The 58,996-nt window shown below is 55.6% G+C and overlaps 1 protein-coding gene across 5 annotated transcripts; it reads left to right on the forward strand.

The window, feature by feature from the left end:
- Nucleotides 1–1,919: 1,919 nt before the first annotated feature.
- LOC133342719 (peregrin-like) lies at nucleotides 1,920–32,542 on the forward strand. 5 transcript variants are annotated; one of them, XM_061552054.1, is made up of 20 exons: nucleotides 1,920–3,323; nucleotides 5,242–5,530; nucleotides 6,080–7,151; nucleotides 7,426–7,648; nucleotides 8,369–8,945; nucleotides 11,181–11,375; nucleotides 12,297–12,453; nucleotides 13,477–13,611; nucleotides 14,359–14,487; nucleotides 15,393–15,539; nucleotides 16,418–16,565; nucleotides 18,455–18,787; nucleotides 18,949–19,236; nucleotides 23,626–23,908; nucleotides 25,548–25,804; nucleotides 26,048–26,183; nucleotides 26,701–26,831; nucleotides 27,488–27,609; nucleotides 28,357–28,511; nucleotides 31,375–32,542. In XM_061552054.1, exons 2-20 carry the CDS (start codon nucleotides 5,355–5,357, stop codon nucleotides 31,559–31,561), a joined length of 4,851 nt encoding a protein of 1,616 aa, XP_061408038.1. In that variant the 5' UTR covers nucleotides 1,920–3,323; nucleotides 5,242–5,354; the 3' UTR covers nucleotides 31,562–32,542. The 5 variants fall into 5 exon arrangements, with proteins under 5 accessions (XP_061408038.1, XP_061408041.1, XP_061408040.1 ...); XM_061552057.1 differs by having other exon boundaries at nucleotides 18,949–19,161; XM_061552056.1 differs by having other exon boundaries at nucleotides 1,920–3,319.
- The last annotated feature ends 26,454 nt before the right edge of the window (nucleotides 32,543–58,996 follow it).

Consider the following 58,996-nt stretch of genomic DNA (forward strand, 5'->3'; position numbering starts at 1 on the left):
TAAAATCCGTGCACCCATGTAAGAAACACCAAGAAGAAAACAAACAAAACAATCCTAACAACTTATTCCTGTTTATGACGACGATGATGATGAGTGATGGTTTCGCGGGACCTTTATACATAGGAGATATATATAAATATATAATATAGACTAATGGAGATATAGATTGTATACTCTTGACTACTATAACACGATTTATCCTTGAGCACTCAACTCCCGCACACTGCCGCTTCGTGGGCCTCGTCTCCCGAGCTGCGGCTCCGCTGCCGACCATCCCACGACGTCGCCCTCGCGCCTTGGCCCGGTGACCGAACTCCCTCCCTCGACCGCCTCGCTCGCTCGCTCGCTGACCGCCTAACAAGAGTCCAGCCGGGATGACCCTGAGGCCGGCTTGGTCACAGGACACTCGGGCTGAGGAGCAGAGGTGGTGGCCCGTTGGTCGGTGAGCGATGTGCCAACACCTCACGGGAATTGGTGGCAGGAATTGCTTTGTATTTTGGTAAAGTGCACAGTTGTGATAAGACTTCGGCTGACTTGAGAATTGGGCCCTCGTTTGGGCAGTGCAAGAGGTGGCGACATTGAGAGGTGATGTCCCCCCGCCCCCACCCCCTTCTCCCCCCCCCCCCCACACACAAACTTTCAGCTGCTCACATTGGTGGTGAGATGGGGTGGGTCGACGCTGAGACACCTGGTCGGAAGGTGCCACGTGAAACGATGGTGATGGTGGGTGGTGATGATAGAGGGAGATAGGGAGGGTCTGGCCAGGGCAGGGTCTTAAAGACGCGGTGTTGCCAAGGTGACTGGATTTTCACAGAAATAAAAATGCGTTGAAGCGAATTTCGCGCCGCGTGTCGTTTGCTGTGCGAGCCTGCGAGTTCACGCTTCCCCGGGCATTGATGACCACGATGGGTTAAGCAAAGACAATTTGGGCACTTTCTTAAACCTCTTCCGCTTCTGTCCATTTGGCACACCACAGCTGATCGGCCAGTCACGGTGGAGTAGAAAGTGCAGTGCATACTCTCACCTCCTTTCAAGATATCTGATTAATTAATCATTAATTGCAGATTAAGATATTTAAATTGCCATGCAACTAGCCTTGGTTAATGTAGATTTGTTATCTCAAGGTACATGATGCATTGAGGTGAGCGGTGGCGAAGTGGTTAGCGCACTGTCCTGGATACACCACGCCCTCTTGCGTCGTGCTGTCCTTTGGAGGTCCTTGCTCACAGAATCTGCCCTAACAGCCTGGAAGTCCAACACGGGGATCTTTGTGTTAAGGTTTGGGGAGCGTTCATGTCATGGTTCACGCACTGCGCTGCGATGAACTCGATTCCCAGCCACGGCTAACATCGGTGGCGAGTATCTCAACCAGTCCTGCCCCCACCTTCCAACATTCACTGACCAGCTTGGTAAAGTATGGATGGCCAAGCAACGCCCGCCCAATGACAGACAACGGCATCCGTCCAGCAGTGGATTGACAGGGCTGGGCATTATATTTAAATGCATCGCATCGCATCACATGTGCAAGAATCAATGTTTATACATTTGTACTCACTGTAATGAAAAATGTTTAATTATTATCAGGCCCGCAGTATATAGTGCAGTCTCCAAATCTTACCCACTCCCATCTCTCCTTACCTATGTGCTCTAAAGACGGGCCATTGCCCGAAACGTTGCCTATTACATTTATATTTCCTAACAAGGCCACAGTGTTAGTGAGGAGCATGTCGAGTCGATTGTAAAAACTGGCAGTAGCCCCTGGCGCTTGCCGATAATCTCGACATCCACGAGCCACGTGCTCCGAGTTTAAATGGCCTCCGGAGGGGGGGGGGGGTCACGTGGTCGCCGAGCGAGAGTCACGTGCCCTCCCCCCAGCTGGCCGCTTCCTCCGGTCACGTGCCGGTGACGTCACGCGCGCCCCCGTGACCCGGACGCGATCGGGCAAGAGGCGCCATGGCGCGGAGCGACCGGAGGCTTCGAGACAGAGAGGGGCGCAGAGAGACACACAGAGAGACACAGAGAGACAGAGAGACCACGTAGAGAGACAACGTAGAGACAGAGAGGGGCGCAGAGAGACACAGAGAGACACAGAGAGAGAGACCACGTAGAGAGAGACAGAGAGAGACCACGTAGAGAGAGACACAGAGAGACAGAGAGGGGCGCAGAGAGACACAGAGAGAGACCACGTAGAGAGAGACAGAGAGGGGCGGAGAGAGACACAGAGAGAGACACAGAGAAAGACCACGTAGAGAGAGATAGAGAGACACAGAGAGACAGAGAGGGGCGCAGAGAGACAGAGAGAGACCACGTAGAGAGAGACAGAGAGACAGAAAGACCACGTAGAGAGACAACGTAGAGATACAACGTAGAGACAGAGAGGGGCGTAGAGAGACACAGAGACCACGTAGAGAGACAACGTAGAGACAGAGAGAGACACACAGAGAGACACGTAGAGAGAGGCACGTAGAGAGACAACGTAGAGATACAACGTAGAGACAGAGGGGCGTAGAGAGAGAGACACACACAGAGACCACGTAGAGAGACCGAGCGACACGTAGAGACAGAGAGGGGCGTAGAGAGACGCAGAGAGAGACACAGAGACCACGTAGAGAGAGACACAGAGAGACAACGTAGAGGCAGAGAGACAGGGGCGTAGAGAGACAACGTAGAGCCACAGAGACACGTCGAGAGACAGAGTAGAGAGAGAGAGCACGTGGACACGTAGCGACACACGCTGCAGTTTACAGATACGCAGAGATGCGTAGAGAACATTCAGAGGTGCGTTGAGATATTGCACCGAGATGCATCGGCACAGGGATACAAAGACGCAGTATCTGCACACACACAGTGGCACGCAAGGGCCCAGATACGTGAGACGTGGCGGTGTGCAGCATACACAGAGGGAGATGGACATTTAGAGAGAGACGCAGCGACGTGGAGAGGCGTTGTATACCTACGACACGATATTTAGACGGCGTACAGAGTGGTTAACCAGACATACACAGAGAGACACCGAGGACAGGGAGAGGCAGACGGAGAGACACCGAGGCAGATAGAAAGACAGAGAGAGAGAGAGAGACACACACAAAGACACAGAGACAACATTACACACAGCACGCATAGGGCCACAGCGAGACGTAAAGACAGATACGGGGACATCGGGGCATATAGCAACTCACGTGGACAAGAGGCAGAGTCACAAAGAGACACACAGACACGACATCGAGAGACAGGGAGAGAGAGAGACCACCCCACACACCCCCCTGCGTCGCCCGGGCTCTGGACGCTTCAGCTGCCGCCAGCAGCACCCCAAGACCCTGCAAGTAACACACACATAGACACACACACACAGACACACACACATAGACACACACACAGAGACACACACACAGACACACACACACAGACACACACACATAGACACACACACAGACACACACACACAGACACACACACACAGACACACACACACAGACACACACACACAGACACACACACAGACACACACACACACGGCATACACACAGTACACACAGCGTGTAAAGTTAACTCACAAGTTAACACACAGTACACACAGCGTGTAAAGATAACTCACAAGTTAACACACAGTACACACAGCGTGTAAAGATAACTCACAAGTTAACACACAGTACACACAGCGCGGAAAGATAACTCACAAGTTAACACACAGTACACACAGCGTGTAAAGATGACTCACAAGTTAACACACAGTACACACAGCGCGGAAAGATAACTCACAAGTTAACACACAGTACACACAGCGTGTAAAGATAACTCACAAGTTAACACACAGTACACACAGCGCGGAAAGATAACTCACAAGTTAACACACAGCACACACAGCGTGTAAAGATGACTCACAAGTTAACACACAGTACACACAGCGTGTAAAGATAACTCACAAGTTTACACACAGTACACACAGCGTGTAAAGATAACTCACAAGTTAACACACAGTACACACAGCATGTAAAGATAACTCACAAGTTAACACACAGTACACACAGCGTGTAAAGATAACTCACAAGTTTACACACAGTACACACAGCGTGTAAAGATAACTCACAAGTTAACACACAGCACACACAGCGTGTAAAGATAACTCACAAGTTAACACACAGTACACACAGCGTGTAAAGATAACTCACAAGTTTACACACAGTACACACAGCGTGTAAAGATAACTCACAAGTTAACACACAGTACACACAGCATGTAAAGATAACTCACAAGTTAACACACAGTACACACAGCGTGTAAAGATAACTCACAAGTTTACACACAGTACACACAGCGTGTAAAGATAACTCACAAGTTAACACACAGTACACACAGCGTGTAAAGATAACTCACAAGTTAACACACAGTACACACAGCGTGTAAAGATAACTCACAAGTTTACACACAGTACACACAGCGTGTAAAGATAACTCACAAGTTAACACACAGTACACACAGCATGTAAAGATAACTCACAAGTTAACACACAGTACACACAGCGTGTAAAGATAACTCACAAGTTAACACACAGTACACACAGCGTGTAAAGATAACTCACAAGCTTACGCACAGTACACAGAGCGCGTAAAGATAACTCACAAGTTAACACACAGTACACACAGCGTGTAAAGATAACTCACAAGTTAACGCACAGTACACACAGCGTGTAAAGATAACGCACAAGTTAACACACAGTACACACAGCGCGTAAAGATAACTCACAAGTTAACACACAGTACACACAGCGTGTAAAGATAACTCACAAGTTAACGCACAGTACACACAGCGTGTAAAGATTACTCACAAGTTAACACGACACACACAGCGTACACAGCGCGTAAGGATAGCTCATAAGTCCAACACACAGGACGTCAGGATAACTCACAAGGTAACACACAACGCATAAGGATAACTCACAAGTTAACACAGCGCACACACAGCACGTAAGGATAACTCACAAGTTAACACAACACAACTCACAAGTCCAACACACAGCACGTAAAGACAACTAACAAGTTCAACATACACAGCACACGCACAGCACGTAATGATGACTCACGTTCAACACACACACACACAGCACGTAAGGATAACTCACACGTTCACCTACGCATGCACACACAGCAAGCACGTGGTTACATCATGCCATAATATATCGCGGTGAGCCCCAAAATCGCACGGTTATTGACTGATATTCATTTTCTGTTGAACACGGACAAGCCTCTCTACAGCAGCGGCAAGTCGCCAGCACCGAGGACACGCGACTTGGCGTTGCGGACTGGATGTCACAGCACGTGCAACTGCACGCGGCAGAGTAAATCGGCACAAGCTTGATGAACGCGGTGCAACTTGTGGCCTGCGACAGCTTGGCTCTCTCCCTGGCCACAGCGGAGCACAAAGAGGAGAGGCGGTGGTTGTGTCTACACCCACCACGCCCGGCTGCCTTCGTCTCTCCGCTGCTGAAATTTCACACCGCACCAGGAGCCCATTTGAGGCCGAGTCGATCTAGGTGAGGCCCCAGGAGGGAGTCGTGAGACGTGGCTGGGGATTGAACTTGGGCCACTGCGTTTGTAGCGCAAATGCGTTAACCTCCGCGACAACCCATTTTGCATCCGAACGCGTAGGTCTTCCATGTAGGGGATTAGTAGTACTGACGTGGTGGGGCCGGGCAGGAGGTGCTGTGGCCTGCGCCTCGCACGGATACTTTCACAGACCCACGAAGGGTGTGGCGTGGCTGTGCTCGCACACAAATACGTAGAAAAAGACCAAGATCCCCCATATAGCCTGAACAGACTTGGGGCAAGTGCTGTTAGCGAGCACCTATGAAGGCCGGCACGGCACGCGAGGGGGTGGGTGGTCAACACCACGCCAGGCGGCCTTTGTCTCCCCAGTGGTGATGTTTACACACCGCACCAGGTACTCATTTGAGGCTGAGTTGACCTCGGGGAGGCCCAGGACCGGTTCAAATAATCGTCACCGGTGTTGACCGTGAGCGGGAATCGAACTCGGGCCGCAGAGTTCATAGCGTTGCTAACCGCTGCACCACCGCTCCCCACAGACACACACAGACACACACGGACAGCGCGATGGTGGGGTTGGACTTTGACGTGCGCACCTACTGCTGCAACCTCCGCGCCACCAAGCCGCCCTACGAATGCCCCGTCTCCTCGTGCCGCAAGATCTACAAGTCCTACAGCGGCATCGAGTACCACCTCTTCCACTACGAGCATGGGGACGGCGCGGGGGCGCCCACGCCGGCGCGCAAGCCCCGGGGCCGCAAGGGCCGCGGCGGCAGCGGAGGGGCCTCCGGGGCTCCGTCCCCGGGGGCCACGGGCGGCGGCGGCGGCTCCGCTCGCTCTCCGGGGCGCGACGCCCTCACCTACGCGCAGGCGCAGCGCCTGGTGGAGGTCGACCTGGACGGTCGGATCCACCGCATCAGCATCTTCGACTCCATCGAGATCGTGGACGAGGACGAGGACGAGACGGCGCCGCAGCCGGAGGAGAAGGAGGCGGCGGTGGCGGCCGCCGGAGGGGACGAGCGGCGACAGCGCAACCACAACAACGGCACCGGCGGCCACGAGAACGGCGACGGTAAGAACGGCGTCGCCGGCATCAAGGAGGAGGAGGAGGCCACCGAAGGAGCAGGAGGAGGAGGAGGAGGCGCGCAGAGGGAGGTGAAACACGAGCGCACGAAACACAAGGATGGGGGAGCCGCGGAGACCGGCGCCGGCAACAAAGAGAACGCCGACGGAACGGCGCAGCAGCATCAGCAGCAACCCAAGAGCGGGCGGCACAAGCACAAGGAGCGCAGGAGGGACGGAGGAGGAGGGAGCAGCGGGGGTCCGGGCGCCGGCGGAGGAGGCGCGTGGACGTCGGCCCACCAGGGAGCGGTGGCCACCCCCGGCCAGGCCGCTCCCGGGGCTCCCGCCGGGCCGGGCTCCGGCTCGGGGTCCGGTTCGGGGGGAGCGGCCCCCTCCGGTGCGGCGTGCGCGCCGGCGGGGGGCCCGGCCCCGTGCAAGATCCCGGAGGCGATGTTCCGCGTGATCGAGTACGACGCGCCTGTGGCGCCCGCGCGCCCCAGCGCCTACTACAGATACATCGAGAAGTCCAGCGAAGAGCTCGACGAGGAGGTGCGTGCCTGCGTGCGCGCGTCCGTGCGTGCGTGTGCGCGCGTACACACGGCACGGCGTTTTGCGTCGATTAGTTCAGCGTAAGCTCGCGCGTTCGCACGACACCTCGTTTTGAACGTTTCTCTCGCCTGCCAATGACAAAATTAACGACCCCCCCCCCTCCTTGGCGGGAACACGGTGGGGGGCCTGGGGGACGTGGGGGAGGGGGCGGACGAGCGGTAGGGGGCCGGGTGACTCGCATGCTCGTTACCCCCGTGGGGCTTCCCCCCTTCAGGTGGAGTACCACATGGACGAGGAGGACTACGCGTGGCTGGAGATGATGAACGAGCGGCGGCACGCCGAGGGCCTGCCGCCCGTCACCCAGGAGTCCTTCGAGCTGCTCATGGACCGCCTGGAGAAGGAGTCGTGCTTTGAGAGCCGTGCCAAGCCCCCGGGCGGCATCCAAGGCGACGCGGCGGGGGCCGGCGCAGGGGCCAACGCGGCCGACCTCTCCGGGGGTGAGGGCCCGTCGTTTCAGCCGCATCGGCGGCGGCTCCACCACCACTGCCACCCACCAAAACCCACTCACCAAAACCCGCCCAACCCACCAAACCCACCCAACCCACCCAAATGCACCCACACAAATCCACCCACCCAAACCCACGCAACCCACCCACCCAAACCCATCCAAACCCACCCAACCTACCCAAATGCACCCACCCACCCAAACCCACAAAACCCACCCACCTAAACCCACCCAATGCACCCACCCACGATTCGTAATTGACTTCCCACCCACAACACGCATTGATTGTGTGTCGATCATCTAAATGCAAGCTGCATTCCTAGTTACTGCACACAGTATTGTGGTGGCCATCAGCTAGAAAGAGCCAAGATTGTGTTAATTCTTAATGATTTAATCAAATTTTCATTGTGCTCATAGATTAGCTCTGTTTTACCCAAGTGAAAGCCAAGCCAAATTGATCATAAGGATTGTCCAAAACTTTGTGATTGAAACCCAGCGTTAAATGGATTACGGATGGATGATTGGTGCCTTTCTCACTTCTATGCGTCTGTAGCCCTTTGTCTCACACCTGTGTATCTCTCACTTATATGCATGTCTCGCCTGTGCACATCTCTAACCTGTGTCTCTCACCCGTACGCGTCTCTAACCTGTCTCTCACCTTGTGTGCCTTTCCGCCGCCCGCCCGCCGTCCCCGCCGCCGCCCCCGGCGCAGCGTCGGTGCCGCTGCCCCCGCCGGACGAGGACGCCCTCTGCTGCATCTGCAACGACGGCGAGTGCCAGAACAGCAACGTGATCCTCTTCTGCGACATGTGCAACCTGGCGGTGCACCAGGAGTGCTACGGGGTGCCCTACATCCCCGAGGGCCAGTGGCTGTGCCGCCGCTGCCTGCAGTCGCCCTCGCGGGCCGTGGACTGCGCGCTGTGCCCCAACAAGGGCGGCGCCTTCAAGCAGACGGACGATGGGCGCTGGGCGCACGTGGTGTGCGCACTATGGATCCCCGAGGTGTGCTTCGCCAACACCGTCTTCCTGGAGCCCATCGACAGCATCGAGCACATCCCGCCGGCGCGCTGGAAGCTCACCTGCTACGTGTGCAAGCAGCGCGGCTCGGGCGCCTGCATCCAGTGCCACAAGGCCAACTGCTACACGGCCTTCCACGTGACGTGCGCCCAGCAGGCGGGACTCTACATGAAGATGGAGCCCGTGCGCGAGACGGGCGCCAACGGGACGTCCTTCAGCGTCCGCAAGACGGCCTACTGCGATATTCACACGCCGCCCGGCAGTGTGCGGCGGTACGTGTCCCCCTCGTCCTTGTGCGCGTCTCGCTCGTGTCCTGCGTGTCCTGCGTGTACTGCGTGTACTGGTGAGACATAGCCGAGGCTCTCTCACCTGCGTGGGTTCTGTGTACAGGTGAGGCAGTTGAGGCCCTTATCTGAGCCGTATCACTCAGCGGCCCACTCTCAAGAGCCTTCTCTGTCTAGACGAGCTCCGTAGGCTACCAGTTGCAGAGCTCAGCCCGTGATGGAGGGATGGGGCGTTACGTGGTGTGGCATCGTGCGGTGTGGCATGGAGCGGTGTGGCTTGGTGTGGTGCGGCGTTGCGGCGTGGTGCGTTGCGGCGTGGTGTAGTCCGGTGTGGTGCGGTGTGTGGTGCAATGTGACGTGATGTGGTGTGACGTGATGCGGTGTTGCAGTGTGGCGTGTTGCTGTGTGGCGTGTTGCGATGTGGTGTGTTGTGGTGTGGTGTGTTGCGGTGTGGTGCGTTGTGTTGTGGTGTGTTGCGGTGTGGTGCAGGTTTGGCGTGGTGCGATGTGGCGTGTTGCTGTGTGGCGTGTTGCGATGTGGTGTGTTGTGGTGTGGTGTGTTGCTGTGTGGCGTGTTGCGATGTGGTGTGTTGTGGTGTGGTGTGTTGCGGTGTGGTGCAGGTTTGGCGTGGTGCGATGTGGCGTGTTGCACAGTGCGGTCTGACGTGTGCGGTGTTGTGTGGCATAGTGCGGTGTGGTGTGTTGTGGTGTGACGTGTTGCGGTGTAGTGTGTTGTGGTGTGACGTGTTGCGGTGTGGTGTGTTGTGGTGTGACGTGTTGCGGTGTGGTGTGTTGCGGTGTGGTGTGTTGCGGTGTGGTGCGTTGTGTTGTGGTGTGTTGCGGTGTGGTGCAGGTTTGGCGTGGTGCGATGTGGCGTGTTGCTGTGTGGCGTGTTGCGATGTGGTGTGTTGTGGTGTGGTGTGTTGCTGTGTGGCGTGTTGCGATGTGGTGTGTTGTGGTGTGGTGTGTTGCGGTGTGGTGCAGGTTTGGCGTGGTGCGATGTGGCGTGTTGCACAGTGCGGTCTGACGTGTGCGGTGTTGTGTGGCATAGTGCGGTGTGGTGTGTTGTGGTGTGACGTGTTGCGGTGTAGTGTGTTGTGGTGTGACGTGTTGCGGTGTGGTGTGTTGTGGTGTGACGTGTTGTGGTGTGGTGTGTTGCGGTGTGGCGTGTTGCGGTGTGGTGTGTTGCGGTGTAGTGTGTTGCGGTGTGACGTGTTGCGATGTGGTGTGTTGCGGTGTGACGTGTTGCGGTGTGGTGTGTTGCGGTGTGACGTGTTGCGATGTGGTGTGTTGCGATGTGGTGTGTTGCGGTGTGACGTGTTGCGGTGTGGCGTGTTGCGGGGTGGCGTGTTGCGGTGTGACGTGTTGCGGTGTGATGTGTTGCGGTGTGACGTGTTGCGGTGTGACGTGTTGCGGTGTGGCGTGTTGCGGTGTGGCGTGTTGCGGTGTGGTGTGTTGCGGTGTGACGTGTTGCGGTGTGACGTGTTGCGGTGTGACGTGTTGCGGTGTGGCGTGTTGCGGGGTGAAGTGTTGCGGTGTGGTGTGTTGCGGTGTGGTGTGTTGCGGTGTGGCGTGTTGCGGTGTGGCGTGTTGCGGTGTGGCGTGTTGCGGTGTGGCGTGTTGCGGTGTCACGCTCCTGTCATGCTCCCGTCACGCTCCTGTCATGCTCCCGTCACGCTCCCGCCCGCTCCCGCACGCTCCCGTCACGCTCCCGTCGCGCTCCCGTCACGCTCCACCACTCTCCCGCCGCTCCCGTCACGCTCCCATCACGCTCCATCACGCTCCCGTCACGCTCCCGTCGCGCTCCCGTCAAGCTCCCACCACGCTCCCGTCAAGCTCCCACCACGCTCCCATCACGCTCCCGTCACGCTCCCATCACGCTCCCGTCACGCTCCCGTCACGCTCCCGTCACGCTCCCGTCGCGCTCCCGTCAAGCTCCCACCACGCTCCCACCACGCTCCCGTCACGCTCCCACCACGCTCCCATCACGCTCCCGTCACGCTCCCATCACGCTCCCGTCACGCTCCCATCACGCTTCCCGTCAAGCTCCCACCACGCTCCCACCACGCTCCCGTCACGCTCCCACCACGCTCCCGTCACGATTCCGTCACGCTCCCGTCATGCTCCTGTCCTGCTCCCGTCACGCTCCCGTCACGCTCCCGTCACATTCCCGCCGCGCTTCACGGATGCCTCTGCATCGCCGTTCATTCCCCGCGTCTCGTAGGCCGCTGCTGCTGACAGGCAGCGAGAGTGACGGCGAGGACGGGGAGGGCGGCGCGGCTGGAGGCTGCACCCCGGGCTGGTCGGCCAAGAAAGCCAAGGCCAAGTCGAAGCAGAAGATGAAGAAGGCGCGGAAGATCCTGGCGGAGCGGCGCGCCGCTGTGCCCATCGTGTCCGTGCCGTGCATTCCTCCCCACAGGTGCGCGGTGTTACACGGCCGTCTCGGACAGATGTGCGATGACGGGGGTGGGGGCTGGCGGGAGAGGCGGGCGGGGGGGCATTTTAGGAGCCAGCGATAAGCCCTGGAGGCTGGAGGCGTGGGTTAGGCCCTGTACATATGGATCAATCGATGAAGTCCGCTCTCATCGACCGATCCTTATTGCGCGATAGTTCGGGGCTGGCCGAGTCACCATTGAAAAAGGAGCTGAATAGCTCAGGGGGTGGTTTTACTCAGATAAAATAAACATTCTCATTCTGAGGCCCGATTTAAAAACAATGGCGGATGCCCCCAAAAATGCCGGCCTCTGGAAGGTAAGAAGCCCCACCCCCTGGCGAGAGGAGCGTGCCCAGCGTGACGCCGCCAATTTACACCCCCAAGCCCTCGCCATCACCTCCCGGGCAGCGACACACACGTGGGAACACAAGGAAGAACAGCATATCTACAATCTTGATTTGAAGTGTTTCTTGACTGCAGGAATCAGTTTTTTCTTGCTGTGGTTGTCCCATCTGATGACGATTGCTTGTGTTGCGATCGAAATGTCGTGATCTATTATTTTTCTACCTACGTGACTTTACCGAAAGAGCCAAAGAGTAACATATATATACATTTTTTTTAGTTATTGTATTCATTGAGTAATGAGCTGGTAATCGGTAGAGTAAATGATACCTCATTAATTGGGATGCAAAAACAAAATCTTGCGTCTTAAGACAGTAATTGATTAGCCCAACTTTTAGTATGGGTTGGAATCTGGAGAAATGGAGGTGTGAGTTGGAACCCGGAGCTCTGATGCATGGCACTTAGAAACCCCGCTTATCAGCGGGGCAGTTTTGCCGGTGCCCTGATGCCGTGCGTTGCCGTGCCTTCGTTTACCGCCCTCCCCCCTACCTCGCTGACCCGCAGGCTGAGCAAGATCATTAGCCGCGTGTCCATGCAGCGCAAGAGCCAGTTCATGCAGCGCATGCACAGCTACTGGACGCTCAAGCGGCAGTCCCGCAACGGCGTGCCCCTTCTGCGGAGGCTGCAGTCCCACCTGCAGTCGCAGCGATCCATGGAGCAGGTAACGGCGGCTGCCCGTCAAGATTCACAGTGAACATTCGCTGAGCATCTAACACAGACGTTTTGGCGAACTGTCGCAATCCGCGGTCATCCGTTGCGCTTTGAAAATTGTAACTTATTTTTTTTTGCCGTAGTTTTTATTTTATTTTGTTTGTAGAGATTTAGTTTGGTCTGAACCTGCCATCCGCCCACGTCTTGGTTTTATTTCTCTGCGCGGTAGAGCAATGGATTGCCGTAGAGTCCGTCAAGCCTGACAAATAAAAACATATCTTCTTGGTATCAACCCCACGTTCGCCCCGATTAGGATTGGAACATAATAGAGGTTTTTTGGGGGGGATTAGAACGTAAATAAAAGTTCCACGTAAGTTGTAGAAATTGTAAAATTATCACGTGTCGCACAGCTCAATTTTACTTATCAGGATACTTGAACATTTTATTTTGTTGAATTGATGAATGAGTCGATGCCTTGTGGCTGCAAGGGCTGCTGGGTTGGCTCAGAATTCATGGTGTTGTGCGGGGACCGCTGAGGTCATGGGTTCAAACCCGGGTTGCGATGAAACCCCACCGGGTTCTCTTGTGCAGTGAGTCGCTGTTCTCGGCCTGGTCACCAGCGACTGCGCTCAAAAGCATCACGTAGAATAATCATTTCTGCACTTATTTGGCAAAAATTCCGGCTTTGAGAATTCAATATAGGTTTTGACTGTTATGTGACGAACGTGTAATCTGCAAACCACGAGGGTCGGAGGGAGCTCTGCGATAGCTGTTTCCGCGGGAGAAAGAAACCTGCGTGTGAATATCGTCATTGATTAGGCCAGCTCTAGCACGGTGTGTGTCCCCGTGTGGTCACGCATGTTGCTGCGTCTCTCGCGACGACGCGACACCGATACCGCAATTGGGATGACGCCCGAGGAAAAATGACAAAACACACCTCCGGCCGCGACTCACCAAATCTCACGGAGCGGCTCGGCCTCCTCACGCTCCCCTCCCCCCCCCCCTGTCGCCCCCCGGCCCGGCGTGACCCCAGCGCGAGCACCTGGGAGAGAAGAGGCACGCGCTGAAGGAGCAGCTCAAGTCGTGGCAGCGCCTGCGCCACGACCTGGAGCGGGCGCGCCTGCTCGTCGAGCTCATCCGCAAGCGCGAGAAGCTCAAGCGCGAACAGGTGGTGACCGTCGGCACGGCGACGCGAGCGCACGTCGGCACGGCGACGCGAGCGCACGTCGGCACGGCGACGCGAGCGCACGGCGACGCGAGCGCACGTCGGCACGGCGACGCGCCGAGTTGCGCGTGAGCCTTGTGTAGACACCGCACACTCAGCCGCCAATCCCCGTGCTCCGGGCCGTGTATGGTAATGGATCTGACGACCTTGAGTTGTATTCCCGCTCATGGAAAACTACGATGATTCTGTGAACCTGTCCTGGACCTCCCCTCGGTCGACTCGGCCTCACATGAGTATAAGATGCAATGTGTCAGCATTGCTACCGCGGAGACAGAGGCGGCCGTACGTGGTGTTGGCTACCCACCCTCCGCTTGTGCTGTGGCAGCACTTTCCCCAACAAGTCGGTTAAGACTACACAGGAGATCTTTGCCTTTGTGTGTGGTAGCACGCAGTAGTGTTTTTTTAATGTTCAACCGTGTCTGCTGTGTTGATATGTGTTCATGGGTAATAATACGTAATCATTAATGGGTAACGTGTCGTAAGATTTGATAATGTGTGTCCGTGCGGTGACGCGTGGTCGTGTGTGTGTCCCCTGTGGTGACACGTGGTCGTGAGTGTGTAGGTACGGTGACGAGTGGTCGTGTGTGTGTCCGTATAGTGACGCGTGGTCGTGTGTGTCCCCTGTGGTGACGCGTGGTCGTGTGCGGTGATGCCGGCGTGACGCCCGTCCGCGTGTTTCGCGCTGCGCAGATCCGAGCGCAAGAGGCCGTGATGGAGGCGCGGCTGATCCCGTTCGTCATCTTCCTACGCCGGACTCTGGAGCTGCTGCAGGAGCGAGACACGGGCAGCATCTTCTCGGAGCCCGTGTGCCTCGAGGAGGTGAGCGGGGAGTGGTGGGGGCCGCCGTCGTCGCATCGACGCGACGACAAGCGACTGTGGCTTTGGCAGGAGCACGGCGTTGCGCGGCGCTTTCTGATGCGCTGTGCGGCACGCCGCGTAGAGGCCGTCTGGAACGCCGCTCTTCCTTCCGATATTCTGAAGCCACTGGGAGCTATGATGTGCTTTAACTGTTTGTTGGTGTTGTAATTTAGTTTGTTGTCCTCCCCCCCCCCCCCCCCCCATTTAGCTCCGCACCTACAATTAGCGCAGTTGGCTATGTACATTCAAAAGAAGTTTAACATACATAGACTCACACGGAGACCGGTAGACTCACACAGAGACCAATAGACTCACACAGAGACCCACACAGAGACCCATAGACTCACACAGAGACCCGTAGGCTACATACGGTGCGAATGAAGTTCAACTTGCGTACCATCCGGGACGATGACCGACAGGGGAGAACGCATCCTAGCACAGCAACCACCGTGAAGTTGGAGCGACGATGTCAGTTCATGTACTGGAGTGAGATGTTGGGTCAGCAGCACTGTTCCCCGCATGATGGCAACGACTCGTTTGAGGCCTTCATCCAGCAGTGGATAGAACAGGTAGTATAGTGATTGGCGCACTGCGCTGCGAATCCGACGACCTGAGTTCGATTCCGGCGTAATGGCTAACATCGGTGGCTGTTATCTTAAACAGTCCTGGGCCTCCCCGAGGTCTACCCAGCGTAGCGTGTAAGCATTGGTGAGACTTGAGGCGGCCGGGGGTGGTGCTGGCCACCCCCCCCCCCCCTTTTGTGTGCTGTGCCGGCCTTCACGGATTCTCACGAGCAGCACTTGCCCCCGACAGTCTGTAACGGGCTACACGGGGGGGCTGAGGACCTTTGTCTCTGCCCTGCGTAGGTGTCGGACTACCTGGATCACATCAAAACCCCCATGGACTTCTCCACGATGCGGCAGCGCGTGGACTCGCACGAGTACCGCGGCATGGACACCTTCGCCGGCGACTTCCAACTCATCGTCAACAACTGCATGCAGTACAACGCCAAGGTGCGTGCGGCCCCAAAGAGCTGGCGGCGACCCGCAGAGGTGTCACTGCCGCAGAGAGCGCCGGTGTCAATGTTGAGTGCCGGGGTGTGTGTGTGAGTGTGTGTGTGTGGGTGTAAGGAGTTCACAAATCCTTAAAAGATCTGGATAAAGTCCCATCGGTGAGCTCCCCCGGGCAGGCAAGGTTGCGTTGGCTGGGTCATATAGCCCGCATGCCCAGTCACCGCATGCCTTAATAGCTTTTGTTCGGCCGGATTGAGGAGGCTAAATGGGCGCGGCAGGGGCTAGAAAACAGATGGAGTGATGTGGTACATGAGGATGTGGAGCTGAGTGGACTTGCCGATGACTGGTACCAGCGTTGTCAAGATCGGTCACTGTGGAGGAGGCTCGTGAAGGACGCTACTGGGCAGTTGGAGGCAGTCGCCCTCCAACAACAACGGAGAGTGGAGGAGCGACGCTCACAACAACAAGCGGAGTGCCGGGTGGCTAAAGCACAGCAAGTTGGCACAGTATTCATCTCAGACAGTCGACCCGTGGCACCTGGGTCTGCCCCGTGACCACCTGCCAACGGACGTTCGACACTTCACGTGGCCCCAACGTGCACATAGCCAGGCACAAGCGGCGTGGTGACGTCACCGCCACTTAGTAGCGAATGGCGGTTGTTGTTGTGTGGGTGCGGGGTGTGTGTGTGTGGAGAGTAGCGGTCAGCGCGCCACACTACCAACCCGGGACCCGATAGGATGCCTCGGCCTCAAATGAGTACCTGGTGCGGTGTCAACATCGTGTGCCGTGCCGGTCTTCAAAGGTGCTACTCGCTAGCAGCACTTGCCCCAACAGTCTGTTAAGGCTACACGGGGGATCTTTGTTTTTTGTGTGCCCAGGACACGATTTTTTACCGCGCGGCCGTGCGGCTCAGGGACCAGGGCGCCGTGATCTTGCGGCAAGCGCGAGCGGCAGCGGAGCGGATCGGCTTCAACTACGAGAGCGGAATGCACCTCCCCACGGCGCCAGCCGCTCCGTCCGCCCACGGTGGGGCACACGGGCACAGACACACACGCACAGACACACACGCACAGACACACACGCACAGACACACACACACAGACACACACGCACAGACACACACACACAGACACACACACAAACACACCGCACAGACACACACACACAGACACACACACACAGACACACACGCACAGACACACACGCACAGACACACACGCACAGACACACACGCACAGACACACACGCACAGACACACACACACAGACACACCGCACAGACACACACGCACAGACACACAGCACAGACACACACGCACAGACACACACACAGACACACACACAGACACACACCACAGACACACACGCACAGACACACACACACAGACACACACGCACAGACACACACGCACAGACACACACGCACAGACACACACGCACAGACACACACGCACAGACACACACGCACAGACACACACGCACAGACACACACGCACAGACACACACGCACAGACACACACGCACAGACACACACGCACAGACACACACGCACAGACACACACGCACAGACACACACGCACAGACACACACGCACAGACACACACGCACAGACACACACGCACAGACACACACGCACAGACACACACGCACAGACACACACGCACAGACACACACGCACAGACACACACGCACAGACACACACGCACAGACACACACGCACAGACACACACGCACAGACACACACGCACAGACACACACGCACAGACACACACGCACAGACACACACGCACAGACACACACGCACAGACACACACGCACAGACACACACGCACAGACACACACGCACAGACACACACGCACAGACACACACGCACAGACACACACGCACAGACACACACACAGACACACACACACAGACACACACACAGACACACACACACAGACACACACACACAGACACACACACACAGACACACAGACACACACACACAGACACACACACACAGACACACACAGACACACACACACAGACACACACACACAGACACACACGCACAGACACACAGACACACACGCACAGACACACAGACACACACGCACAGACACACAGACACACAGACACACACGCACAGACACACAGACACACACGCGCAGAAACGCGTGCGCGCAGAAGCGCACAGAAACACACATGCACAGAAACATGCGCACCTACTCAGAAATTGTGCTTACACACACACACGAAGACAAAGATTCCCCGTACAGCCTTAACATACTGTCGGGGCGAGTGCTGTTAGCGAGTAGCACCGAATTCGTTGAGGTCCAGGACCCGTTCAGATAATCGTCTCCAGTGTTGGTGGCCCTGAGCGGGAATCGAACTCGGGTAGCCGCGTTTGTAGCACAGCACACTAACCGCTACGCTACCGCTCCCCACACATTGCACGCACACACGCATTGTACACGGGGCTGCTGCGGCTCAAAGGGACGGGGAAACTGCGAGTTTCTCGGAGCCGGTGAACCGAGCGTCACTGCTCTCACGTACGTGTGTACGTTGAACTTGTTTCGTGCTGTGCGTAGCCAACCGTGCTAGTCGGAGGAGCTGGGGGGGAAGGACAACAAACTCAACACAACAACAACAACAACCAGCAATTCTAAAGAACTTCGTTTAAGCCACTGGGAGCATCATAGCTCCCAGTGGCTTCCTAACATCGGATGTGTTGCCGACGGCCACAGAAGCGCATCTGAAAGCGCCGCGCGATTTCAGGCTGGCCAAAAGCTGCTGCTGCGAGGATAACCACTGGAGTCTGCATGATGATTTTGCACGCTCCTCGACGAAATCATCAGCGAGGTGACGTTGTGGTTGATCTCACCAGCGTTTCTCCCCCCACCCTCCACCCCCCAACCCCCATCCCGGCACAGACCTCGTGGCGTCGAGGCGGGGGAGCAAGGCCGGCCGCGGTGACCGCTCCCTCCACCGGGGGGGCCCGCCGCAGAGCGAGCGCCACGGCGCCGCCGGCGGCGCCGCGTCGAAGCGGCGCCCGGGACGGGCGGAGGGGCCGCGGGTTCCCCGGTGCGGGGGCGGCGCCCCTCCCCCCACGACCCTCCCGGGGGGGACTCGCCGGGGCTCGGCCCGCTCGGCCTCCTCCTCTTCCTCCTCCTCATCCTCCTCCTCGTCGTCCACCTCTTCGCCGTCGTCTTCGTCCTCCGAAGACGAGGGCGGCGGCGGCGTCGGCGTGGAGGGGCCGGAGAGAGGTGGGTGCGTGGGCGCAGCGTGCGGAGCGCCGTCCGCGTTGTCGGCGTGCGCATCCCCACGCGCGCCTCTTTTCGGGACACCGCGCGCGAGTCTGCCGCGAATCCGCCGCGAGCGAGTCCGCCGCTCCCCACGCCGCTTGACTCGCGCTGGTCTTGTGCAGGCAGCGGGGGCAAGGGTCGAGCAGCGGCGCCGGGGCCTCGGGGCCAGGGGCTGCGGGGTCACGGCGGGGAGCGGGGTCACGGGGGGGAACGGGGTCGCGCCGGGGGTGGGGGTCGCGGGAGGGGTCGGGGTCGCGCCGGACGCCACGGCGGCAAGAGGCGGCTCGCTGACGGCGACGCCGGGTCCGCGGCAGCAGCAGCTGCAGCCTCCGTGGGTGAGTGGCTCCCGCACCGCACCACAGCACCAAGCCCCGTCACACCCGGGAGGACAGCAGCTGCAGCCTCCGTGGGTGAGTGGCTCCCGCAGCGCAGCGCATCGCACCACAGCGCACCGCACCGAGCCCCGTCACACCCGGGAGGACGTAGGTGCGCTCGTCTTTCTCCTAGCATGTTTGCGCGTGTTGGTTTTGCGTGTGTGCGACTCGTTGGTGAGTGGTCCCCGAAAGCATGTGTGTGCTTGCGCGTGCATGTACATGTGTATACGCGTGTAACAGTTAGCGAGCTGCACTACGAACCTGGCGACCAGGATTTGATTCATGCTCACGGACAACACCAGTGATAATTATCTGAACTGGTCCCGTTCCTGGGCCTCCCCTAGGTCGAGTCAGCCTCAAATGAGTACCTGGTGCGGTGTGTAAACATCGCCACTGGGGAAAGGTGGCTGGGCATAGTGCTGTTAAGGCGGGGGATCTTTGTCTTTTTACACGCTTTCTATTAACTCACTCTGTTGTTGTTGTCGTATCCTCAAATCTTTGTAACTCAATTTTAACCCACTTCCCAATGTCGTGTCGACTGCAAACTTGGTATACTTATGTCATAAAAATTTTAAACCATCTTTTTTATATGTTACTAGCTGTACTACCCGGCTTCGCCCGGGACTTGTATCCACCACGGCCGGCCGCCTTTGTCTCCCCAGTGGCGATGTTAATACGCCACACCAGTTACTCGTTTTGCGGCTGAGTCCCTCCCTCACCACTGTCCCTCCCTCACCACTCTCCCTCCCTCACCACTCTCCCTCCCTCACCACTCACGCACGGCCGCCTTTGTCTCCCCAGTGGCGATGTTAATACGCCACACCAGTTACTCGTTTGAGGCTGAGTCGACCTAGGGGAGGTTCAAATAATCGTCACCGGTGGTGGCCGTGAGCGGGAATGGAACTCGGTTCGCCGGGTTTGTAGCGCAGCGTAGCGTTAACCACTACACCCACCGCTCCTCACACACCACACACGCACAGACACACACACAGACACACACACAGACACACGCAGACACACACAGACAGACACACACACACAGACACACAGACAGCACGCTAACCACTACACTACCGCTCCCCACACACCACACACGCACACACACAGACACACACACAGACACACACACAGACACACACACACAGACACACACACACAGACACACACACACAGACACAGACAGCACGCTAAGCACTACACTACCGTTCCCCCTACACAACACACGCGCGCGCGTCCATAGGTACACATACACGCGCTTGCTGCAGACACACACGACTGTCAGGGTGCGTACGGCAGTAAACGACTGAAAAAAGAAAGCGGCAATGCTGCGCGAGGAACGCCTTAGACCTGCAACACATTTGTGTAATCCGAGCGTAAACACACAAACACATACAAACACATACACACACATACATACACACACATACACACAAACACATACACACACATACACACACATACATACACACAGACATACACATACACACAAACACACACATACATACACACAAAAACATAGACAATACACACACACATACATGCAGACACACAGACAGACACATAACACACATACATACACACACATACATACACATAAACACATCCACAGACGTACATACACACATACATACAGACACGCAGACATACACATAAACACATAAAAAAAAACCCACATACATACACACACACATACACACAAACACATACACACACATACATACACACATGCATACAGACACACAGACATACACAAACATATACACACATACACATGACCCGGCTTCGCCCGGGACTTGGATCCACCACGCCCGGCCGCCTTTGTCTCCCCAGTGCCGATGTTAATACGCCACACCAGTTACTCGTTTGAGGCTGAGTCGACCTAGGGGAGGTTCAAATAATCGTCACCGGTGGTGGCCGTGAGCGGGAATCGAACTCGGTTCGCCGGGTTGGTAGCGCAGCGTAGCGTTAAGCACTACACCCACCGCTCCTCACACACCACACACGCACAGACACACACACAGACACACACACAGACACACGCAGACACACACAGACAGACACAGACAGACACACACACACACAGACACACAGACAGCACGCTAAGCACTACACTACCGCTCCCCACACACCACACACAGACACACACACAGACACACACACAGACACACACACACAGACACAGACAGCACGCTAAGCACTACACTACCGTTCCCCCTACACAACACACGCGCGCGCGTCCATAGGTACACATACACGCGCTTGCTGCAGACACACACGACTTTCAGGGTGTGCGCACGGCAGTAAACGACTGCAATAATAAAGCGGCAATGCTGCGCGAGGAACGCCTTAGACCTGCAAGACATTTGTGTAATGCGAGCGTAAACACACAAACACATACAAACACATACACACACATACATACACACACATACACACAAACACATACACACACATACACACACATACATACACACAGACATACACATACACACAAACACACACATACATACACACAAACACATACACAATACACACAGACATACATGCAGACACACAGAGACACACATAACACACATACATACACACACATACATACACACATACATACACACACATACATACACACAAACACATACACACACGTACATACACACATACATACAGACACACAGACATAGACATAAACACATAAAAAAACCCACATACATACACACACAGACATACACACAAACACATACACACACATACATACACACATACATACACAGAGACAAACACATACACACAAACACACACATACATACACACAAACACATACACAATACACACACACATACATGCAGACACACGGACACACACATAACACACATACGTACACACGCATACATACACAGAAACACATACACACACATACATACACACACACATACATGCACACAAACACATGCACACATGTACATACACACATACATACAGACACGCAGACACACACATAAAGACATACAAAAAAACCGACATACATACACACAAACACATACACACACACATACATACACACATACATAGAGACACACAGACATACACATAAACACATACACACATACACATGACCCGGCTTCGCCCGGGACTTGGATCCACGATGGCCGGCCGCCTTTGTCTCCCCAGTGACGATGTTCACACACGACAGCAGTTACGCGTTTGAGGCTGAGTCGACCTAGGGGAGGCCCAGGTCCGTTTCAAATAATCGTCAGCGGTGGTGGGCGTGAGTTGGAATGGAACTGGGGTCGCTCAACCAGCTTAATGACTATTTGTACAAAGAACATATAAAGAATCGATTATAATAACCAGGCTACAGTCCACATTATAGACTGGCAGTACACGCACTCAGCTTCATAAGCAGGCTAGAGTGTACATGATAGAGTGGCAGTACGCTCACCGAGTTTAATAAGCAGGCTACAGTCTACATGATAGACTGGCAGTACGCTGACCCAGCTTAATGACTATTTGTACAGTGAACATTTAAGTAATCGATTGTTGGCGCGTTCGGTTTAAAAGTAATATAAATTGCACACATTGTGGTGGGGGTGGAGTGAATAGTACGAAAAACTTTGATGAATTTACCTCAGAGTGGCGTGGTGGGTGTCGAGGCCTAGTAGCGTGCAGAGCCTGCGGCCTCGCCAAAATTGTCCAGCCGGCAAAGGCAGGGTACGGGTGGCGTGCCTTCCCCCCCCCCCCCCCCTCAGCGCTCCAACAATACTGTGTAATGGCTATTATTTAATTATTTACGGAGCCTATGAAAGTGGCGAAGGCGTGGCTAGCCGTTGGCAGGGGCAACTGCCGTCCAATGAAACTGCAGCCCTTGGCGAAGGCGTCGCTAGCCGTTGCCAGGTCCAATGAAAGCGGCGAAGGCGTCGCTAGCCGTTGCCACGGGCAACCGCCGTCCAATGAAAGTGCGTATGGTCCGAAATCCACACACACAGACAGACATGCACGATTTTATATATATAGATGCTTTGCCTTGGGTCTAATTGTCCATGCTCAACTGACGATGGCTGTGAATCACCACTTTCCCCTACGTTATGGCAAGCCTCGGGGCCATTTCAATAAAGCGTGTTTTTAAAAAAGTATTTTTAAATATTACTTATTGTATATTTGTTCACCTGTGTGCACCGGTAGATGTGTGTGTGTTCAGCGTTTGTGCATCTGTACATGCCTGTGTCTTTGCGCGCTCAGGAATGGTTATGCCCCTGCACGTGCGTGCGCACGCGGCCTGCGCGTGTCTGCGCGTGTCTCCACGTGCCCCCGTGTGTGCCTCCGGGTCCCCTGGAAGCGCACCTAGCCTGGCGCAAGCGGCGCAGTGACGTCGTCGTCGTAACTTAACGGCGGTGGCGGCCGTCGTCGTTGCGTCCCCCCCCCCTCCCGCAGGCGACGGGGGCGAGCGCGTGGGCGGAGCCTCGCGGGGGCTGCTGCTAGGGGACGACGACGGGGGGGGCTCCCTGCTGGGGCCGGCGTCCCTCGGGGGGGGGCCGCCGTCGCCGGGAGGCGGCGGCTGCGGAGGCGGCGGCTGCGGCGGCGGCGCCGGCGGCGGAGGAGGAGGCGGAGGTGGCGGAGGCCGCGCGTCCGACGTGGGACGCCGAACCTTCGTGCTCTTCAGCAAGAAGAGCAAGCCCTTCCCCCTGCAGCACCAGCAGCAGCAGCAGCAGCGCCGGTCAGATGGTCGCGAGCGGCAGAGACGAAAAGACCCCACCGTGTGGAATCTCCCTTCCTCGGTCCATTAGGGACTCTGAGTCTGTTTAACACAGAGCCGGCGGGGCTTTCGTGACCAGTGTTATCCATCATAGAGGTTTGTTTTGGGTTAAATCGCCTAAATATAAATGTGTCATTAAATCCACCGCCACCTGACACGGCCAATTTGTAATGGGTTTGTCACGTACACAAAGCGTGGCAATTCGTTACTCGTTCAGCACACCGGTGAGTTGGAGAGGAAACCACAACATTTAGAATTTGCCCGAAGGCGGCCAGCCTTGGATCTGGCCACAGCACAAGCCCCAAGAGTCTGTTTAGGCTATGGGGGGTGGGAGTGGGTCTTTGAGCGCAAGCGCGCGCACACACACACACACGTGTAGCCTTAATAGACTGTAGGGGAAAGTGCTGTTAGCGAGCACCTATGAAGGCCGGCACGGCACACGAGGGGGTGGGTAGCCAACACCACGCCCGACCGCCTTTGTCTCCCAAGTGACAATGTTCACACATCGCACCAGGTACTAATTTGAGGCTGAGTCGACCTAGGGGAGGCCCAGGACTGGCTCAGATAATCGTCACTGGTGTTTGCCTTCAGCGGGAATCGAACCCGGGTCACTGGTATCTTAGCGCAGCGCGCTAACCGCTACACTACCGCTCCCCATGCACACACAACAACAACAACAACCGCCATTCGCCACTAAGTGGAGGTGACGTCACCACGACGCTTGTGCCAGGCCATGTGCACCTTGAGGCCACGTGAAGTGTCGAATGTCTGCTGGCAGGAGGTCACGGGGCAGACTCAGGTTCCACGGGTCGACTGACTGAGATGACTGGCTGATGCACCACCTGTGCCCCCTACTGTGCCAACTTGCTGTGCTTTAGCCACCCGGCGCTCCGCTCGTTGTTGTGAGTGTCGCTCCTCCACCCTCCGTTGTTATTGGAGGGCGACTGCCTCCAACTGCCCAGTAGCGTCCTTCACGAGCTTCCTCCACTGAGGCCGATCTTGACACCGCCAGTCATCGGGAAGTCGACTCAGCTCCACATCCCCCCGTACTGCATCAGACCATCTCTTCTCCAGCCCATATTGTGGCCGTTTAGCCCCCTCCATGCGGACAAACAAGCTGCTTGGGCATGCTATGGCTGGGCATGCGGGCTACATGACCCAGCCAACGCAGCCTTGCCTGCCAGAGGAGCTCACTGATGGGAATGTGTCCGGATCTTTCAAGAATTTGTGAGCGCCTCACACAATCCGGTCTGGTTAAACCCAGGATGGATCGTAGGCAAGCCAGCGTGAAGGTTTATAACCGGTGCAGATGTTCCATTAAAGGGGTCCACCTTTCACAAGCGTAGAGAAGGGAGGGCATGACTGGCCGAGAAGACCCGAAGCTTCATGCAGAGCGACATACCAGGTAGCTTCCACACAGCGTTACGCAGCCGATGAAAAGACAATGCCGCCCGACTGATTCAAACGAGTAGATTTAGCCACGCTATCGCCGATGTAATTTGCGTAAAGTGCACGCGCACGCAATGCCTCGACCGTACGAATGTTCACCGGTGAGCCGTCGACGACGCCGCGTTGATTCCCGCTTGACCCCGTGGCGCAGGCCTGGACGTCCCCCCAAGCACCGTGAGTCCGGCGGAGCGGCGGGGCCGCCGGCGGGCCCCGGGCCGGGCCAGGCCTCGTCCTCGTCGTCCACCTCGTCCGTGGGCGGCTCGGGAGGGCCGGGGTGCGTCCCCGCCGGCGCCGCGGCCGCGGCCTCCGCGCCCCCGGGCTCCGCACCGGGCCCTCGGAAGCGCCCTCGCAGCAGCTCCAGCTCGGAGAGCGACAGCGACGGGTCGTCATGCCGACTCTCGCACGCCGGTACCGCCCTCGCCAGCCACAATCACACCCGCACACACACCGTCGTCACGCACGCACACGCACGCTGTCGTCACACGCGCGCCGGCATCACGCGCGTACCGTCGTTACACACGCACACACCCACCTCCGTCACACACACACATGCACCGCTCTCTTCACCTCCATCACCACTGGCGACGCTGCGTTCACAACAGAGCCGTACTCCTTTGCACTCCTCCACGCCCGTGCCGTCCATGCGTCTAGGCGCAGACGAGGGCTTCGAGTGCATTGCCCAGGACGCCAACACGCAAAGCTTCCTGGTCTACCGGCACAAGCAGAGCAGCTCCGACTCGGAGTCCACCACCAGCTCCTCCAGCAGCGCCGCCACCGACAACACGAGGCACGTGCGGCGCGCGCGACCGTCGCGGAGTGGCGGCGGAGTGGTTAGCGCGCTGCACCGCGAAGCCGGCTGGCCCGAGTTCGAATCCTTGCCGGGGGTAACGTCCGAAACGGTCACTCCTGGCCCCCCTGCCACTTTTACCAACCCACGTGACGAAATACGGTCAAATCAACTCGCCTAAGCAACGTGGCGTTGGGGGAGGCCTTCATCTGGCAATGGTTTGACGACCATTCATCCGGCCAGGTGGCGTCGCAGTCGAGTGAGCGGCTCGCCCCATCGCAAGGTGGCGAGTTCAACTCTCGGGTTTGGTGGTCGATAAAACGGAGTGCCGCCGTGCGGGGGACTTGAACGGCGGTTGTTGACCTGTGGCCCGGGCTTCTCTCTCCCCGTGGCACCACAGCTCTTGGGTTACCGGTGTCGCTGGCGCCGTCTCAAGCCTCTTGCCGCATGGCGCCCAGCAACGTGACGCCCGCTCGCCCGCCCACTTGTTGGCGTCTCTGTCTCTGCGTTTCTGCAGTGCGTCCCCAGACAAGCAGAGCCGAGGCAAGGCCAGCTTCTCTCGGGTGAACTTCACCGAGGACAGCAGCGACGAGACCTCGGGCTCCGACAACGAGACCGCCGGGGGCGCCGGCGGCGGCGGCGACTCTGGTACGCGCGGCGCATAGGGGCAGGAGGAGGAGAGAGGAGGAGGGGGAAGAGGAGGTGGAGGAGGAGAGGGGCAGGAGGAGGAGTAGAGAGGGGGGAGGAGGAGAGGGAGAAGGAGAGGATGAGGTCAAGGTGTGCCGGTCAGTGTCGTGGCTCAAATTTGAAAAATCACCCACAGATTGAGTGTGTTGAACTTCTGGTACGCACGTGCCTGGTATCACGTTTAGAAAACGTTGAGCAATCATTGCCTCCTGAGGCTTTGCTGGGTAAACAAGTGTAACAACAACAAATAATTGTAGCACTAATAACAATGCTGGGCTCCAGGGCACGGTTGGGTGAACCCACCTCTCCTAAAGTGTCTGCCCGGTCAGCGTGGAAGGGCGGGAAAGCGCCCTCTGGAGTTCCCTCCGGTGGAGGAATCTTCCACCGGCAATGGTGCGAGCGAGAAAAGGGCTGCGCCTTTACCTTTACCTCCTTTAACAGTGGGTTGGAGGGGGGGGGACTCCTGCGCCGCACCACAACACACCGCACCACACCGCGTCGCAACACGCCGCACCACGCCACACGATGTCGCACGACGCCACCGCACGACACCACCGCACGACGCGCCGCTGAGTGTCGCGGTGCCGAGCATGGCTCCTGCCGTGCCGTCCCCGCAGGTGGCAAGGGGCTGCCGTGCGCCAGCTGGGACTACGACGACGACGACGACGACGACACCCCCCTGGAGGCGCTTGACCTCGTGTGGGCCAAGTGCCGTGGCTATCCCTCGTACCCGGCCCTGGTGAGCGGGTGGGGGGGGGCACCGCGTGGGCCCGCGTGCGCGCATATGTGTGTGTCTGTGTGTACGCGTCCACTTGTGTGCGTGTGTACTTGTGCGCTTGTGCGCGCGTGTGCGTGTGCATGCTGTGCCGGTCTTCGTCGGTGCTCGTGAAGAGCGCTTACCCTAACAGCCTCTTCAAGGCTTTACCGGTGGCGGGGGGGGGGGGGTCTGTTCGACTCACTCGTTTTGTTCCATTCGTTCCTCGTTAATCGTTTTTTTGTTGATCCCTTTTCTCCTGCTGACATCTCCATTTCATTTGACTGCGTTCCGGAAACCGTCGTTGTCGCGACGTTTGCCGTCAAGATTTTTTTATTCGGTGAATGGGTTTGCGTTTGGGCGGACGTTTGTCGCGGGGTTTACTCTGTCCGAATTTTAAACGACTCGGCATTCTGCGGTGTTTGCCAGCTGTGACCGCCGTTTACGACGCTTGAGCCCGCATCGCAACGCGTCACGATGTTGTCGCGACGCTGCGCCCCCGGCCGTAATTCGTTGCCGTTGGCTTCCCGCGTTTGTTTGGAGCGACCTCCCTCACGTGGGGGGTGATGGCGTTCGTGCGTCTGTGTGTCCGTGCGTATGTCTGTGTGTTCGTGCATGCGTGCGTGTGTCTGTGTGTGTGTGTGTCTGTGCGTGCGTCTGTGTGTCCGTGCGTGTGTGTCTGTGCGTGCGTCTGTGTGTCCGTGCGTGCGTCTGTGTGTGCGTGCATCGTAGATCATCGACCCCAAGATGCCGCGCGAAGGCTTCCTGCACAACGGCGTGCCCATCCCCGTGCCGCCGCTCGACGTGCTCAAGCTGGGCGAGACGCGCATCATGGAGGCCACGGAGCCCCTCTTCCTTGTCCTCTTCTTTGACAACAAGCGCACCTGGTACACACACACCTGGCACACACAACACCTGGCACCACACCTGGTACACACACACATGGCACACACACCTGGTACACACACACATGACACACACACCTGGTACACACACACCTGGTACACACACACCTGGTACACACACACCTGGTACACACACACCTGGTACACACACACCTGGTACACACACACCTGGTACACACACACCTGGTATGCACGAGGAGCCACGGGGAGACCACCCCAGGCCGGGGGGCGACGGGGCAGTTGAACGTCACCCCTGTTGAGTCTCCCGCCCCGGTTGTTCCCTGGCGTGAGACCGAGGCAATTCCACGCCGCCTGCCGTCAAACCTCGCGATGACGACGACGACGTTGTTCTTATTCGCGGTCGAACCGTCAATCTGCGTGGTACAGCAGCAGGCTCCGTGTCTTACTGTGGAATGGCGCTACAGAGCACACATTCTGCCTCAATTGAACCTTGTGGCAGGACCCCGGGGTCCCAAATAAACAGAAGTCAAAAACCGCGCACAAAAACGCCGCGACTCGCCTGGCGCGGATCATTCTGTTGTCATTCTGTCGTGTCGTCCAAGCGCAGTAGCGAGGACAAATGCGCAGAAGAAACAAAACTTTGAAACTTTGATTAGCGCGTCGTGTCGAGCTCGTCGAGAGGAATAGATCGCCGTCTCGTTCGCCTTCAACAGACATAGAATGACGTCGCAATGCAGTTGATGCGAGAGCCGGGGGCTCATGGGACCCCGGGGTCCCGCCAAGAGGTTCAGTTGGAGTCTTGCTGCTGCTGCTGCTGCCAAATCTGGGGTGCAGCACCCAGTTCCATCCTCACTGCCGCACACGACAGAGTGAAGCAGACGAGCTGATTGATGATCCCACACTCACCGACTCACTCGCTCACTCATCGGTGGGCAGCCGCCTCCTCCTCAGCGCTCCTCTATCGCTACTACCGTGGTCACGGTTCCTGTGAACTTCCCCATTGATTCTTCCACCCAAGCTTAGGGCTCCACCAGACGCTCGCTATTTTGTGTCATCCACCACACCGTGCGCACTCATCATCACACTCACCCACTCGCTTATCCACTTCCACACCCGCCAAATCACTCGCCCACCCACCCACTCACCCACCCACCAAGTTACTCACCCACCCACTCACCCACCCACAAAGTCGCTCACCCACCCACCCACCCACTGATCCACCCACCCATCAAGGCACTCACCCATCCACCCACTCACAGATTCACCCACTAAGGTATTCACCCACCCACCCACTCACCAAGGCACTCACCCACTCACTCACCCATCCACTCAGCCACCCACTCACCCACCCACCAAGTCACCCACCCACCTATTGATCCACCCACCCGGCAAGGCACTCACCCATCCACCCACTCGCAGATTCACCCACTAAGGTATTCGCCCACCCACTCACCAAGGCACTCACCCACCCACTCACCCACTCACCAAGGCACTCACCCACCCACTCACCCATCCACTCAGCCACCCACTCACCCACCCACCAAGTCACCCACCCACCCACTGATCCACCCACCCGGCAAGGCACTCACCCATCCACCCACTCACAGATTCACCCACTAAGGTATTCACCCACCCACTCACCCACTCACCAAGGCACTCACCCATGCACTCACCACACTGCAGGTCACTTCTATTCCCTTTCTGCTGTTTTCCCTCACACTGCTCTCATTTGGAATTCCCTCCCATCGTCTTTTTCACCAACCTCAACAAACCCATTCACCTCTTTGTCTATTCCACTTTTTTTTTCGTAATTTACTCCGCTTTATTGATGTCCAAACGCAGACGGAGCTTTACAGCTCGCACCGTGGGGGAGACGGGACAATAACAAAAGGACGAATGCGGAACCTCGAGTTGGGAGCATTCTCAGGGCGTCTCGTCTTAAGTCGCCGGCGTGAATCCTGCCGCACGAGCGCGCCGTCTGCGGGCAGTCTTGAGCTTGCACTTCAAATGTGTGTGTGTGTGCTACCACGGTGTTCCCTTCCTGTGCGGTCAGTGCCTTCTGCACCGTGTCATCTTGCCGCGTCATGCCCTGTCATGTGCGAGTGTGTGGGGAGCGGTGGTGTAGCGGTTAGTGCGCTGGTGACGGTTATCTGAACCGGTCCTGGGCCTCCCCGAGGTCGACTCGGCCTCACATGACTACCTGGTGTGGTGTGTAAACATCGCCACTGGGGAGACAAAGGTGGCAGGGCGTGGTGCTGGCCCCCACCCCCTCATGTGCCCTGTCAGCCTTCATATGTGCTGCTCGCTAACAGCCCTCGCCCCAACAATCTGTATGGGTATAGAGGGGAATATTTTTCCCTGCTGCTGGTGGTGGAGATGCTGTTGGTGATGCTGATGGTGGTCGTGATGTTGGTGGAGTTGGTGGAGATGCTGGTAGTGATGATGGTGATGGTAGTGGAGGTAATGATGATGGTGGTAATGATGATGGTGGTGGTGGTGATGATGATGATGGTAATGATGATGGTGGTGGTTGGTGATGGTAATGATGGTGGTGGTGAGGATGATGGTAATGATGGTGATGGTGGTAATGACAGTGGTGGTAATGATGGTGGTAATGATGGTGGTGGTGATGATAGTGGTAGTTGATCATGGTGGTAATGATGATGTGGTGGTGGTGATGGTGGTGGTTGATCATGGTGGTAATGATGATGTGGTGGTGGTGGTGATGGTGGTAATGATGGTGGTAATGATGATGGTGGTAGTGATGGTGGCGGTCATGCTGCCGTGCGTACGCGACACGGGGCCACCTTTCTCATCGTCCCCTCCGTGCGCCGTCGGCCGCGACGCTGCCCTCGTGTGCCACCCCCCCACTGCGTGCGCGCAGGCAGTGGCTGCCCCGCTCCAAGCTGGTGGCCCTGGGCGTGGAGCAGGCCATCGACAAGGCCAAGATGCTGGAGGGACGCAAATCCAACATCCGCAAGTCGGTGCAGGTGGCGTACGAGCGCGCCATGCTGCACCGCAGCAAGGTGACGCGGGGTGACCCCACGTCCGACTCCAGCGACTCGGACTGACGCCCGACCCCCCCCCCCACCCACCGCGCGGCGTCTCGCTCCACGGATGTCGTCACCGCCACGTGGCGGAGAAGGGGGGGGGAGAAGCGGCGGTGGCGACGCTCGTGCATCGCCGTCGCCACCTGCACCTCCTCCGCCGGCGACGACGACGCCCGAGCGACCGCGGCGGGGCGAAAGCCTTCGGGGGATTCTTTTCCACCCCGATGCAAAATGTCTCGGAAGTGCCGCACGCAACTCCACGTCGTGCGGTGGAGGTGGCGGACCAGGGCGGGGCGGGGGGGCCGGAGACCGACGTCGATGAAAGGATTCGGGGGCTGCCAAGGCACCCCCCTCGCCCCCGTGTGTGCGTGTGAGCACCCGCGAGGAACGAGAGGGCGAATGAAGCGACCACATCCTCCGGGGCGGCGGCGAAACAGCCGAGCCGGCGAGCCCCGGTTGGGAGCGGCCCGGACGCCGGAGTGGAGAGCCGTCGGCGCCGGAGCGGCCGTGCTTGGCGTGCGGTCGAGCGGCCGTGGAGCGAAGCGGCGCGGAGCAAGCGTCGCTCCGATGGAGGAGCGGCGGCGAGTCCGGAACGGGGTGGCCGGTGGATCGAGGGCGCGGACGGAGGCCGTTGCGGTCGGGACGGTGACGGGGGCCGGAGCCGATGGAAGAGAAGCGGCCGGACCGAGCGGGCCGCGGCGGGCGTGGGCGCTTGCCGGGGCCGGCAGGTCGTCCGGACGACGTCGATTTGCCGGGGCCGGAGCGGACCACGAGCGGCCGTGGCTGCGGAGCCCCCCCCTTCCTGCAAGGCGGGAGCAGGGGGGGGCCGCGGGCCGCGTCTTGGACCGGACGCTCGTCGCGCCGCGTACGTCGCCCCGTTGGTGCCGCGTTTAGTTTCCCCGGCTGTGGCGTCGCGAGGGTGTCCCGGCGGTGGCCGCTCCACACTGACCGGTCCCCGTGTTTCCGTCCCCACGGCGCGGACTTCAATAAATCGTGCTCCTCGATGGTGCAGCCTCTTGCGGTTTCTTGCCGGTTCACTCCTGTGGGTTCATGCGGTTCACTCCTGTGGGTTCATGTTCACTCCTGTGGGTTCATGTTCACTCCTGTGGGTTCATGTGGTTCACTCCTGTGGGTTCATGCGGTTCACTCCTGTGGGTTCATGCGGTTCACTCCTGTGGGTTCATGCAGTTCACTCCTGTGGGTTCATGCGGTTCACTCCTGTGGGTTCATGCGGTTCACTCCTGTGGGTTCATGCAGTTCACTCCTGCGGGTTCATGTGGTTCACTCCTGCGGGTTCATGCGGTTCACTCCTGCGGGTTCATGTGGTTCACTCCTGCGGGTTCATGTGGTTCACTCCTGCGGGTTCATGCGGTTCACTCTTGTGGGTTCATGCGGTTCACTCCTGTGGGTTCATGCGGTTCACTCCTGTGGGTTCATGCGGTTCACTCCTGCGGGTTCATGTGGTTCACTCCTGTGGGTTCATGCGGTTCACTCCTGTGGGTTCATGCGGTTCACTCCTGCGGGTTCATGTGGTTCACTCCTGCGGGTTCATGTGGTTCACTCCTGCGGGTTCATGTGGTTCACTCCTCCGGGTTCATGCGGTTCACTCCTGTGGGTTCATGCGGTTCACTCCTGTGGGTTCATGCGGTTCACTCCTGTGGGTTCATGTGGTTCACTCCTGTGGGTTCATGTGGTTCACTCCTGTGGGTTCATGCGGTTCACTCCTGCGGGTTCATGTGGTTCACTCCTATGGGTTCATGCGGTTCACTCCTGTGGGTTCATGTGGTTCACTCCTGTGGGTTCATGTGGTTCACTCCTGCGGGCTTCTCTCGGGGCTCGTGGAGCCAAAACGAAGGCACTCCGCCGGCACGGTGCAGAGTGCGGGAGGCTCAGCGGGAGGTTTCGGTGCCCAAGCCACACTGCTGTTGAACATTTCGTCTGAACTCACAAGTGTGCGTGGAGATGTCTGTTCTCAGGGCGATTCTGCATCTGTGCTGTGATCACCTGCGCTTCATTGAACTGTCAATGTCCATACTCTTTGGTTCTTTCGGTAAAGTCACGTAGGTAGAAAATACAATAAATCTCGACGTTTCGGGCGCAACACAAGCGTCCGTCATCAGGTGGGACAACAGCAGCAAGAGACAATTGCTGACGTGGGCAAAAGGGGCTGCTGCACGTGACTTTACCGCAAGAACCAAAGAGTGTGGATCCCTGCAGTCACGAAAGCTTCAGATCGCGACTGTCAACGTCCCTCGCCGACACTTGCTTCTGCTGTCACCGCCCCACCCGCTCCAAACCCTGGTGCCTCTGATGCGACCGGAACACGCCGAGTGCACCGCGTGGCGTGGGCCGAGCCGCCAGGGTGTGGAGGCGGCGGAGGAGGCTGCGTGGCGACGCCAAGCGGCGAGGACTTCGTGGCCGCGACGTCGCCGGGGATTCTCAATCCAGGGATGCGCTCCTGTCAATCCCTTATCGGTGCCGACTTTATTACAGGCCAATTCGGACCTCGTCAACGTTCATCCGACAAAGTCCCATCACGAGGGAGAAAGAGGAACGCCGTGTGGACCTGAATTTTTGTATTTCCCTGTACAAGAATACGGGTAAGCCGTATGGGTTGACGGATATGGGGATGGATTCTTGAATCCATCCTTTGTGCGGTGCTCATGACTTGAATTGGTCAAAGCTCGGCTGTCCGTTTTTTATTTTAATGTACCAAGTAAGGGGCCGTCCATAAATGACGTCACGCACCTGCGGGGGGGGGGGGGGTCAGACATTTGTGACGATGTGCGACGAGGGGGGGGGGGGGAGAAATGGGACGTCACATCAAAATGCGCAACTTAAAATAAATAGACAACACGTTCTACTTAATTAAATAGACTTTTTAATAAATGTTTTTTTTTACAACAGAGTGCAGCGCCACATTAAATACGCACTACAATGACACTAGTTTAAAGCGATTTGAAGCATGTTTTATTTTCAAAATGGAAATATGGTTTGGGGGGCGGGGGCAGAGCTTTGTGACGTCATATTTGAGGGTGGAGGTCTGACTTTTTGTGACGCCGTGTGACGGGGGGGGGGGTCAAAAATCGTCCAAAATTGCGTGACGTCATTTATGGACGGCCCCTAAGGCCCCACCACTGAGCTGCAACGAAGTCGCCTCTTTCAGAGGCCGCCCTGGCAGCAGCAGCAGCTCGGCGTCAGTGGCGGCTCGTCACCGCGGTGGAGACGTCCCCCCCCCCCGGTGTTGCAGCGTTTCCCACCCTGTGCCCCGACCCGGACACCTGTGGGGAAGAAGAGCGTTATAGCTCATCGGATTCCTCCTCCCGCACTGTGAATAATGATTCTGATTCTGAAGCAACGCGGCTCGGGACCCCCCCCCCCCCCCCCCCGTGACGCTCTCCTCTGGGATGGATTGAAGAGCATTGCGATTCCCTTGCAGCCGCAGTGACCAGCGCGGTGAAGTATGGTCAAAACAACCCGGACAGCTGAGTCTCCGTCCGGAGGCGGCTATCTACGTTGTTTTTAATTGCACATTGTAGATATTTAAACAATTTATATTCATAATGTCATGACCAGAGAAACGTCACGGTACCAGAATTATCTACGTGGATTTACCGTTGATCCACGACTATCCGGCACGCGATTATCCGGCTCCCAACATTATTCGGCGGTCGCGGGCCGCTCCGGCAAAAGCGGCAAAATCGATCCAAAGGCCGTTGTAACGAGTGCGGCTATCGGCATCGCGTGCGTGACACAACAAGTTGGTGTGCTCGATGTCAGTGTTACATATTACATACGGTACATTATACACTACATACGACTTGACAATAAAAATACTGCACCGTGTACATCACCCCGTCATGCAGTCTTCGAGATTGGAGTGGTAAGTTACCGTACAGTAAATAGTCACTTCTTACAGGATATTTATTCCTGTCTAAGTGTCTGTTGTTTATGCCAATTGCACACAAAACAACATAGAACAACCTAAAAACCATGACGTCATACAAATTGTGCAAACATAAGCTATTGTTAATAACGAGGATGTGATTATCTGGCGTTTTTAGTAAGCCCGGCACGCCCCTCGCCCCCTCGACAGCCGCCGGATGATCGATGATCGCCCCCGGAGCTCTCCGACGCACAACCGCGGTGCTGAAGCAGCAACTCGGTGCTGAAGCAGCAACTCGGTGCTGAAGCAGCAACTCGGAAGCACGTTTTGTTTCGCGGGACCACCCGAATTGAGTTGGTTGCTTGGGGCGTTGGCGGGAATGACGACCACCACAATGTCCACGCGATCTCGCCCGGCCAGACAGACCCCGCTAGTCCTGGATTCCTTGTTTTGGACGTGTAGTAAGTATATATGGAGGCTTGACGACAGGATCGGAGGCACACTTATTTATTACACCAACACATTTATTACAGGTCACTTGGCTACAGGGATTCTCGACAGCTAACCCCTCTAACCTATACCAATTCCTCCACTACGGGACTAGGGGAGGCTATCTGTCCCAGCTTGGTTAAGCTGGGATCCCGGCTCCCTGAGTCACCAGACCAGCTTCGTCTGGACTCTCGGGGCCACGCCACCGGCTTGCCCTGGTCGGCCCTTATAAGGACAGCGAGCCAGGGGAGCTCTGGGGCCTACACTAGCTGGTCTTCCGTCTTCTCTGGTTTAAGCTGAGTCCCGACCTCGAGCCCTCGAGCTCATCACCTTTTATAGGACTCGCCCCCGAGGGGGGGCCCGTGGGGGATACACATGCGGACGTCGGTGCGAGCGCCACCCTTGTGTACGGCCGTAACCCCGCCCCTTGTGTTTGTTGGCCATCCGTGGCCATGCATAATCACACCTCAACATTCGTAGCCATGCGCAATTACACCTCTACATCACCCCCCCCTGTACAGCTCGCAGCCGTCCCTGGCTGCAAAAAAAATCAGAATAAAGGTGCATCCCTCACGAAAACCCCGTGTGTGTGCCTCGCGTAATTTTTAACAAGAACAAGAGAACCTTAACAAGAACAACAACAGGAAGAGAGAGAGAGAGAAAAAAAAAATAACCCGACGCACCCCCCCCGAATAAATACCCCAAAACCAACATATATACACACACTCCGGACGCCACCCCTCCCATTGTCCGCAAGGCCCCCCAACGGCCGACCTCACAATAGTCTGCGTGTTTTGGCGCGCGTTCTCGCGGCGGGCCCGTCACAAGGGCCCGTCCTGGCACGCTCAGTGACGGTTGTTGACGGTCCGGGTGCAAGAGAGTCAGGCGTCGCTGCCGAGTGACCCCCGACCCCTCCGGGAGGGGTTGGTGGGTGTGGACCCGTCACTCCTGTTGCGCCTGGGGACGGAACAGTTGATGTCGGGTTAGGCGAGTGCAGCGACGTCGGGGAGTCGGCGGAACCCTCACACGTTTGGCCATGCGTGTGTGTGTGTGAACCACGGGGCGGCGCAATGAATGGTTTCAACCTTGAGGGGTGCACATACCACCGGCGCCTCCCCCATTTGACGCGAACACATTGCGGCCGCAAGACCTGTACGACCTCCACTGGCCCCCGCCACGGCCGTACCAATTTTGACGAGGTTGCCAGCGGCACCTGGGGACAGTGCAACCACGCCCTGTCCCCTGGTTTCCATTTGACCACCTGCACCCGCCCCAACCGAAGCCTCTCGTTCGCCTTCTGGCGGAGTTCAGAATTTTGCACGGCCGCTTCCCGCGCCTCAGACAATTGAGCGATGTTAAATTTAACGTGTTCGGACAAATTAGACTTCGCCTGGGGCGCCGAGAGCTTCAGCTGGGTCGCCACAGGGGGGTTAACTTCGCGCCCATACATTAAAAAGAAAGGGGAAAATCCGGTGGCCGCATGGGGAGCCATTCTGTAGGCCTGCAACACACCGGCTATGCGGAGGTCCCAATCCGTCTGGGATACCGACACCTGCTGGGACAGCATGGACGTGATGGTCCGATGCAGCCGTTCCACCATCCCGTCAGTTTGTGGGTGATACGGAGAGGTCCGAACCTTCTCCGTACCCAAGAGGTCGCACACCTCACGTAGGAGTTTACCAGAAAAATTCCTACCCTGGTCAGTAAGCAGCCGTTCCGGAGCACCCTTGTCGAGGACATAGCCCTGGACAAAGGCCTCCGCGATGGCTGCTGCCGACTGGTTCGCCAGGGGCCAGGCCATAGGCCATCTCGTGAAGTATTCAACCCCCGTTAGTAAATACCTATTGCCCCTGGGTGTAGCGGGAAATGGGCCAAGTATGTCCAGAGCGACGAGCTCGTTAACCCGGGAAACTTTTATGGACTGCAGCGGAGGGTTGGACCCCCTAGCAGGTGGCTTCCTCTGCGCGCATTGCGTGCATGACCCCAGGAGATCCCCCACGTCCTTTTCCATGCCCGGCCAGAAGAAATCTAGCTGGAGCGTGGCAAAGGTCTTGTGAACCCCCAAGTGCAGAAGCCGCTCATGAACAGCCCATACCACCTTACCCCTTAAAGCAGCAGGCACCACGAGCCGCTGGCGCCGGGTTTTACCATCCCAGTGCATTAAAAGTCCCTGGAACAACCCCCACGAGTCAACGTTTTCCACCCCCTGGCCAACCCCCCCGGCGCGACGGCGCAGAGCGAGGAGGGAGGTGTCCTCCATTTGGAGGCGACCCCATTCCGCGACCGACAACCCCAGCAACGAATCCCTCCCTTCTTGCTCGATAGGACCCGAAACCGAAGGCGCATCGGCAGCGGCCACGAGGACCGAATCGGTGGTGACGTTCGGAGACCTACAACGCCCCGAACCCAAGAGGCACGCGCACTCCGAAGTGGGTGGCAATCGCGACAGGGCGTCAGCGTTCGTGTGGCGGAGACCCTTACGATATGTGGTGACAAAGTCATAGTCTTGGAGAATCTCCAACCATCGAGACAACTGGCCCGATGGTTGTTGAACCCGCAGGGCGTATTGTAGGGCCGCATGATCTGTACGGACGGTGAACCGCCGACCGTACAGATACGGGCGGTACTGCTGAATGAAATAAACAATCGCCAATAATTCCCGACGGGTAACGCAGTACCGCTGTTCGGCTGGAGACAGTACCCGACTACCGTAAGCCACCACATGCTCTACGCCCCCAATGAGCTGGGACAGCACGCCCCCGATGCCCGTGTTACTTGCGTCTGTATCGAGCAAGAAGGGTTGTGAAAAATCCGGGTAATTCAACGGCGGAGCCCCCACCAAAGCATTCCGGAGGGCGCGAAAAGAAGCCTCCTCCTCCGGCCCCCAATGAAACCTGACTCCCTTGGACGTCAAGGCATGCAATGGTTTCGCAATCGTAGCGAAGTCAGCCACAAATCGCCGATAATACGACGCGAACCCAATGAAACTCCTGACCTCTCCCACAGAGGTGGGAGTCGGCCAGGAGCTGACGCATTCCGTTTTGGCGGGATCAGTGGATATCCCCGAGCGCCCAACAATGTGACCCAAATATCGCACCGATTCGCGGAGTAAATGGCACTTCTGTGGTTTAAATTTCAAATTGGCAGCCCGCATTTTGAGAAAAACAGCACGCAACCTCTGGAGGTGTTCCTCGAAGGATTTGCTAAAGACGATGACATCGTCTAAGTAAATCAAACACGAATCCCATTGCAAACCTGCCAAGACCAATTCCATTAACCGCTGAAAAGTTGCCGGCGCAGAATGTAAACCCATCGGCAAGCGGTTAAATTGGAAGAGACCTTGCGGTGTACGAAAAGCAGTCTTAGGTTTTGATTCGTCATCCAGAGGAAGCTGCCAGAATCCTGATAGCAAATCGAGGGTGGAAAAGAATCGCGCACCGGCCAAGGCGTCGAGCGACTCATCCATCCGAGGAAGCGGGTACGCATCTGCCACAGAGATTTTGTTGAGACGCCGAAAGTCGACACAACATCTCAGTGAGCCGTCATGTTTTTTCACCAAAACGATCGGCGCGCCCCACGGGCTGTTGGAAGGGGAAATGATATCGGCGGCTAGCATGTCATCAACAGCCGATTTGACATGATCCTTTTCGGCGGGACTCAACCGAAAGGGATTTTGGCGGATTGGCGCGCTGTCACCCGTGTCAATATGGTGTCGCAGCAATTTAGTACAACCAATATCAAATTTGTGTTGACTAAAAACGTCAGCAAATTCGCTCAGGAGAACTCGCAGCTGCGCGCGCTGCGAGTCGGACAGGTCCACTGAACCCGCGCAAAGCGCATCCAGCCATCCGTCATCACAGTCCGAATGCGGTCGCGACGGAGGATCGGTGGATACCTGACCCACGAGTGGTTCCTCATAGGGTACCGGCGTTGCGTGTGCAAGCACGGTCCCTTGAGGAACCACGGCCGTTCGCGATCCCACATTAAGGACTGCAATGAAGGGGTCCCCATCCCCTCTCACCATGGTCTGAGCCGCGAGCAAATCGGGTCCATTTACCCCGGCCCGAGATGGTCCCAACAAGACCCCCCGATCCGCAACCCCTTCATTAAACGGCCGACGCAACCTAAGAGGGACGAGCATCTGAGCCCCCGGAGGTACGCGCACAGTTTTTGTCACGAGCGCCTGCACGGTGGCAAACGCCCGGCGCTCCGTGGTGGGGGAAGACAAAAATGTAACGCGTCGGCCCGATGGGAGCTCAATGCACCCCTGGTCAATCAGGATACGGATGGGCATTTTGGCCAAGAAATCCGTCCCCAACAGGCACGGAACCGCGAGTGAGGAGGAAACCAAAACAGGCCCGGATAATTTAATGTCTCCAATGCAGATAGTGGCGCGGATTTGCCCAATAATGCCCAGCGAGCCCCCGTTAGCAGCATAGCATGGCACGTCAACAGGGAGCAAGGGACGACTTTGAACGGGAAGGATGTTATAAATCAAATCAGATATAATGGTCGCCGATGCCCCTGTGTCAATTAAAATCCGCACCTCTACCCCATCAATATGACCGACCACAACCGATGATCCCGCCGACGCAGCAACGACACGATGGGCGAGCTCCGACCACTGACCCGGTTGGAGCGCTCGCCGCATTATAGAACAATCGCGCGCGACGGACGGGGAATTTGGAGCCCTGTTTGGTTGAGCGCGTGAGTGTGTGTCGGATGTGTGCGTGGGCCAAACGTGTGAGGTGCCGCGACTCGCCGTATTTCTCTGCTGGAGCTTGGGAGGAGACGGCGTGGCGTCCTGACGAGGTGTCGCCCCGCGCTGACGGGGAGCCCGGCATCCTGACGCAACGTGGCCTTGCAGGCCACAGTTGTAGCAGCGTGTGAGCGCCCCCGATGTCCTGGGCTGCTCCTGGCGGCTCGGTCCATTCCGAGCCTGTGGTGCCGCCGCTCTCCATTCCCCTCGCCGCTCCACCCCGCAGACCTCCTCCGATGGGAGGGCGGTAGCCGCCATGGCATGGCTGGCCGCCCCCTTTGCCGCCTTTCGACGCAGGGACCGCAAGCCCCCGTGGATGTGGCGCGCGACCAGCAGGGACGACATCTCCGCGTCATCCTGAGCCAGGACGTTGACGTCCAGCTCGTCAGCGAGTAGCAGCAGCTTCTCAGATACCATGGCATCCACTCCTTCCTCGTCCATCCTTGGGAAAGCAGCCTTCGCCAGAGCCAGGAGGGCCGTCCGGAAGGCCAGGGGTGACTCGTTGGCGCCCCGACTCCGATCGTGGAACAGCTGCCTGCAGTCCGAAGGCGGCCCATAGGCGGCTGACAGCAGCTGCAACGCCAGGTGTAGAGTGGCGCGCTTTTCCCTCGGCGCCGAGGTGAGGGTAGCCAGGGCGTCGTTGTCCAGCATCGCTGGCAGCGCGCGTAGGGCCTCGGCGTCCGACCAGTTCGCCATCTCTTGATGAGCGATGAACCGCCTCTTGAAGCCGCCCCAGTCTCCGTCAGCGCCGACAAATTCTTTAAGAGGCGGCAGACGCTGTTGTAAGGCGGCGTCCGTGGCCGCAGAACGCTCTCCGTCGCTCCCCGCCGATGATACAGTGTGGGCGGGCCGTGCACATGGCATCGCCGGTCGCTCCGATGTTGACGCGCCGGCCGGCGTTGATGATGTCACGGCTTGTGCTTGGCGCTCAGCAGACACGTGACGCGGGCCGGCCCCGCCCTCCGCTCGTACTGTAGATATGGCGGGAAATTTGACCGCGAGCCGCGTCGGGGTGGCGGGAAACGTCGCCCCGCGCCGGCTGCCGTCGTCGACCCGCGCTGCTCCTCCAGCCCCCAGCCGCGTGATCTCCTCCAACGCGGCGGCCGCGGCGTAGAGCAGGTCCGCCAGGCGGGAGTGGGCCAGCCGGAGTCCTTCGGCCGACGCATCCCCCTCCTCCTGTCGTAGCGGCGCGGGCGTACTCGGCCCCGGCTGCTCCGATTCGACCCCGGCCATCTCTGGTGGTGATTCGGCCGCGGCGTCTTCCATCTCCGACTCCCTGGTACGTGTCGTCCCTCGTGTGTCCATCGTTGGACGTTTACTTCTGACCCCAGATGTAGTAAGTATATATGGAGGCTTGACGACAGGATCGGAGGCACACTTATTTATTACACCAACACATTTATTACAGGTCACTTGGCTACAGGGATTCTCGACAGCTAACCCCTCTAACCTATACCAATTCCTCCACTACGGGACTAGGGGAGGCTATCTGTCCCAGCTTGGTTAAGCTGGGATCCCGGCTCCCTGAGTCACCAGACCAGCTTCGTCTGGGCTCTCGGGGCCACGCCACCGGCTTGCCCTGGTCGGCCCTTATAAGGACAGCGAGCCAGGGGAGCTCTGGGGCCTACACTAGCTGGTCTTCCGTCTTCTCTGGTTAAAGCTGAGTCCCGACCTCGAGCCCTCGAGCTCATCACCTTTTATAGGACTCGCCCCCGAGGGGGGGCCCGTGGGGGATACACATGCGGACGTCGGTGCGAGCGCCACCCTTGTGTACGGCCGTAACCCCGCCCCTTGTGTTTGTTGGCCATCCGTGGCCATGCATAATCACACCTCAACATTCGTAGCCATGCGCAATTACACCTCTACAGACGTATTGGCGGTCTATATCACACCGGACGAATACAATCAACGGGGGTCCTCCTGAAAGAGTCCGAACCGAATGGGGCCGTCCATAAATGACGTCACGCACCTGGGGGGGGGTCAGACATTTGTGACGATGGGGGGGGGGGGTTGAGAAATGTGACGTCACATTAAAATGCGCAACTTTAAATAAATATAGACAACACGTTCTACTTAATTAAATAGACTTTTTAATAAATGTTTTCTCCAACATCAGAGTGCAGCGCCACATTAAATACGCACTACAATGACAATAGTTTAAAGCGATTTGAAGCATGTTTTATTTTTAAGAGGGGGGGGGGGCAGAGCTTTGTGACGTCATATTTGAGGGAGGGTCTGACTATTTGTGACGCCGTGTGACGAGGTGGGGGGGTCAAAAATCGTCCAAAATTGCGTGACGTCATTTATGGACGGCCCCTTTCGCCAGCTCTTGTGTCACTGGGAATCACACATCCAGTTCTGTGCGGGGGCAGGTCGCAAGGATGGTGAGTGGGCGGCGGTTTTTGCCACTGCCCAAAACACGAAGCCGCTAAAACAGTCATAAAGAAAATAATAAAAACAAAATAAATAAGACGAGTTGAAGATGAGAAGTCGAACAAGGGAGGGTGAATGGAGAGGTGAAGAAGGTACACGATGGTGGTGGTGATTTGGTGATGGATCAGGGGCGATCAGCAGCCTGCTGGGGTGGCGTTATCGCCATCCGTTATGGCGGTGCAAGGAATGTGGAGTGGGCTCCACGGAGGCTCCACTTGAACTGGGAGGCAACACGCCAATCACACGGCTCCACAGGGCTGCTACTCAACATAACACTTTAGCTGGACCCCAACAGGGTAGCTACCTCGCTAGACCCCAACAGGCTAACTACCTCGCTAGACCCCAGCAGGGTAACTACCTCGCTAGTCCCCCACACGGGTAACTACCTCGCTAGACCCCAACAGGGTAACTACCTGGCTAGACCCCAGCAGGGTAACTACCTCGCTAGACCCCAACAGGGTAACTACCTCGCTAGACCCTAACAGGGTAACTACATAACTAGACCCCAACAGGGTAACTACATAACTAGACCCAAACAGGGTAACTATATAACCTGACCCCAACAGGGTAACGACTTCACCGGGTCCGGCAGTAACGCTCTGCTGGACCCACGATGCTCAACGTGACGACCAAAGACCGCAGATCGAAGCGACGTCGCAGCCCGAGGGAATGATTCCAGGAGACCGCCCCGCTCGGCTCTCAGGGCCCTCACATCTGGGCGTGGCCTCGCTCCGCCCTCGGCCCAGAAGGTTCTGGGGCCTCCCACCTCCTGACATTTTCATCACCTGTTGGCCCCCCTCGTTATCCCCTCCTTGTCACGTGCCCTCTCGGGTCCCCCAAGCCCAGGGGTGGGGAACCTTTTTTCTGCCAAGGGCCATTTGGATATTTATAACATCATTCACGGGCCATACAAAATAATCAACTTAAAAATTAGCCCGTTATATTTGGTCAAACATTTAATTAACTCGCCCCTAATGTGATGGCTGGAACTGCTTCTCTTTAGCGAGGCGTGTGATGTTAGCTGGTATTGATGATGTTGCTACTCGCAACTGCTTTTCCAGGTTTTCTCCTAGATTTATTGAATTTCGAGTCCCTCCTGCGGTTGCCTTGGCAGGGCCAGACCAAATGATTTTGCGGGGCCTTATACGGCCCGCGGGCCGGACGTTCCCCACCCCGGCTAGCCTGTCACATCCTCGGGTACCCAGAGAGTGATACTCTCAGTTCCACTCATCTCTCAGTAGCTGGCGCTAACAGCGCAGTGACTCAATATACGTCACTACACATGTACACTATTACTTTGATATTAGCTGGCGACTTGACAAGGTGGTTCAGTCTATTGCCACAAGGTAAAAACAGAAAGCAAATTGATGTCAGGTGTCAATGCAAGTGTAGTGGTGGTACGTGCTGACAAAAGGGGCGGCGTGCGTATGAGCGCGCCGGGCATGGCTACGTCAAGAGGGGTGGTGTTGACACGCGCCGACAGTGATGGATCACGGGACGGCGCGAGGTGCGTGGTTGTGCGCGCTGACATCATGTGGGAAATAGGAATCGTAGGGAGTACGCAGTGATTGGCCAACTGGGGTGGGTGCTCTCAGCGACGTCCGCATTTAGGGCTATAAAGGAGGACGCGAGGGAGCACTCGAGGAGTTGATAACCAGTTGAAGATCGAAGACGAAGCTGAAGAGATAGGGCCCCGAAACCCCTGGTCCCGCGGTCCTTATAAGGGCCAGGACGCTGTGTGGTTCGGAGGCGAGGCTGTGGCACCCGTGGTCTGACGTCCATGTGGGACGAGGCTGTGGGACCCAGAGTCGAGACGGATACCCCGGTTAGGTGGGTTCCGAGAGCTACGGGGCGTAAGAGCCCGTGAGGGTGTAGCCTAGGGAGCCCTGTGTGTCAGGCTGTACTTAGCCACCCGTGTAAAGAGAAGTTGATGTTAATAAAGAGGTGTGCAACCCGTGAAGTCGTCTCCCGCCAAGTTCATACTTTACAACTGGCGTCAGAAGTAAACCTGTCTTCAAAAGGATGGATACCAGGAAGACCACCCGTACTCACGCGCAAGATCGGGAAGACGACGACGTACCTGAACCGCAAGCCTCGGGAGGCGAGGACGAAGAGATGCCGCCGCTGCAGCACTTCGCGGCGATGGCCGACGCTCCGCTCGCCTCCGACACCGGCCTCCAGGACGCACACTCCCGTCTGGCGGAGTTGCGTGGACACCACGTGGTCGGGGACCTCCACTCGACACAGCCCGCGTCATCGGCGCACGCCAAAACTCTCCATCATGCGCCTGCTGACGGAGCCGCCATTTTAGTCAACCACAGTGGCGCGCGGGAAAAACATTCATCGGAGGACGACGACCAGGTCTTCCAACAAAGACTTCCCGCGCTGACGGCGTTCAAGGCGGACGGGGGCGACTGGGGGGCCTTCCAACGAAGGTTCCTCGCACATCAAGAGATGTCGGGGTGGTCCGACAATACTGCCTTACGCGCGCTGCCGGCGACGCTCGACGACGACGCACTCGCGGCCTTCACATCCGCCCCGAGGTCGTCCCGCTCAACGCTCCAGGCCGCGCTTCACCTCATGGCTAAGGTGTTCGGACCGCCCTCCACCTGTCGCCACCAGTTCTACGAACGGCGAAAGATGGAGGGAGAAACTACACTCGCTTATCGCATGTCACTGCTCGCCCTGGCGGACTTCGCTTTTCCCCGCATGGACAAGGAGGGGAAGGACGCCATGGTGACAGAACAGCTGCTGGCGTTGGCTCACGGCCTGGGAGTCCCCATCAATACGGCGGACAAAATGGACATCTGCTCCTTGGGGGTTGCGACAAGCATCTACGCACACGAGGTTCTCAAGCGCAAGCGGACGGTCGTCTGTGCATCGGCGGGGATCGCGACTCCTGCCGCGACTGTCGCCGACCCTCAGACTGCTACGACTCGGGAGGAGGCCTTCACCGTTTCGAGACGGGGGAGTGGAGATTGGGAGGTCGTTCGCCTATACGATCGTCCCGCAAGCTGGAGCAACCGAAACCTACGACGTTTCTCGTCATGTGTTACAACTGCGGCCTTCGGGGCCACGTCGCTGCCGGGTGCCGGGCTCCACGTCAGCGCGCCACGGGATCGCGTCCGGACGACGACCAAGGCCCAAAGTCGTCCCAGCTAAACCCGGCAAGTCACGGCACAACACACGCTCGGTCCACGTACAGGGCACACTCGGATCGCCACTTCGCGGTGGGGGGACCACATATGGGGCCCGGGGATTCGGTTCGGCGAGGGGGGTTCGTACACGGCCCGGGAGCAGTCGAATGGTCTGAGTTGGCCCACAGAATAGTGGCTGCATCGGCTGGGTCGTCCGTTGTAACGGGGTTTATTGACAGGGTTGAGGTCCGAGTGCTGGTGGACACGGGTGCGTCGGCCACTATCATTTCGGACCTTATTTATAATATCCTTCCCGTCCAAAGTCGACCTCTTCTTCCGGTGGACGTACCATTTTACGCGGCGAACGGGGGATCGTTGGGAATTATCGGACAGATCCGGGCGACTATTTGTATTGGCGATATCAAATTGGCAGGTCCTATTTTTGTCTCATCATCCCTGGCAGTTCCTTGCTTACTGGGCACGGACTTTCTGGCTAAAATGCCCATTAAAATTCTCGTTGATCAGGCCTGTATCGAGCTTCCATCTGGTCGCCGCGTTGCATTTTTGACTAATCCTTCCAAAATACGTACAGTTTGTGCAACGGTTCAGGCGCTGGCAACTCAGACTGTGCGGGTGCCCCCGGGATCGCAAATGTTGGTACCCCTTCGATTTCGGAAACCCCTTGGAGTAAATACGGGGGAACAAGGTGTTCTGTTGGGGCCGTCAAACAGAGCTGTTGGGGGCCTCGACCTAGCGGTAGCCCAGACCATGGTGCGGGCGGACAGGGATCCATTCGTTATGGTATTGAATACGGGGTCGCGGCCAGCTGTCATCACACAGAGTGCACGGTGCTGGCTCACGCGGCGCCGCTACCCGTAGAGGAACAGTTCGTTGCGCACGCGAATTCTAGCCCCGATACGCATCCTCCATCAGAGGAGGAGAATGAACGGTTGGACTCGTTGTGTGCTGGGTCTGCTAACTTGTCGAGTGTGCAGTTGGGAGCGTTGAGGGGCCTGCTACTTGAATTCGCTGATGTGTTTAGCAGACACAAGTACGATATTGGCTGCACGGACTTGTTGCGCCACCACATAGATACGGGTGACGCGGCTCCAATTCGGCAAAACCCCTTCCGGCTCAGCCCAGCCGAGAAGGAACGTACAGTCGGCTGTTAATGACATGTTGGCTGCCGACATCATTTCGCCCTCTTCCAGTCCGTGGGGTGCTCCCATTGTCCTTGTTAAAAAACACGACGGGTCCTTGCGATTTTGTGTGGACTTTCGCCGCCTAAATAAAATATCGATGGCCGACGCGTATCCACTCCCAAGGATGGATGAGTCGCTGGATGCCTTGGCGGGAGCACAGTTTTTTTCAACGCTTGACCTGCTCTCGGGATTTTGGCAATTGCCCCTCGATGAGGAATCGAAACCAAAGACTGCTTTCCGGACACCAGGAGGCCTATTTCAATTCAATCGATTGCCTATGGGGCTACATTCTGCTCCCGCCATGTTCCAGAGGCTCATGGAATTGGTTTTGTCAGGACTCCAATGGGACACCTGTTTGATTTACCTAGATGATGTCGTCGTTTTCAGCCGGACTTTTGAGGAGCACCTCCAGCGATTGAGAGGGGTGTTCCTAAGGATGCGTTCCGCTAAATTAAAATTTAAACCGGCCAAATGTCACCTGCTTAGAGAATCGGTTAAGTACTTGGGCCATATCGTTGGCCGTTCTGGGATCTCTACAGACCCTGATAAAACGCACTGCGTCGACTCATGGCCAACGCCAACCTCAGTCACTGAGGTCCGTAGCTTCATAGGATTCGCCTCCTACTACCGCCGTTTTGTCGAAAATTTTGCCACCATAGCCAGGCCCCTACACGCTCTGACTGCTAAAGGGGTGAGGTTTCACTGGGGGCCGGAGGAAGAAGCTGCGTTCTGCTCCCTTCGAGACGCCTTGGTGCGGGCTCCTCCCTTGTGTTACCCCGATTTCACGCAACCGTTCTTGCTTGACACGGATGCTAGTAATACGGGTATCGGGGGAGTGCTCTCACAGGTGGTCGGGGGGGTCGAACGGGTGGTCGCCTACGGTAGCAGAGTTTTGTCACCTGCCGAACAACGCTACTGTGTGACACGCCGTGAATTGCTAGCGATTGTTTTTTTAATTCAGCAATTCGGGCCGTATCTCTACGGCCGTCATTTTACTGTCCGTACGGACCACGCGGCTCTCCAATATGCAATGCGGGTGGCGCAACCCTCCGGTCAGTTGTCCCGATGGCTGGAGGTCTTCCAAGACTACCAGTTTACGACTATTTACCGAAAGGGATTGCGGCACTCGAATGCGGATGCTTTGTCGCGTTTGTCGCCGCGCTCGGAATGTGCATGCCTTCTGGGATCGGCGCGGTGTAAATCCCCTGTCGCCACCCCCGCGGGAGTTTTGCTCGCCGCCACTGACGCTCCGCGGGTCGATGTGCCCGCCACTCCCACGGCCGGGGACTCGTTGCTCGCGTTGCCTCTTATTGAGTGGGGCCGTCTCCAAATGGCCGACAGCTCCCTGCTCACGTTGCGTCGGAAGGCAGAGGCTCCCGGGGAGGGGGAGTCACGGGTAAATTCCTGGGTGGTCAGACAGGGCCTCCTGATGAAGTGGGACAATATGTCCCGGCGTCATACGCTCGTTGTGCCATCTGTTATGCGGGGTAGAGTCGTTCTAGCTGCTCACGAACGACTCATGCATCTGGGATTCCATAAGATGCTCGCCCTACTCCAACGAGACTATTATTGGCCGGGTATGGGGAGCGACGTGGCAAACATCCTCAAGGGATGTGTGGGGTGCGCTCAAAGGAAACCGCCACCAATAGCGGCTAATCCACCGCTACAATCCATTCAAGTTTCACGCACAAACAAATTGGTTGCGCTCGATATATTAGGGCCCTTTCCCGCTACACCTAGGGGTAACAAGTACCTGCTGGTTGGCGTTGAATACTTCACCCGATGGCCCATGGCGTGGCCACTCGCCAACCAGTCGGCTGCGGCAGTGGCAGACGCCTTTGTCCAGGGCTATGTTTTGGACAAAGGCGCCCCCGAACGCTTGCTGACGGATCAGGGAAAGAATTTTTCGGGCGTTTTGTTGCGCGAGGTGTGCGACCTGCTGGGGATGAAGAAAGTGCGTACCTCCCCGTATCACCCGCAGACTGATGGCATGGTTGAACGTCTAAACAGAACGATTACTTCTATGTTGTGCCAACAGGTCTGCGACGATCAGGTTGATTGGGACTTACAGGTACCCGGGGTGCTCGCGGCCTATCGAATGGTACCCCATGCGGCGACAGGGTTTTCCCCATTTTTTCTCATGTATGGGCGGGAGGCCGATCCGCCCATGGATGTCCATCTGGGGATTTCCCAGCCACGTGAAAAGTCTAAATTGGCCGACCACATCAAATTTAATATCGCCAAATTAGCTGAAGCGCGAGAGGCTGCGAGGTTGAATTCGAGGTCTCGCCAGGTCGCTAACGAGAGATTGCACGCGAGAAAGGTGTATACGCACAATTGGAAACCAGGCGATAAGGCCTGGCTGCACTGCCCACATGCACCGTTAGCTACGTCCCCTAAACTGTTGAGACCATGGAGGGGACCTGTGGAAATCGTGCGTATTGCGCGACCCTAGAGTATCCAGATTAAATGGGGAAAACGCCGTTGGTATGTACACCCCTCCCGGCTGAAACCCTTCGCGGCACCGCATGGTCTCCCCTTGTGCCGTAACGACCGAGCGTGTGATGTGGCCGTCGACCCGGGGAGGGATGTGTCGCAGTCTGATCCTCACGTGTCTCCGCCTGACCCACTCCCAGGTGTCTCGGACTTGACGGCTGCTGATCGTCGTGAACCGGAACCCCGAGGCACGCGCGGATCACCGATGCCTGGCCCATGCCTCCCTGGACTGCCGGCGCCACGGGACGATCAACCGCGTCTAGTGCCGTACGACGGACCGGCCAGGCGGACTCGTGCTAGGTCACAACACTTTTCGTGAAAAAAAAATTTATTTAATAAACTGGGGGCCGAGGTTGCAGCTCGTCACCACGCCCCCCTTCTGCCGGTATAATGTCCCGTTCAAGGGGCGATCGGAAAGGAAGGGACACTGCACGAGTCATTTTTTTTAGTGTATATACGTTTATTGTTGTCGCTCGTCGGGTTATACATATTGTTCTTGTTGTTTCGGTTCCTTGTTCTGTTCTTGCGGATTGCGGAGTTTATTGTGTTGTGTTGGGTCGTGTTATTGTGATTATTACTTACGTTACGGGGCACACACACAGAAGGGAGGGTAAAACAACATTTTTTTAGCAGCCGGGGCGGCTGCGAGCTATGTGGTAGGGGGTGATGTAGTGGTGGTACGTGCTGACAAAAGGGGCGGCGTGCGTATGAGCGCGCCGGGCGTGGCTACGTCAAGAGGGGTGGTGTTGACACGCGCCGACAGTGATGGATCACGGGGCGGCGCGAGGTGCGTGGTTGTGCGCGCTGACATCATGTGGGAAATAGGATCGTAGGGAGTACGCAGTGATTGGCCAACTGGGGTGGGTGCTCTCAGCGACGTCCGCATTTAGGGCTATAAAGGAGGACGCGAGGGAGCACTCGAGGAGTTGATAACCAGTTGAAGATCGAAGACGAAGCTGAAGAGATAGGGCCCCGAAACCCCTGGTCCCGCGGTCCTTATAAGGGCCAGGACGCTGTGTGGTTCGGAGGCGAGGCTGTGGGACCCGTGGTCTGACGTCCATGTGGGACGAGGCTGTGGGACCCAGAGTCGAGACGGATACCCCGGTTAGGTGGGTTCCGAGAGCTACGGGGCGTAAGAGCCCGTGAGGGTGTAGCCTAGGGAGCCCTGTGTGTCAGGCTGTACTTAGCCACCCGTGTAAAGAGAAGTTGATGTTAATAAAGAGGTGTGCAACCCGTGAAGTCGTCTCCCGCCAAGTTCATACTTTACACAAGGAACACGTGCAAATCTAAATGGCTTCGTGAGGGTGAGATGGAGACGAGGTTCTGCCACTGGGTGAGAGGGATTCCTTCCTTAAAACATCCAACAGCTCTCAGAGCTGATCGCCGCAAGCAAGTTCCATCGCATTACTCGCCGTCTGCTCACACCCGCCAGGACCACAGGGCAGCCTTGTGGACGATTGGGGGATTTTGTAAATTTGATGGACCCCAAAATTTGACAACTCTCAATGAGTAATGCACATTTAAGGTTTATGCCATGATCGGTTAGAAGCTGCTTCGGCAGTTCCTTTAAAACAAAAAAACACAACCTTTGATGGATGCACCTGCAATAGATTTGACTATTTTATCTGACAGGACGCAAGTTATGGGCCACCTCGTCAAGTGATTCCATTGCTACTTGGATGTACTTATTCCCATCGCGGATGTCGGCAACGGACGCAAAATGTCCACAGCTACCACCACCACCAACTTCATGAACTTTCTGAGACCATTCCAGAACAGCCAGAACAACCTGGAGCTTAATGCTCTTAAGACAGTGGAGATGGTTGTGGACTTCAGGAAGAATACAGCCCCACTCACCCCCATCACCCTGTGCGACTCCCCAGTCACCAATGTTGAGTCCTTCCGCTTCCTGGGCACTATTCTTTCCCAGGACCTCAAGTGGGAACTGAACATCAGCTCCCTTATCAAGAGAGCTCAACAGAGAATGTACTTCCTACGGCAGCTGAAGAAATTTAATCTGCCAAAGACAATGATGGTGTGCTTCTATACAGCTATCATTCAGTCCATCCTCACCTCCTCCATCACCGTCTGGTACGCTGCTGCAACTGCCAAGGACAAGAGCAGACTGCAGCGTATCATCCGCACTGCTGAGAAGGTGATTGGCTGTAATCTACCAACCCTTGAGGACCTGCACACTTTGAGGACCCTGAAGCGAGCGAGGAAGATTGCGGACGATTCCTCGCACCCTGGATACTCTCTGTTCCAGCTACTCTCCTCCGGCAGAAGGCTGCGGTCCATCAAGACCAAAACCTCACGTCATAAAAACAGTTTTTTCCCATCTGCTGTTGGCCTCCTCAACAAGGCCAAGGGCTTAAAATGACTTTTACACTTAAAATGACTGTTACACTTACTATAACATTGTATCTACATAATAACACCTTTCCATACTTACAACGTGTAATCTTATTTGTATTTTTGTATTTTAAGATTGCTTAATACGGCTAATTAACATTTTACATTCGCATTTTATAAGGTCTACTTATTCATAATTTTAAAGATTTTAGCCCTTTGGTATTACTTATACTTTGTAACGTTAGTATAGTTAGAGTGTATACCTTTTATATAAGTTAAGATTCCTACTTGTTCAATGTATGCACCGTCCCGCCATAGTGAATTCCTTGTTTGTGCAAACTTACATGGCGATTAAAACCGTTTCTGATTCTGATTCTGACTGCAAGGGTCCATACTCTTTGTTTTTTTCGGTAAAGTCACGTAGGTTAAACAACCACCTGAAACTCCGATCAAAATCATCACGTTGCCATACATAGCAGGCGTGACCAATTTTTTTTCCAAAATTCGAAACAAACACAAGATCCAGGTCCGATTCAATACAGTACACAAACTCCGTGATCTGATCCCATCTGTAAAGGATGTTATTCCTGACTTACAGTACCCCGGTTTTTACAAATTGAGTTGTACCTGTGGTGACTGCTATATCAGGGAGACGAAACGACATATTTCTGACCGAATTCGCGAGCACAAATCAGATTTGAAACACGGCAGAACGAATTCTTCGGCCGTGGCTGATCATTGTTTCAACACAGCGGGTTCTCATGATATTGTTTTCTCCGATACCAAAGTACTCTGCAAACCTCCCGGGTACCACCAAAGATTTGTCCATGAAGCTATCCAGATATACAAACATAGACACAACTTCAACCGAGAGGATGGTTTTAAATTAAGCAATCATTGGAAAGATGTCATCGACCAAGTCAAACTTTAACTACCTAATAATTGTACAGCCATATCCAGTTGTCTTACTCCGAGTCTAATACACCACCAGTACCCGTTGGGTCACAAACTCCCCTCCCCTGACATTACAAAAGAATATAGATGGTCATCTAGAATCTAGATGGTCATCTAGATGGTTATCTATCGGCTTAACTCATGCTAATCCGGCGGACAACCGTACACACTGCTTGCCACATGCCACCCCGACCCCCTTGACTCCTCCCCCCCCATATCACCCTATATAAACACGTTGTCCTGCATTGTCTCTCTTCAGACGCCTCAGTCATTTTGCTGGAGCAGTCAACACCTGACGACGGTTGCTTGTGTTGCTTCCGAAACGTCGTGATTTAATTGATTTGTTTTTTCTTTTTAACCTTTCTGAGACCACCGTAGCGGATTGCAACTGCACCCGCTGGTGCTGTGGTGGTGGTGGCTCGCGCTGAGCGTGACCGACGCGCACGGCCACCTCCACTGCTCGACATCTTCGATCTCCGTCCGTCGCGAGTGGACTCATGGCGCGATGGCTTAGAAGGAACTCCGCTTTGGGAGCGTGAGTGGAGGTCGCTTCAGCCGGCTCACACGTGGCACGGTGCACCACGTGTCGGCAAAGGGTCTTCGTGCACGAATAAACGAATACACGTGTTCTGAGTAAAGGTTTCTCGGGGTTAGATTATGTAAATATAAATGAGTCGTTAACCCACCAGCACCCGACACAGCCAATTAGTGAGGTCTGTCACCTTAACAATTAGTTACTACAACAGCACTAACCGGTTGTGTGTTGGAGAGTAAACACGGAACATTTACAATTAGAGTACGATGTTTCGCTGGTGATTATAACCACCTTCAGGCGATTTGCCAGAATTATGAGTGTGTCGTTAAGTGGTGGGTTAACGACATATTTATATTTATAGGATCTAAGCCAAAAAATAAATATGATGAATGATATTGGTCGCTAAAGCCTACCACGTGTTAAACAGATAAATGCGTGTGGTTAAAAGTGGGGATAATGTATGATTCATGTAAAGATTATGGAAGGTTTAAGTGAGATTATGGGTGAAGGTTGGGCATTATTTTAGCGAGTGGAATAACCGAAATTTGTTTCCATCAGTACAGGGATAGAGTGTTGCCCCATTGTGCACGTGGGGTTTCTCCAGGTGCTTGGGGTTCTTCCCCACGTTGTAAAATAAACACTCATAATCAATTGGCAAAATAAAACCTCTTAAAATATGAACCCAATGTAGGAGGACCCTCTCAGTGTGGCTCTCCTGGATATATAAATAAGTAAATTATTATCGTGTATTGAAGAGGGGGGGCCTAAAGAGGAGGCTGGTGCTTGAACCATACACTTGTGTCGACTATGGAAAATTAAAGCAGAGAATCAAACAAGTCCGGCAGCAGGCAGCAACATGTAATGACGCAGATTTGGCCACAAGCCCACTAGCAACGTTTATATCAGGGGTGTTAGGCTCAGGGTTAGGGGTTTGGGGGGGTTAGTGTTGTGGTTGTGGTTGAGTCGCCAACGAGTAAGTTTATACGACGGTGGTTAGGGGTCCGAGTTAGCTGTGGTTACTTGCCACCCTCTCGTGGACATATTCAGTACTCTCTTACAGACTCACCGTTTAGTGCTCATCGTTAGCGGTTAGGGTCAAGGGTTAGTCATTCGGGTTAAGTTAAGGGTTTAAAGGTGAAGGTTAGAGATGAGTGTTGTGGCTCGAAGTCGCAGACACGAGCTGAACCATATTTGTCTCTGCACATAAACGATGCAAGTGTTTTACGCATCCCATCAGCCACACAACCTTCTAAGAATGCATTCTATCAGCAGCATTGGTTGAACAACAAGCAATACTGGACAGGTTTTGACTCTCAATGTCTCATCGCTTGAATCAATGCCAGATGTGACAGGCAAAGCCCCACTCTGTCAGATGTGGGTCCGAGTTGAGTGCAAAACTCCACGCAGCAATGCATTGGCTCAACACCTGACCCTGTTGATGTTACAATGCAATACACCTGCACAGGATGCCTTCTAGTTCACAAATTTATTCCAACAGATTATTGGTCCGTGCTGCGTTGACAGTGGCGAACAAGGACGATTAACAACAAACACCACTCAACACACTCGTCAATGACACCGTCTTAAATGGAAAATAAACATTAGGCGTCTGTTTCTAAGCAATGGCCGTTGGTGTCCAGACCAGTGGCTCGTCCCTTTGACATCCGGGACCACAATCCCCGTGCACGCTTCCGTAGCAGCTCCTCGCTCTTCGTACTCAGCCCCCCCAACCCCTGTTCCGTGATGTTTGGAATAGCCAAGCAACGTTTGGGACAACACCTTACCACACTTGCCCGACTCTAAATCACTTTTGGGCCTCACATCTCTTTAAGTTTACGTGCAATGTATCGTTCTTCTTTGCACACTTTAAGTTATTTACTTATATATTGTGTTAATCTCGCCTCGTGTTCTGTGTGCTGATTGTGCCATGATATTGATGCATGACCTTGCCATTCGGAACTTGACCTTATACACTGGACCCTGCATACTGGACCCTGTACACTGCACCCTGTACACGGAACCCTGTACACGTGTTTATGAATGGTTTGTTCGCGTTCTGTTTGCGGCAGTGTCCAGGTGTCTATGGTACAACCAGATCCCCATCGGAAGCGAGCGTGTATTGCACATTTGGGTTTACAGGAGCCAAAATAATCCGGTCGCTTCGCGTCACTGCTGCTTAGTTGCGATCGGCAGTTATTGTTGGAGGTAGTGGTATAGTGGAGGTCTGATGGAGGTGGTGGCATGGAAGAGGTGGGGGTCTGGTGGAGGTGGCGGTGTCGTGAGTGTGGCGGTGTGGTGGTGGTAAAGGTGGTAGTGTTGTGGGGGTGGTGATGTGGTGGAGGTGGTGGCGTGGTGGTGTAGTGGAGGTGGTGGGTGGTGGTTTGGAGATGGTGTAGTGGTTATTGCCGCTGCCTTGTCCCATATCAAGGCCCGGTTGGTGCGTCATGCCCAGTGAGTTTTTGTTTTGCTATTCATATTCGTGATTATTTGTGCGTGTTTTGCAGTTAGTTTTTGCTGTTTACACACCAGGAACACAAACCATTGTGGATATTGCATACAAGCAACCATGACAAAATGTAACAATTTCAGGATTTTTATTTCATTTACGAATAAATAATTTACAGTTGAACACGTAGGGTTTCGCGACCACAATCATCCATAATACAGGTTTTTTTTTTGTTATATCGCGTAAATATATAAATGCGTCAATAAACCCGCCACCACCTGACACAGCCAACTAGTAAGGGTTGTCACGTAAACAGAACGTGCCAATTCGTCACTAGTACAGCACACCGGTGTGTTGGAGAGCCAAGCCACAACATTTACAACCTGAGTACGACGTTTCGCCAGTAATTACAACGAGCTTCATCAGGCGACAGCCAGATTTGTGGAGAAATCCTCCTGTTTTGTTAAATAGAGGGGTAGATGTGATGACATCACTTGTGTGCCGTTCTTGCGCGAAGTGGGGGAAGGATGACTTAATGCATATAAATTACTGTGGGTACCCATTGCCGTGTGGGTTATCTCAATGGTACTCAATGCACATGATGCAAGGCTATTGTTCTTGTACATCCTGCTGATTGTGTGTAATAAAATAGCCGTACCAACGGTAATCACTATTGAAGCATGGTGACCTGCATTTAAACAATGTATCATTTGATGATTCGCTTACAAGCGGCACTAAATTTGTCGCTATCTGGTTCAAGTTATGTTTTATTTCTCACTTCGAAATATTTTCTAATTAGTCTTGGCCAGTAGTAACTATGAGTAACTAGTTTTGCAAGACTAATTAGAGAATCGATTGAAATTGAGAGAAATAAAAATAATTTAACCGTTCGGATAGCTCCAGACTTAGTGTTACTGCTATTGGAAGCAAATCATCAAATAATAGATTGTTTAAATGCATGCCTATACAGGTCACCATGCCTCAATAGTGATTACCGTCGGTACGGCTATTTTAGTATACACAATAGGGCAGGAAGTACAAGAGCAATGGGCTTGCATAATGCTCGTACATAATGTACGTTGATTGCCTTATAAATAACCCAAACGGCAATGGCTATCCAGTCATTTAAATGCATTCATGAATGCCCCCCCCCCCCGCGCCCACTTCGCGCAAGAAGAACACACAAGTGTTTTCATCACATCTCCCCCTCCATTTAAGGAACGGATCAGGATTTCTTCATGAATCTGGCTGTAGCCTGATGAGGCTCGTTGTAATTACTGACGAAAAGTCGTACACAGATTGTAAATGTTGTGGCTTTGCTCTCCAACAAAGCGGTGTGCTGTACTAGTGACGAATTTGCATGTTCTGTTTACATGACAAACCTTACAAATTGTCTGTGTCCGGTGGTGGCGGGTTAAACGACACATTCATACACTTACGCGATCTAACCTAGAAAACCTGTATTATGGGAATTACTTACATAAAAATATATATTTACATAATGTACAAGTGTGAAGGGTGATCTTGTTAAGCCTTCCAAAATTCTTCTGAGAGATGCCCGGTTGGCAAAGGAATCTCCCGCTTAACAAAACAGTCCTGCAGGCAAACACAACACACACACACAGGGATTAATGTGGACACTCCTGGCAGCCCAGCAGCCCCACGTGGGGTTTGAAGGGCCAACCAGTGGCAGCGTGCCAATAGAATGCCTCGCTCTGGTCTCTTGAGTGCTGTTAACGTGAATATTTTACAAAGTTATTTTAATGTAGCTGATGATTCTTGTGCAGGAAGCAATGCACGCCGGTCAGAGGCTTTTTCAGCCCAAACCGAACTTGTAGAGAAGTTCTAGACGCGTGCGTGGTTGTTCTATTTGTGTGTTTATTGATCAGTCCGGCACACGCGTGAAGAGTTGCCTGGCAAATGTCCCGATCCACCATCGAGCTCTTCCCTCAACCCTTCCCTGCCTTTCCCCTTCAACCCTCCTGGCCAATCACCTTTCACCCATCCTCCTGCTCCTCCCATTCAGGTGTGAGGTAGATGATCGGAATGACCTCACCCACTATCCCTGGTGTAATGCGGTTGGGAATGATGTCATTTGTGAGTTATACACAAGCCTGGGGTAGGACTGGCACATATCCCTGATGATGTACTAGAAACCCCGTGTGAAGGGGAGACCTGGTGATTCAGGCAATTAACTATTAACCCTCCCTTTGTGTGTACGCATGCCACGATGAAAGGAGAATTACTAATTTATTTCTGGGAAGTGTTTCCCAACTTCCCGACATGGAAAAAAATGCATCAAGTGACTAAGTGGATATGGGGCTAATTATGTGTTCGAGTACAAATCCAGCACCACTCAGATCCTGGGTTTGAATTGAGGTTTCAGCCACCTGTGATTAAACCGGAGTCTCAAGTGTAGCGAGTTAAAGGTATTATCCTGGTCACAGATAACTTCACGAAAAAAATACCTTTGTTCAACTCAGGTTATCATCTAATTGGATTTTCGAACTCTAACATTCATGTGATTGACATGTACTTACAAATTCTTTGACAATAATTACACCCACACACATGGTACTAACTATGCCCCGAATGAATGTAACTTCGGCCACATTGAGTGTTAACACTACTTCAGGTAGGCCCTGTTTTGGGATGTTTGGCGAATTCCGTGAAGGCAAGTTTGTCGATTGGGAAGAATCCAGAGTCTCCGGAGAAAACCCACAACATATTTGGATAAAACACAGCTCCGCACAGTTAAGTTAAATCC

This window comes from Lethenteron reissneri, chromosome 15 (genome assembly GCF_015708825.2).
Source record: "Lethenteron reissneri isolate LAM-NWPU_2019-01 chromosome 15, ASM1570882v1, whole genome shotgun sequence".
Lineage (NCBI taxonomy): Eukaryota > Metazoa > Chordata > Hyperoartia > Petromyzontiformes > Petromyzontidae > Lethenteron > Lethenteron reissneri.

Bases quoted from the DNA above. Each gene is read 5' to 3' on its own strand.
- LOC133342719 (XM_061552054.1), top strand. From the start codon at position 5,355: ATGAACGCGGTGCAACTTGTGGCCTGCGACAGCTTGGCTCTCTCCCTG. The intron at 19,237-23,625 runs GTGAGTGGCTCC...CCCCTCCCGCAG, and splicing joins AGCAGCTGCAGCCTCCGTGG to GCGACGGGGGCGAGCGCGTG. The intron at 28,512-31,374 runs GTACACACACAC...GCGTGCGCGCAG, and splicing joins TTTGACAACAAGCGCACCTG to GCAGTGGCTGCCCCGCTCCA.